The sequence below is a fragment of the Phasianus colchicus genome, chromosome Z (assembly GCF_987193195.1).
Source record: "Phasianus colchicus chromosome Z, bPhaCol1.hap1.1, whole genome shotgun sequence".
Classification (NCBI taxonomy): Eukaryota; Metazoa; Chordata; class Aves; order Galliformes; family Phasianidae; genus Phasianus; species Phasianus colchicus.
The window spans coordinates 13,554,301-13,615,248 of NC_143476.1; the positions used below are offsets into that span (position 1 = coordinate 13,554,301).

General features: G+C 45.2%; 2 protein-coding genes and 1 long non-coding RNA gene across 4 annotated transcripts in view; all 3 read left to right on the top strand.

Moving 5' to 3' along the window:
- Nucleotides 1-2,079, top strand: part of LOC149912601 (rho GTPase-activating protein 32-like) — a 4,644-nt gene extending 2,565 nt beyond the window's left edge. Inside the window, exons 9-13 of the mRNA XM_090131856.1 lie at nt 292-437; nt 925-1,129; nt 1,305-1,450; nt 1,639-1,796; nt 2,071-2,079. Of these exons, the coding sequence (XP_089987982.1) occupies nt 292-437; nt 925-1,129; nt 1,305-1,450; nt 1,639-1,796; nt 2,071-2,079 (664 nt within the window). The remainder of the gene's footprint in view (nt 1-291; nt 438-924; nt 1,130-1,304; nt 1,451-1,638; nt 1,797-2,070) is intronic.
- Nucleotides 2,080-18,507: 16,428 nt separating this feature from the next.
- Nucleotides 18,508-28,795, top strand: LOC149912602 (rho GTPase-activating protein 32-like). The gene is made up of 13 exons (XM_090131857.1): nt 18,508-18,581; nt 18,763-18,840; nt 19,154-19,235; nt 19,715-19,858; nt 20,135-20,237; nt 20,333-20,465; nt 20,631-20,713; nt 20,851-20,958; nt 21,312-21,457; nt 21,921-22,128; nt 22,304-22,449; nt 22,638-22,795; nt 28,712-28,795. Exons 2-13 carry the CDS (start codon nt 18,790-18,792, stop codon nt 28,793-28,795), a joined length of 1,446 nt encoding a protein of 481 aa, XP_089987983.1. The 5' UTR covers nt 18,508-18,581; nt 18,763-18,789.
- A 3,768-nt stretch (nt 28,796-32,563) lies between these two features.
- On the top strand, nt 32,564-60,033 carry LOC149912603 (uncharacterized). Of its 2 annotated transcripts, XR_016461879.1 has the most exons (6): nt 32,564-35,957; nt 36,825-38,698; nt 51,473-51,578; nt 53,324-53,560; nt 55,219-55,402; nt 59,637-60,033. It is a non-coding gene; the product is annotated as an uncharacterized LOC149912603 (long non-coding RNA). The 2 variants fall into 2 exon arrangements; XR_016461878.1 differs by lacking the exon at nt 59,637-60,033 and having other exon boundaries at nt 55,219-56,214.
- Nucleotides 60,034-60,948: the final 915 nt, after the last annotated feature.

Sequence of the window (60,948 nt, forward strand, 5' to 3'; positions counted from 1 at the left end):
TTTTTCTCCATCAAATGTGCTCTTCTCCTGTAAAATCTGTGGCTGACAGAAGAGCGGGATCCTGGGCTGTTCTCCAACCCCACGGGCACAATGTCCAGGTGACAATTTCTGCAGTCTTGTTGAGATGGGACTGACGTGTCCTTGATCATCCAGGGGAATTTCTGCAGTGGCATCACTGATTGCCCACTGCGGAAGTCTCCAGAGCCTCAGCTGACAGCTTTTGGCTGCAACAATTCAGACTCGGGGAAACGGTCTTGGAGAAATGACTTCTAAAATCTGCCTTTTCTACAGATCACAGCAGAACGAGTCTGCCTGCGCCAGCGGAAGAGCTGCCTGCATGGAGCTGCAGACGCAGTCGGATGTGGTGGAATTTCTCATCAACCACACAGACGTCCTCTTCTGCTCCAAATCCAGAGCAGACATCGCAGATGCAGCAGGTGAGTGTCTTCTTCCATTAGCTTGATCTTGACCTGACACCTTGATCAAATGCAGGCCTTCTCCAGGACCTTTGAGATTCTCTTTTACCTTCAAGGGGACAGCAGACCTCTGGGCTTCCATTAGGGTGTGGCATCCTGTTGCTGGATGCTTAGAATGTCCAAGCCCAAATTTCACAAGGAGGAAACTGTCATTATTATGTTTGCACGCAGGAAAAGCTTGATGCAAGTGTGGCAGCGAAGCTTTCTCAGTTCCCTGCCCCCATTTCCTTGGGTTTTTCCTTGCCTATTTTGATACAGTAAGCTGCTCTTAATGATGACCGTGTCCTTTGCCATAAACAAACCTCTGCCCACATGGTTATTTTGAGCTCCTCTTCTTCCAGTGGCTCGGATAAGCAAGCCTGTGAAAAATACAGCACCTCCCCCAGAACTCTGGTGGCTGTGCTGCTGCTTTCTGATCCTCACTCTTACCTGTGGTTTTCCCTGACAGGGCACAATTCTCTCCCAGGGCCCAAGTCTGTGGGGGTCTCTTCTGCTGCCACAAAGCTGCTCAGCCTGGAGGAGGCACAGGCACAGAGGCGAGGCCACAGCAGCTCTCCCCCTGTGACAGAGAGCAGCCACGACATTGAAGTGGAAGAAAGCCCTGCAGCTGGGCAGGGCAAATTCCACACAATCATCGACTTTCCATCTGACAGGTAAAGAGGACTTTCTTTTCCAGCACCTAGCATCATTGTTTGGGTGGGTTTTTGTGTTTTCCTGCAGAAACCAGGCAGTGCTAGGAACAAGCAACTGCTGCCAAGAGCTCAGTGCTGCTCTTCCCTCACCCTGCACCACGCACGACTCACAGCATTGGCTGTTTTCTCTCTCCAGACAAAATCCACCCAGCAAGAGTGAGGAATCACCAGCTAGCAGTTGGTGTTGCTGCTTCAGCCTCAGGAAGCCATCCTCTGGCAGCAAACGCCAACTGCAGCGCAATGCCAGGCAGCCCTCAGAAACAGCAGTGGTAGTCCTGGCAGGTAAGGGTGCAAATGCAGCTTCCAAATCCCTGCTTTTCAGGAACATACAATTCAAGCTTGCTCTGCACTTGTATCTCCTTCTGGCATTCCAGCCCCTGCCTAGCATTTTCAGTTCACCCCTGATCAAGAACCACTGTCGTAATTCAGCTTCTGAAAGTTTGACACTAACCCCTGTGTATCCTTTCTAGGTGAATCGAGCCCTTGCCAAGCCATAAGATCCAGGGCAAGCAGCGAGGATGCTCTCTGTGCTTCCATCAGTGGAGAGCTCTTAGGAAGCACAAATTGCTGCAGTTCCAACAGCAGCCTTCCATCTAACAACATGAATGGAGAGAAGGAGCTCATCGAAGTTCAAGCTCTCATTACACCTGGCTCTGCTGAAGTTGGTGACCTGAGCCTCCCAGACACCACAGTCACAAGTGTGGTCTGTCACCCAGAGTCTCTGCAGTGCAGCCCATCCCAAGAGCAGTGTGAGTGCCCCGACAGCAGCACCTCCATGCAGGAGCAGTTCAGTGTCAGTGAGGAGGAGCAGAGCCTCTTGCAGGGGGACTTTCAATCAGGCCTCCAGTCCCAGGCACCGGACAGCAGCACTGAGAGCTCTGAGCCACTCTCTCCATGACAAGACAGGATGAGTCCCATCTTCACCATCGACCTCTCACTCTCCTGTCTTTTATACAATAATAAAAGCACACTCGTGCTCAATCAACGCCTTGACTGCCTCCAGAGTCTTCATTCACACGGACTGGGATGAATGCAGCACACAGCAAGGCACCCCAGCTTGCAATGCTGTGGCTGTGGGGTGTGTGCAGCACAGCTTCGGGTTTGTTCCTGTTTTGTCTGGCTTTGGGATGTCTGCAGGGGGAGCTCTGCTACCATTTGGCATGGTAGCAAATAATCTCTCGCATCCTGGATGCTGCTCATGATACTCCCAAGCTTCCTGGCTGTGGCTTTGTGATGCTTTTCAGGGATTTTTGATGCATTTTGATGCCTTGGCTGTTGCTTAACACCTCCCTCCTCCCATCATGTCCTTTCCTGGCTCCCATCTACGAGCTGGCCGTGCAGATCATCTCCAGACCTGTCATCAGCACACTGCGGCAGGAGAAGCTCCCCCTGGCCAACGTCAGGCAGTACTGCTTGGTCTGCAGCTCAGTGGCCATTTCCCTTTTAGGCGGCTCCTGCAGAAGAATCAAGCAGCAGAACCTTTTGCTCACCCTGCAGCACACAAATGCTACGAAAGCAGAAACAACCTGGGAACCTCTGGGTCTGCAAGACTTCACAGACACTCACCGGCTGTGTCTGATGGCTCCCTCCCATCCTTGATTTCCTTCTCCCCTTCTCCTTGTCTGATCCCACTGCTGAGCCATGATCAAGCTGCCCAGTGTGGCAGAGCATCGTGCAGAGCCGTGCTGGCACCTCCTCCCCTTCCTCTCTTGCAGCTCAGCGTGCAACCTGAGCAAGTTTTTTTCTGAGAAAGTGACCAGCTCTTTTCCATCCCTTTGCCCCTACAAACAGTTGTCCAGAGGATCTCGTCCAAGAATTCCCGGAACAGCCTGCAGCTGGCTCTCCTGAAGTTCAGGCTCCTGCCTTTGCTTCCTGCCAGGCCCGCATTCCTTGAGATCACCAACTCAAGGAGGGCATGGTCACTGCAGCCCTGACCGCCTCCTGTCGTAACCCCTGGTGTGCACCATGTCCAGCAATGCTTCCCTTCTGCTTGCTGTGCCCAATGCCTGCACCACAGAGTGATTCTCACTGCACTCCAGGAGTCTGTCAGATTGCTTGCAGCCAGCCATGCTGATTTCCCAGACTGACTGGAATCCCCCATCAGGATGAGAGTCAGTGAGTGCGATGCTTCTGCTGGCTGCAGTAAGCAGCTCCCACCAACAGGCTCTCTTTCCAGGCGGCTGTAGCAGACCCTCACCTCCAGAAGCCCTGCACTGCTGCAGTTCCTGATTTTACCCACAAGTTCACAACCTGCTCATGGCTCTTCTGAGTTCTTTGCACTCAACTTCTCATCATAGAGGGCAAATCCCTTGCCTTCCAGAATTCCATGGTATCAATTGTGTCTGCTTTATGTCGGGATTTTTTTTCTTTCTTTTCTTTTCCTATTTTCTAGGTAGGAAAATGAATTTCTGAGCCAGGAGAAGCAGAAGTGAAACAGTCTTCCTGGCACTGCTCAGGTTGCAGGAGTTGCCAAGTGCTCCTCAGGTAATGTGTGCTGAAGAGCTGACCTTGGTGGCAGGGGCTGTGGCTGCATTTTGTGCCTATTCAGAGCAGGAGCTGCAGAGCGAGATAAACATCACGAGAAGGTAAGGCTGAGAAGCAAGGCCACCTCCAGAAAGAAGAGAAAAACTGAGTCAAGTGAGCTGCGTGACGGCCGTGTGATGCTGACCATGATTGGAGGAAGAGCGCATGGCTGGGAATGACTGATGGCTCTGGTTGGATGGGTGCCTGTGTGCACAGAGTTAAGGAGTGTTTGTGGGATGTTTTGCTGGCATCTAACGGCTGTAAGGGGAAGTCAAGAGAGAAAACTTGTGAATGCATAGAAGGGATGTTAAAATCTGGAACAGACTGTTTGGATCAGTCACAGCTGAGTCCATGCCAGATTGCCACACTGTCAGAACCTGGGGCCTAGGATTTTCCTTTAAGAGTGCCAACTGCTCATTTTAAATGATAAAAAGTAACATTGAAAAAAGCTTCCCTCCTTGCATTAGAATTACGTATTGATATTTGATGTTTCTGTCTTTCCATTCCTTTAGCAGCCTGGGTGTTGATGCAGCTGCATGCATCTGCTGCCCTCCCCTTCTGTTTTGTGTAAAAGAACAGTAAAATATGCAATCAGTGTGAGATCTTTCTGAAGTATTTTACTTTATTTGCCCCTAGGCTGCAATGGCTGGGAAATGGCAGTGTCACCCAGGAGCCCACACGGCGACCTGATGTCTCATTGTTGGGGTCTATTGGAAACCACCACGATGACAAAAGAATGCCTGGGATTCCTCCGGCCCAAATGCCAAACCTTGCACTTGGCTGTGCTGAACCTCATGAGGTTCACCCAGGCCCACCTCTCAAGCCTGCTGAGCTCAAACAGATGTCATTTTTCTCGTGTCCTTCCATTCCGAGTCCATCTGTTCCCCAAAGCAAAAGAATTTGGAGGGAACCACCGACAGTTATGTGAGCGATTTCAGCGTCTACTTCTGATCATGGCAACAGCTTCAGAGGTCACACTTAATTTACGGTGCCCGTTGTAATTCTGACCAAGGCTGCAGTTGCAGCTGACTTCCCAAGGCTGCAAGACGTGGTGGTGACACAGCCTTGTGCTTCTGCATTGGTGCTCATCCCACGTTTCCTTTCTCTGTCTCGCAGGTCAGCTCCTGCTGGAAGCAGATGGTATCCCAGTGTGAATGAAGGTCAGTGCAGGAGCAGCTGCTGATGGGAGGAAGGAAGTCCATGCTGAAGAGCTCTGAAGCATCTGCAGGTATGGTTCTGGAGGAGGCAGCAGTGATGTCGGAGGGCTCCCCAGCAGGAAGCTGTCTCATCCAAATGCTTGCTGAGTGGTTGGATGGGAGCTTTCTGCATGACAGCAGCACCAGCTGCTTGCTTCAAATGCTGCAAAGACAAGGATTAGCACGAGTTCCAGTATCTACAGTATCATCACGAATCACGATAGGATTACAATGTGTCCTCATACAAACGCAGCCATTTCTCTCTGAGTCCAAAGGCTGTCCGGAAAGCATCTTTGAGGTCTCTCACACCAAACCACTGCTGTCCGTGTGGGATCTGACTCATTAGGGTATAGGGGTTAGGAACCACAGGCTGTCTTTTGAGAACGGGTTCAGTCATTTCCTTACATCTTGCACCAGCCGATACGTGCCGTCTGCCTTCCGTGCCGACAGGATTGGGGTGTTATAAGGCCACAGACAAGGTTCCAGAAGACCATCCTTAAGCACTGTCTGTGTTACAGCTTTTAGACCCACTCTCCCTTCTAAGGCTATGGGATATTGTTGCTGTTTCACAGCTCCACTCCCTCCTTGGGCAGTTCTTTGTAAGGGAAAATTGTGAGTCCACCCCGATTTCCTTCCCCTGCCCACACCTTTGGATTCATTTCTTCTTCATCACAGGTGTTAACGCATTGATACCTGATATCTGTTTCACAGACTTTCAGCTGTAATCCTCATTTACCTGTTAAATCTCTCCCCCCTAAATCGGTCCCTGCTTCAGGCACAGAGAACAATTGCCCTGCAACTATTTTATCTTTCCATTTTAGTTCTGTGGTCTCCAAGAGTGGAGCTGTCATTTCTGATCCCTCAGCCCCCCTCCCAAGCCTGCTCATGGCTGTAACACTCCAGCAGGGACAGCCTCGGGACCCTGAGGATGCATTTTCTGCCATTCCTGCATGGCAGCTTGTCGAATCATTCCTCTTTCCTCCCTGTTAATCAACATACTCAGGATGGACATGATCTCGTCCCATGGGTAAAAATCTGGCCCCAAGAATTGATCACACTGCCCTGCTAATCCAAGAGGATCTTCCACTGAAGATTTCATTTCCCTTTTAACGTCTCTCCCCTCTCCACTATGAGTGGGGCATTGACATGCCCTATTCCTGTTAACCCTGGAATGGCACTGACAGCTTAGAGCAAAGAGATGCTCTTTCTGCGGTGTCCTGCTTGCCTGCTCCTCCCTGGAGGACCAAATGCCACAGATGTGCACCGTGCCATGGAAGTAGCAGGAAAAGAGCACGAGAAGGCACTCCTCACCGTGCCATGGGGGAAGGAACAGTGCTTTGTCGTGTGTGTGTCCTTTTCTGCATGTGTGCAGCAGTAGAACACCACGTTTCCTGCAGTGCTCTGGAACACAACTTTCCTTTCACCTGGCTGCTGCTGGGTGTCCAGGAAGTTATGCACAACAGCCACATACATCCAGATACACGTCTGGTACCTCTGAACTAGCTAATGCTGTAGGATGGAATGTTGTTTCTGCTATCAAATGTGGTCAGAAAGCAGTACAGCACAATGTGTTTTGTAATTTGCCCTTAGAAACAGTTTGAAAAAGTAGAAAGACTTTATTAGTATTAGTAAAAAGAAGTTATTTCATAACATATTTTAGAAATACAGTTGTTCAATCATGTGATCAATTCTCACTTACAGAACTGTAATAGTTACAAATTGCATGGGTATAGCATTAAGGACCAGAAAGCATGTTGTAAGGCCATTCTGTTTGGATAGGAGAAGCTCAGCAAAACAAAAACAGACTCCAAAGAAGCCAGGGCCTCCACACAAGGCCGAATTGACTCACTCTGTGGGCAGGTTGGGATGCAACAGGCAGGCATCAAGAGACTCCCCTCTGTCTTCCTTCCAAACTTCTCTCTCTTCAGGGATGAGCAGGTGTCCAGAAATAGTGGCCAAGTGTTGATAAGCAGCTGTCAGACGTTCAATAATTAGCAGTATACCTGCTGAGCTAGCAACAATTGGTGTTTAGCCAGTCACACACACACACACAGAATGGCCCGGGTTGGAAGGGACCTGAAAGATCAGGAATCTCCAACTCCCTGCCACAGGCAGGGCCACCAACCTTTGTACCAGTGCACATATGCACATTGCTGGATAGAAACAGCAGTGTGGGAAAAAAATGTATGCTGTGGATGCAAAGGGTGAATAAGAATGGCTTAACAGCTGTCCCACAAGGAAAAGCATTCCCTTACCTGCTTTGCCATGCTCATGGCAGCAGCAATGCAGATGCCAGCAGCTGATGCCCACAAGGGCAGACAGCCTGGACTTATTTTCATTACATATCTTTGTCCTGATGTCCTTCTACAAGCTGGAACATTTCTCCATCTCAGCAGAAGAGGGCAGGATGGGTCCAAGGTGAGGGCACACTCTCCCCTGTTTATCTGGCACTCAAAGAGAAAGAGAAAATGAAAACCAGATGTGTTTCCCTGCCCATGGCAAACACCAGACTTTCCATCCTTACAGTCCTTCCTGACATCAGCAGCAACTGAAACAACATCCCACTCACCTTTGCCATGTCTGGCAGAGGTTGCAGCTCTTTCTATTGCATCCCTCTAGCTTTCAAGTCAAGAGCTCCTGTGTCACACAAGGAAAAGCAATCTTTTACCTGCTTTGCCATGCTCATGGCAGCAGCAATGCAGATGCCAGCAGCTGATGCCCACAAGGACAGCCATCCTGGACTTATTTTCATTACATATCTTTGTCCTGATGTCCTTCTACAAGCTGGAACATTTCTCCATCTCAGCAGAAGAGGGCAGGAGAGTTCCAAGGTGAGGGCACACTCTCCCCTATTTACATAGCACTGAAAGATTAAGAGAACATGAGAATAGATGTTTTTCCCAGACCGTGGCAAACACAAGCCTTTGCATCCTTACAGTCCTTCCTGACATCAGCACTAATTGAAACAACATCCCACTCACCTTTGCCATGTCTGTCAGAGGTTGCAGCTCTTTCTATTGCATCCCTCTAGCTTTCAAGTCAAGAGCTCCTGTGTCACACAAAGAAAAGCAATCTTTTAACTGCTGTGCCATGCTCATGGCAGCAGCAATGCAGATGCCAGAAGCTGATGCCCACAAGGACTGCCAGCCTGGACTTATTTTCATTACATATCTTTGTCCTGATGTCCTTCTACAAGCTTGGCCATTCTCCCTCTGAGCAGCAGAGGGCAGGAGAGTTCCAAGGTGAGGGCACACTCTCCCCTGTTTATCTGGCACAAAAAGAGAAAGAGAAAATGAAAACCAGATGTGTTTCCCTGCCCATGGCAAACACCAGACTTTCCATCCTTACAGTCCTTCCTGACATCAGCAGCACTGAAACAACATCCCACTCACCTTTGCCATGTCTGGCAGAGGTTGCAGCTCTTTCTATTGCATCCCTCTAGCTTTCATGTCAAGAGCTCCTGTGTCACACAGGGAAAAGCAATCTTTTACCTGCTGTGCCATGCTCATGGCAGCAGCAATGCAGATGCCAGCAGCTGATGCCCACAAGGACAGCCAGCCTGGACTTATTTTCATTACATATCCTTGTCCTGATGTCCTTCTAGAAGCTGGGACATTTCTCCATCTCAGCAGAAGAGGGCAGGAGAGTTCCAAGGTGAGGGCACACTCTCCCTCCTTTATCTGGCACTCAAAGAGAAAGAGAAAATGAAAACCAGATGTGTTTCCCTGCCCATGGCAAACACCAGACTTTCCATCCTTACAGTCCTTCCTGACATCAGCACTAATTGAAACAACATCCCACTCACCTTTGCCATGTCTGGCAGAGGTTGCAGCTCTTTCTATTGCATCCCTCTAGCTTTCAAGTCAACAGAACCAGTGTCAGTCAAGGAAAAGCAATCTTTTACCTGCTATGCCATGCTCATTGCAGCAGCACCAATGCAGATGCCAGCAGCTGATGCCCAGAAGGACAGCCAGCCTGGAATTATTTTCATTACATACCTTTGTCCTGATGTCCTTCTACAAGCTGGAACATTTCTCCATCTCAGCAGAAGAGGGCAGGAGATGTCCAAGGTTACGGCACACTCTCCCCTGTTTATCTGGCACTCATAGAGAAAGAGAAAATGAAAACCAGATGTGTTTCCCTGCCCGATGGCAAACACCAGCCTTTCCATCCTTACAGTCCTTCCTACTATCACCTGGAATTGAAACAACATCCCCCACATCTCTTTTTTGAACTTATTCATGCATGAATAATAATAATGAGAATTTTTCTGTAAATCTTATTTCTGCATGGAAACGATCAGATAACCAGAGCTTTTTTCTCTAAAACAATCCAGGAAATTTGCATTGCTTATCTATGTACGCAAAATATTTTTGCCATTCATCTCAAATATCAATACATCTGGCAAAATAAGATAGAAAAAGTATTTACAGACATTTTTGGACATTGATTACTTCTGGTCAAGTGGGAAAGAATCCCTAAGCTGCAATCATGAAATTCTTTTATCACTTTCTCTGATTTAGCCAGTGTTACTAAAAGGGAAATAAGACACAGGCTTTTGATAGCAGCTGCAAATTTAAGAATGATAATACGGTTTATTTTTCTTGGCTAAGATCAAAGTCCTGCATTTCAGGATTATCTCCAGCTCATCAAGTATAATTAACAGTTTTGGATAGCCACATTATTGTATAGCAATATTGTCTTCCTGCAAGAAATTTCATTGTTTTGACACGTGCCACAGGTTGTTAATAGATTGCCTAATCACCATTTATTTTTTTTATTGGCTTATGATGACCACAGAAAATTATACAGCAGCACCATAAAAACTTTAAATCCTATCCCATGTATCTGCACTCATACGAAAATAATATTGGAAAGCATTGGTGAAACTAAGATTACAAAATAAAGCAGAGGACAATTTCAGTGAAAGCCTGCAGGTTTTACAGCTCTGCCCATTTCAAACCCCTGAAGACATCCACGGGTTTCCTGCTGTGGGACACAGGCACTCACCTGCAGCTCAGCACTGCCTGCTCATGCCTGCGCACACCTTCAGGCTGGAACCAAGGAAATCCTCAGCAAAGACATCAGTACACTTTTGTTATGACGACTTTCATAAAGAAGCATCAAATATTTCTTCACGAGAAATACTGCAAGTCCCTTTGACACTAGCCCTTATTTTAAATGTTTAGATTTATGCTTCATTCAGGCGTGCTGTCACTCCCAAAAAGATTTTTATTCTTTTGCTTTTCATTCTGAGGAACACAGTGATTTCTGCCTTGTTTACTGACTGTAGGCACAGCAATACTCCTGCACCTTCAGGGAAACAGCAAATCCATCTCTTTCACACCCTACTTCTATCAAGCTCATTCACCTTACAAGGTATTTATTGCAAGCAGCTCTTCCAAAAATGGAGATTAACAGAACCTGCAACCCAGGACACCTCAGTAAGCCAGTACTTTTCATCTCCTGAAGGTGTAGGTAGACACAGAGCTGGAACATCTTTTCCAGAGCTGTGTGATGCTGTCTCATCTGTGTTCCCTAACTGTTGACTCAGTTTCACTTCTTCTCTAACCTGGTTGCATCCCAGGATTTCTGGTGCCAAAAATAAACTGACAGCTTTCATCACTAGTTAAAAGGAAACTGCAATAGGAAAAGCAATTTTTCTGATTTCTCTGTTGATCAAAGATGCTTCATGCAAGCCTGATGCGGTAGAAACAATATCAGCTTTAGAATGACAGTCATTAGAGCAGAATCCTTTCACTGATGAAATCCCACAGTCCTGATTCATACAACACTGACACTGGAGGACACAGTAGTTTAGATGAGAGCGCATTAAAAATGACTAAGTTAAGGTCTCAGAAATAGCAAAGAGTGACAAGTATGAAAAAAAGAGGTTGCAGAAACTGCTTCAGTTTGGCACTCTGGCATAAAGTATGACAACACACAACCTGCCTGTGCAGTTCCAGAAGCAGAAGAAAGCCGTCAACCAAGACTTGTTCTCATCTGCTCTGAAAGTCCACTGGGACAAGGCCACTTTTCTCTGACGTGCTTCCAGAAGTATCACTTCTGAGCACTGTGCCAGGGAGTTACAAGATACTGTTTGTGTGTACAGAGGAGAAAAAGACGTCTGTCTGGAAACAGACTTGGTGAAGGAGAAGCAGCACTTTCCAGAGTACTTCAGAAAGAACTGAGCACTGCCCCAAGAGCTTCAGAGCGGCAGGCTCTGAAGATTCATGAACCTTGAGCTCCTTTCCAAGCCGGGCCATGCTGTGATTCTGGGATTCTCACCTTTGCCTCATCTGGCAGAGGGAGGCAGCTCTTTCTCTTGTCTCCCTATGGCTGTCAGGTCACCAGGGCCAGTGTCACACAGGGAACTGCAAACACTGTGTGTGCTGTGCCCTGCCCATGGCAGCACAGAGGCAGCTGCCAGCAGCTGATGCCCACAAGGACAGCCAGCCTGGACTTCCTTTGATTCCTTCCCTTTGGATCAGCGTCCTTCAGGAAGGCGGAACATCTCTCCAGCTGAGCAGCAGAGGACAGCAGGGCTTCGTTGTCTGGGCATGTTCTCTTCTGGCCCTCTGGCCCTCACAGACACAGGAGGAGGACACAGAGGCTGCTGTAACACAGCCAGCCCTGCCTCTCAGGTCAGCTCTCAGGCCATCCTCTCTCCCCTCAGCAGCAGCTCACTGTTCTGCACTCCTCTGGCCTGGGCTGGCAGAGGTGTGCAGCAGTTCTGCTGATCTCCCAGTGCTGGCCATGTCTGCAGTGCCTGTGTGAAAGACACAGGAAGCTGCCAGCATTGCACTGCTCTGCTGTGCCCCTGCCATCACCGAGTTTGCTGTCAGCAGCTGCTGCTACACGTCCATTCAGGCACAGGCCTTTCCTTCCTGGCCCTCTTTCCCCCCTCTCTCCTCTGCTCTCTCTCGTGCTCCCCTTTGGCCTGGGCTGGCTGAGCAGTGCAGGCCTTGTTGTTGCTCCCTGGGCCAACTACGTCACGGTTCCCCGTGACTCTGCCAGCTGCTCTGACACAGCGACTGCGTCCTCAGTGTGGATTCCAGAATGCGACAGACGTCCAGAGAAGACTTCCAGGGCTGATTGGAACATGCTGCCATCAAGAACTGCCATGGCTCAGGCCCCCTGGGAATCTGCTCACAGCGAAAGCTGCTGTCACTCTGTGTGGGCACAGCCTTGTCTGTGTAGGCCTGCTCACACTGCAGCCCCTGTCTGCACCAGAACCGTGCCGATCCACCTTCTCTTGGCCTCCTTGCCTGCATGGAAAAGGGCAGCTTGGGCTGAAGTCCCTCCACTTTCAGATGGCCGAGTGAAGTCTCTGAGCCCTGGTGACCCACGCAGCTCTTCAGCCTGCTGACCTGCTCTGCTGGGGCTGTCTTAAAAGGCAGAGGGCACGTTATCCTAATGTCCCCACATCCATCCCTCTTAGCATACTGTAGGCCAGTTCCTAAAAGGACACCTGCACAATCTCTCTGAATGTTAATCAACACGTAGTTGGTCTGTGCACTGCAGAAATTGCACCTAGGTTTTCAGTGGTGATTAGCTATGTGTTTAGTCAGAGGTGCAATGGTTCTAATGGTGAGAGAAAGACATTCCCAGTTGTCATCAGGTGGAACACACTTCAGACTGGAATCCTCAAGCAGACTGCAGTCAAGCTTTCTTAATTATTCGTTGTTGTTATCAATTCAGACACATCTCTTAATTCCTGCCTGAATGAACATTCTGTAATAATCTGCTGAGACAGCGCAAGGCTTGACAATGAGACTACAGTTTATGAAAGGAGCACTTTTTACTTCCTTTACAAGTTCTTATCTGAATGCTAAATACAACTTCAATTCACTTCTCACTGGGTTGAACGTTTTAAATATTTGGTAAACATAATGGTTCTAATTCTGACATTTAATATGAAAATATTAAAACTCCTTGTAAGTACTTTTTTTGTTAGCATGCCAGATGCTAAAGGGATGAAGTGGCACAAGAAAGCAAAATATCTCTGCTGATGGCAGGAAGGACTGTAAGGATGGAAAGGCTGGTGTTTGCCATGGGCAGGGAAACACATCTGGTTTTCTTGTTCCCTTTGTCTTTGAGTGCCAGAAAAATAGAGGAGAGCGTGCCCTCACCTTGGACCCCTCCTGCCCTCTGCTGCTGAGATGGAGAAATGTCCCACCTCCTACAAGGACATCAGGACAAAGGTAAGTATTGGAAATGAGTCCAGGCTGGCTGTCCTTGTGGGCATCTGTTGCTGGAAAATTTAACGTCAGTAAGCTGCCTAGATAATGACAGAATGAGGGTGACAATAAAATGGTACGTAATCACAGTGCAATGAAAAAAGTATGCAGGGTGCAGGAAGGGAGGTGTGGACATTCTGAGTTGCAACTCTTTATTTGCTCCAGAAAGCTCTATCAGAATGGAAGACTGAAGGAAATACTTTGAGTGTTTTTTTAATGTGACTGGATGAAAGATCCATGTGGCAAATTGAATAACTGAGTGGTAAAGGGACATAGATACCTCACTGTTTCATGGAACCTTTCAATTAAGCACCTGAGCACTGCGTACAGGACCTGGGAATATAAGTATTAGAGGATGATGGAATATCTTTATTTGGAAGGGACCTCGAGGATCATGTATTCCACCTCCTGGTTCCACACCGGACCTCCTATGGGTCAAGCCCTGTGTCTGAGAGCATTGTGCAAATGCTCTTTGGCCTTTGTCAGCTCAGTGCCAAACCACTGCCCTGGGGAGCCAGTGCCAAATTCCATGTATCTAGTTCATCCTCCAGAATGATGCCAAGAACAGTTATAGAGATCGACTTACAAACAAAATTCTTGTCTTGAATTAATGGTACACTCACCATTAAAAAAAAAAAAAAATGAAAGCCACATTCTTACGCTGGCATTTTACAGTATTGTCAGATTTTTGTAATTCTGTTTTGTCATATAAGATTCTCTCATCGTGAAATAATGACCAAATTCTCATTTCATATCTAAACATACAAATGCTGAAGGCAGCAGTGCTGTTCAAGAGTACATTACCAGCTCAAACACTGCTTTGGCTATAAAACTGAAGGTAGTAAGGAATTTTATCAAGGAGTTAGAAGAAAACATGTAAGTGTAGATTTAAAAGCAACCTGTATTGTTACTTAGAGTTTGATATAGTGTAATCCAATGCACAGTACTTGTAACGTGTGTTTTACAAAATGCTTTGCAATGTAGGCATCTATTAAGATAAATGCTGCAAGTTCTAATATGTCCATGACCTTTTCAAACTGTTCCTTACTCCTACACATCACTACGAGTAGTTCTTCTGTCAGGAAGGATCACCTGAGTAATTAACCTGTGACCTTAAGTTTGGAATTAACTGCATACAGTGGAAGTAAGAGCTGTGGGTTATTTTGCTCTTTCAGTGTTGAACAGCCGAGGTGTTTTGTTTTGGAGGGTGGATAGTGATGGGACAAGTGGGGAATGGCTTTAAACTGAGACGGGGGCTGTTGAGGTTTAGGTTGGATGTGAGGAGGAAGTTTTTCAGCCAGAGGGTGGTGAGGCACTGGAACAGGTTGCCCAGGGAGGCTGTGGATGCCCCATCCCTGCAGGCATCCAAGGCCAGGCTGGATGTGGCTCTGGGCAGCCTGGGCTGCTGGCTGGCAGGTTAGAAAGCCCACAGGACTTTATTGCAGCCCTGGGTGCAGGGGGATCACTGTTCCTAGCATGCACACAGAAGAGCTGGAGCACACAGGTGATGTACATTCCACTTGTGAACATTCCTGCAATTCCAGAGAGCGTGCGCCTGTTCCAATCACTGCTGCACAGATTAAAAACTGATTGCAGATGAGCTGTTTTGGTATGGGGTTCTTGCCAACGGTCTGCAGTGGCTGTGTGATTCCTCGGGGAGTTGCTCTCCAGCCCAAAGGTCATGTCCTAAGTCGACCAGATCCCGTTTGTGTCCAGAAATGGCTGACAACAGATCAGCTGCTGGTCAAGTTTCTAACGTCACACTGGCCTTGCTCCAGTGTCTGTGTCATCAGCCCCAGCACATACGGTGCACCTCTTCAAGGCTTGGGAACACTGAGACTCTGCACTTGGGCTCCAGACATCCTGCTGCACCAAGAGGTTATTCTAGCTTTGGTATCTTGCAACTTTGTATATAACTACATCACTGTAACCATAAATGTCTAGGAGCATGGAGATGGAGAAATTAATCTTCCTGTAATTCTCTGTACTGCAGCCCCGTGGTTGTCAACACCTAATGCAATATTGAAATTTCAGTTGAGAAATTGAAAGCTGTCCCTAACAAAAAACATCTAAATTTGTTATTGAAATCACACTAAGGATCAAGAAATCCAAATGCTTCTAGCATAACCACGATTACAGGCAGTGTTTAGACAAGTTCTTACAGGAAAACCATGAACACAAGGCTAAAGAGAGACTAAGTGATGCACTCTGCAGGAATACTCATGGAAGTCTTCACAGTGCAGGAGTCTGATCTGATTACAGATGCTGTGCTTTAAGAACCCCTTATCATATCTTTTTTTTCACTGTTGTGCAGGGGTTGGACTCAGTGATCTCTGGAGGCTGGAGATGCTGTTTGCTAATGGCAGGTGGAGAGAGGAAAAGCAAGTCCAAGGCATGCTGTGCATAGCCACCACATGGCATCTGCACCATTTCCCCCTGCACCAAGGAGGAGCAGCTCACAAGCTTGGCCTGGGCCAGGGAAGGGAGCAGACAAACATCTGGACCGACCCCAAACGAGCTGGTTCTGCAGGTTGGGTGTCTTCTGCTGCTTGTCTCACATCCTGCTGCTCAGCGGTAGATTTATTCCTGCTCAGTGCTAACAGGAAACTCACACAGCATTTCTGTTTCAGCTGTGCCAACGCTTTGATCCCTTGCTGCTTGGATGGGGCGTTTGAAGAATGATGCCTGTGCTGATGTCCAGCCAGGCTTTGGGGATGAGTCTCCACACCAGGGTACGACTGACAGGACTGAGGGTTGGGGATCCAGCCAGGTCGAGTCCAGCGTGCTTTGCTCTTGTTCTTAGTGCTTGTTTTTGCTCAGGAGGGCAGGAGGTGAACCTCGTGAACCAATGCCTGCAGACGGGGTTTGCAGAGAAAGAGGTCCTGCAGGCCTTGTGTGACAGCCACGGAGCTGCAGCGAGGCTGCATCCGTGTAAAACACCAGAGATCCACGGAGGTGTGAAGGGGAGCTGTGGGCTGCAGTCACGCAGGAAGGGATGTGCATGCTCGGGGTTTGGTTGTTGTGTGTGTGTTAAGTGACTGTGATACCACTGCTGGGTCAGTGTGAGTGTACGGAACAAGTGTGACAGCCTTTTTGATGGAGCCCTGTGAAAGGAGTCCTATGGACTTGAGATCCAACTGTCAGCCCGTGGGCATCATCCAGGAGTTGGGGTAGGGGATGAGGCAAGGGAAGTTGGGCTGAGAAAGGGATAAAGCAGTCTGGCAGTAGTTCTGTGTTTCTCCCATCTCCTGCTTTATTTCCTTCCAGGTGAAATAGATGGGTGCTGCAACAATGCCCTTGAATGTAACAAAACCCACTCTAGTGTGGATTTGACATGGGCCCAGCACTGCAAGGTACGCTGCTGGGAGGAAGCGTCCATCTGGCTGAGGGCAGGAAGGCCCTCCAGAGGGATGCACTGAGGCCAGTTGTGCGAGGCTCAACAAGAGCAAGCGCCAGGTCCTGCGCTTTGGTCATGACGACCCCGTGCCAGCTTCTCCAGGATTTGGCTGGGGTAGAATTCCAAGCAGCCCCTGATTCCAGAACGTTGGGCTGGGCTGTTGGAATCTTCTGCCCTTGTGACTGGTCTTGCCTCCCCACCCTGTCCGTCGTGGTGGAGCAGCCTGGTGGCCCTCAGTGATGTCATAAGGGCTAGAATGAGGGGAGGAGCAGTGCGTGCTGCATCCCTTCATTGGAGCGCTGGAGCTCTGACTGAGCAGCTCGCTTGTTGCACTTGTGCACCGACTGCGTCCCTTTGTCTTCACACCGTCCTGTGCAGCACCTTGTAGGTAAGCTGAGACAGTGTGGGAGAGACGGGGGGACAGTGAGTGCTGAGAACTGCTGGCTGGCGGAGCTCATAGGATCACATTATCTCCATCAGCAGAGGGGTGGCCATGAGGGACAGGGAGGTGATCGTCCCCCCCTGCTCTGCTCTTGTGAGGCCCCAGCTGCAGTACAGTGTCCAGAAAGACAGGGAGCTGTTGGAGAGGGTCCAGAGGCGAGCCACAGAGATGATCAGGGGACAGGAGCACCTCCCCTGCAAAGACAGGCTGAGGGAGCTGGGCTTGTTCAGCCTGAAGAAATTTTTCCCTCGTAATCTTTGCTAAACCATGGAAGCAAACTGACCTGCTCTTTCTCTCTCCTCTCTCCACCCTCTGCCTGCTTCCCTGCTGCAGCTTTTGCTCATGGAAGATCAGAGCAAAGTGACAAGTAACGGCTGCGGATTCGTGAGATTTCTCTCCCTCGTTCTGATCTCTTGCCAGGTACCTGCCATGGTTTGTCCCCCCACATGCTTTAGCAGCCCGTGACGCCCCGTGTTTAGTAACACAGCCTCATCCAGCTCTGATGGGACGCTGGTCACGTGTGGGTTTTCTCCACGTGCTCTGCAGCTCAGCCCTCAGAAGGATGCTGTCTGTGGTGCTGTGACCAGCTGGTCTACAGGAAACCAATCCCTTAGGCAAAGAGTCCCAGCCCCAGCTTGTGCAGAGCTGCACAGCATCACCAGGGACACCAGCAGGCGTGCTTGGGCTGTGTGAGTGTGCTCGACAGCTGTAGGGAGCACAGCAGAGATGTGAACAGAGAAAATAAAAGTGTGTTTCTTTTCAGTTCCAGCTTGTCACACCTACGCTGATGGCTGTGGCGTGCAGTGAGATCAGCTGTGGGCCTGACCTGGCATGGACAGAGGTAGAGTATGAAGCTCTGATTGGTCTTTGTTCCCTGACTGCAGCCAGCAGAGTGAGCCGCAGATGTGCTCTCCTGCTTTCCAAGAGAGCTCCTCTGTGGCAAGACAGTAGTGCAAGTGTGGCAAGTTTATAAAAGTACCAGAGCCATCTCGGGTGTTGTGTTTGTCCTCTACTGACTTTTCCCTTGAAATGGCTGCAGAAACAACAATCATTCTCTGCTCTGTTTGGCCTCGCTGTTGGTTGGACTGCTCAAGAGAGCTGCTTGGTGCTTGCAGTGGCACTGTTTGCACCTTGTAACTGCAGCCGTAGCTTTGGTTTCCCTCTTCACGGTCTCCTAGCATCTGAAACAGTCAGCCTTCCTGCACAAAGAGCGCAGGAAAGGAGGGGGCAAAATGGACAAGGCCACCTGTCTGCGTCAGTGCCATTGCTGATTAGTCTGGGTGGGGAGAGATGCATCTTTGCATTGCCTGGCGTGTGCCTGCTGCACACCAGGGAGAGAAACAGCCGTTATTAGACTTGCAGTTCCTTCTGAAGTGCCCATGATAAGGACCGAGTGCATTTCCTGCAGCTTTCTCTGCAGATGTGCTCCTCACCTTGAAATCCTCCTCGCTTGTTCTCTGCTCCTCACTGTGGCCTGTGCTCTCTGTTTCAGGCTGAGAACAAGGGGAAGCCCCTGCTGGACCATGAGGTGGCACCTGTGAATGTTCCAGCTATTGCTGCTGCCCATGCTATTAAGAGATACGTTGCCCAGGCAGCGGATGAACTCTCCTTTGAGGTAAGCAGTTCAAGGCGTTCCTTGTTGCTCAATTTTACAATGGCAAATGCCTTCAGAGCTGCACTGGTGCAAGTGCTCTCAAGCTCGGCGATGTTTGGCAGTGCAGAAGAATGCAGTCATTTGAGCTGTGCTTTCCTCCCAGCCCTGCTGAAGCTGGGATTGACGTTGCAATCTCTTGCAGGTGGGAGACATCGTGTGTGTCATCGACATGCCACCAAAGGAGCTGACCCCCTGGTGGAGAGGCAAGCTCGGCTTCCAGGTAGGCACAAGCTTCAGACTGGAGAGTGCAACTGCAGTAAAGGCAGGAATCTCAGCTTAGAGCTGCTCTGCCTGCACAGGATGCCTAAAGGACATAAACAGTTTCCCTGTGTCTGTGTCAGAGGACCTTGCCTTTGGCTGCAAATGATGAAAAATTATGACCTTTATGCTGTGAACTATGGCCATTTTCTGCTGGATAGTCTTAGAAAGCGTCAGGGAAGCACGTTCCAAGGGAAATGTTACATGGCTTTTGGTTTAACAGTTCAGATCTGAGAAGTGCTGTATGCCATAGTTGGCCTCTCTTCTTGTTACAGGTTGGATTTTTCCCAGGGGAGTGTGTGGAACTCATTAATAAGAACATTCCTGAGGCACTCATCAATTCTGTGCCAAAGCCAGGTAGGGATGTTACATTTGATGGTGTGGGGAAGCAAAATGAAGTCTTTTTTGGGGTGTGTTCCATGTTTAGTACCTCCTTTATCCATCCCACATTGTCCTCTGGGTTGATGATTCTTCATGCACACCATGGGTCAGAGATTTGGCCCAATCCTCCTGTGTTTATGATTGGACTTAGCGAAACTATAGAATCTTCATAGAATGGCTTGGGATGGAAGGGACCTCAGGGATCATCATGCTCCAACCCTCCTGCCTCAGGATGGTCTCCCAGCCCCCACAGTTAATGTGAGACTAGATCAGTCTGCCCAGGGCCCCATCCAACCTGGCCTTGGGCTCCTCCAGAGATGGGGAAAACCCCTTTTTGTATGTACTGGTTGGTAATGTTCTTCCCGTTCTGACGTGCTCTGTAGAATGTGCTGTGCTCGGCCTCGTCCAACGGAGCCAGACCTGAAATGACCTGGTTTCTTCCTTTTGTTGTGCAGTGCCCAAGAAACGCAGCAAGATCCTCACCTTCCTTTGTTCCTTGGTGAAGGCCCGCCCAAAGAAACCGACCGAGAGGGAGGTGGAGAAGGAAAGGGTGTTTGGCGGTGACCTGGGAGAGCATCTTCTCCACTCCGGTCGTGATGGTAAGGAGCTGCCCATTCCTGAGATCTTCCTCTGCTGGGCATCTAAAGAAGATGAAAGGGAGCTCATATCTAGCAGGGGGCAGGCTGATAGCCGTGGAGACACGTGTAATGGGAGTTGATGGCTGAAGGATAAAGTGAGGCGGATGCTCCTAAGAGACAAGCACATCTGTATTTGCTTCAGCCAAGCCTGGCTGGGCTTAGTGAATAGGATGTGAAGCACAGCCTGCAGCACGATTGAATCAGGAGCTCCACTGATGTCTGGCACGTGTTCTTCAGTCCCCCAGGTCCTCCAGAGCTGCGCTGAGTTCATTGAGCAGCACGGCGTGGTGCAGGGGATATACCGCCTGTCCGGCGTCGCGTCCAACATCCAGAGACTGCGGTAAGAGTGCTGCGACTGACACAGCCTGAGTGCATCTGGTGTGGCTTTGGGCTTGCCTTCCTCTCGCTCAACCGGGTTTGCGTCCCTCTCTCCAGGCAGGAATTTGAGTCGGAGCAGATTCCTGAGCTCACCGTCCGTGACATTCACAGCGTGAGCTCCCTCTGCAAGATGTACTTCAGGGAGCTCCCGAACCCTCTGCTCACCCACCAGCTGTACGGCAAGTTCTCGGTAAGCACAAGGCCACGTCTTTCATTTCCCTCTTCCTGGGCCTCTTGGCAGATGGCTGCAGCAGTGCCCCAGCTCGGAGGCCCTTTTGCTGTCAGCCCCACGAGGTTTACTCGCAGTGGTGTACTAGCCTGATTGGTGTCTCGCTCCCTTTCTGCACTACTCCAGGATGCTGTTGGTGCCGCTACAGAGGAGGAGCGGCTGCTCAGAATGCAGGACGTCATCCAGCAGCTGCCCGCTCCTCACTACAGGTCAGTGCTGCCCTCAGCCTGCTGAGCTCAGCCCTGCTGCATTGCAGAGGGCAACGATGCGGTTCCAGCCTTTGTCTTTCTGAATTGCAGCACGGCATGCTCGTTGGTGCTGAACGTTTGCCGCTCTTGTTTTCCAGGACACTGGAGTTCCTGATGAGACACTTGGTGTGTCTGGCTGGGAGCTCCACCACCACAAACATGCATGCCAAGAACCTAGCCATTGTGTGGGCTCCAAACCTCTTAAGGTAAACTTCTGCTTCTGTTTCAACACTTCCTCTGTTCTCCAGTTAAGAAAAGCAGTCCTCTCTTTTTCTCCATCAAATGTGCTCTTCTCCTGTAAAATCTGTGGCTGACAGAAGCGCAGGAGCCTGGGCTGTTCTCCAACCCCACGGGCACAATGTCTAGGTGACAATTTCTGCAGTCTTGTTGAGATGGGACTGACGTGTCCTTGATCATCCAGGGGAATTTCTGCAGTGGCATCACTGACTGCCCACTGCGGAAGTCTCCAGAGCCTCAGCTGACAGCTTTTGGCTGCAACAATTCAGACTCGGGGAAGCGGTCTTGGAGAAATGACTTCTAAAATCTGCCTTTTCTACAGATCACAGCAGAACGAGTCTGCCTGCGCCAGCGGAAGAGCTGCCTGCATGGAGCTGCAGACGCAGTCGGATGTGGTGGAATTCATCATCAACCACACTGACGTCCTCTTCGGCTCCAAATCCGGAGCAGACATTGCAGATGCAGCAGGTGAGTGTCTTCCTCCATTAGCTTGATCTTGACCTGACACCTTGACCAAATGCAGGCCTTCTCCAGGACCTTTGAGATACTCTTTTACCATCAAGGGGACAGCAGACCTCTGGGCTTCCATTAGGGTATGGCATCCTGTTGCTGGATGCTGAGAATGTCCAAGCCCAAATTTCACAAGGAGGAAACTGTCATTATTATGGTTTGCATGCAGGAGAAGCTTGATGCAAGTGTGGCAGCGAAGCTTTCTCAGTTCCCTGCCCCTTTTATCTAGGGGTGAGCTCTCTTAATGATGACCATGTCCTTTGCCATAAACAGACTTCTGCCCACATGGTTATTTTGAGCTCCTCTTCTTCCAGTGGCTGGGATAAGCAAGCCTGAGAAAAATACAGCACCTCCCCCAGAACTGTGGTGGCTGTGCTGCTGCTTTCTGATCCTCGCTCTTACCTGTGGTTTTCCCTGACAGGGCACAATTCTCTCCCAGGGCCCAAGTCTGTGGGGGTCTCTTCTGCTGCCACAAAGCTGCTCAGCCTGGAGGAGGCACAGGCACAGAGGCGAGGCTACAGCAGCTCTCCCCCTGTTGTGACAGAGAGCAGCAGGGACATGGAAGTGGAAGAAAGCCCTGCAGCTGGGCAGGGCAAATTCCACACAGTCATCGACTTTCCATCTGACAGGTAAAGAGGACTTTCTTTTCCAGCACCTAGCATCATTGTTTGGGTGGGTTTTTCTGTTTTTCTGCAGAAACCAGGCAGTGCTAGGAACAAGCAACTGCTGCCAAGAGCTCAGTGCAGCTCTTCCCTCACCCTGCACCACGCACGACTCACAGCATTGGCTGTTTTCTCTCTCCAGACAAAATCCACCCAGCAAGAGTGAGGAATCACCAGCTAGCAGTTGGTGTTGCTGCTTCAGCCTCAGGAAGCCATCCTCTGGCAGCAAACGCCAACTGCAGCACAATGCCAGGCAGCCCTCAGAAACAGCAGTGGTAGTCCTGGCAGGTAAGGGTGCAAATGCAGCTTCTAAATCCCCGCTTTTCAGGAACATAGAATTCAAGCTTGCAGTGCACTTGTATCTCCTTCTGGCATTCCAGCCCCTGCCTAGCATCTTCTGTTCACCCCTGATCAAGAACCACTGTCGTAATTCAGCTTGTGAAAGTTTGACACTAACCCCTGTGTATCCTTTCTAGGTGAATCGAGCCCTTGCCAACCCACAAGATCCAGGGCAAGTAGCGAGGATGCTCTGTGTGCTTCCATCAGTGGAGAGCTCTTAGGAAGCACAAATTGCTGCAGTTCCAACAGCAGCCTTCCATCTAACAACATGAATGGAGAGAAGGAGCTCATCGAAGTTCATGCTCTCATTACACCTGGCTCTGCTGAAGTTGCTGACCTGAGCCTCCCAGACACCACAGTCACAAGTGTGGTCTGTCACCCAGTGTCTCTGCAGTGCAGCCCATCCCAAGAGCAGTGTGAGTGCCCCGACAGCAGCACCTCCATGCAGGAGCAGGTCAGTGTCAGGGAGGAGGAGCAGAGCCTCTTGCAGGAGGACTTTCAATCAGGCCTCCAGTCCCAGGCACCGGACAGCAGCACTGAGAGCTCTGAGCCACTCTCTCCATGACAAGACAGGATGAGTCCCATCTTCACCATGGACCTCTCACATCCTCCTGTCCTTTATACAATAATAAAAGCACACTTGTGCTCAATCAACGCCTTGACTGCCTCCAGAGTCTTCATTCACATGGACTGGGATGAATGCAGCACACAGCAAGGCACCTCAGCTTGCAATGCTGTGGCTGTGGGGTGCGTGCAGCACAGCTCCGGGTTTGTTCCTGTTTTGTCTGGCTTTGGGATGTCTGCAGGGGGAGCTCTGCTACCATTTGGCATGGTAGCAAATAATCTCTCGCATCCTGGATGCTGCTCATGATACTCCCAAGCTTCCTGGCTGTGGCTTTGTGATGCTTTTCAGGGCCTTCTGATGCATTTTGATGCCTTGGCTGTTGCTTAACACCTCCCTCCTCCCATCGTGTCCTTTCCTGGCTCCCACCTATGAACTGGCCGTGCAGATCATCTCCAGACCTGTCATCATCACACTGCGGCAGGAGAAGCTCCCCCTGGCCAACGTCAGGCAGTACTGCTTGGTCTGCAGCTCAGTGGCCATTTCCCTTTTAGGCGGCTCCTGCAGAAGAATCAAGCAGCAGAACCTTTTGCTCACCCTGCAGCACAAAGATGCTACGAAAGCAGAAACAACCTGGGAATCTCTGGTTTGCAAGACTTCACAGACACTTATTGACTGTGTCTGATGGTTCCCTCCCATCCTTGATTTCCTTCTCCCCTTCTCCACGTTGGATCGCACTGCTGAGTCATGATCAAGCTGCCCAGTGTGGCAGAGCATCGTGCAGAGCCGTGCTGGCACCTCCTCCCCTTCCTCTCCTGCAGCTCAGCGTGCAACCTGAGCAAGTTTTTTTCTGAGAAAGTGACCAGCTCTTTTCCATCCCTTTGCCCCTACAAACAGTTGTCCAGAGGATCTCGTCCAAGAATTCCCGGAACAGCCTGCAGCTGGCTCTCCTGAAGTTCAGGCTCCTGCCTTTGCTTCCTGCCAGGCCCGCATTCCTTGAGATCACCAACTCAAGGAGGGCATGGTCACTGCAGCCCTGACCGCCTCCTGTCGTAACCCCTGGTGTGCACCATGTCCAGCAATGCTTCCCTTCTGCTTGCTGTGCCCAATGCCTGCACCACAGAGTGATTCTCACTGCACTCCAGGAGTCTGTCAGATTGCTTGCAGCCAGCCATGCTGATTTCCCAGACTGACTGGAATCCCCCATCAGGATGAGAGTCAGTGAGTGCGATGCTTCTGCTGGCTGCAGTAAGCAGCTCCCACCAACAGGCTCTCTTTCCAGGCGGCTGTGGCAGACCCTCACCTCCAGAAGCCCTGCACTGCTGCAGTTCCTGATTTTACCCACAAGTTCACAACCTGCTCATGGCTCTTCTTAGTTCTTTGCACTCAACTTCTCATCATAGAGGGCAAATCCCTTGCCTTCCAGAATTCCATGGTATCAATTGTGTCTGCTTTATGTCGGGATTTTTTTTCTTTCTTTTCTTTTCCTATTTTCTAGGTAGGAAAATGAATTTCTGAGCCAGGAGAAGCAGAAGTGAAACAGTCTTCCTGGCACTGCTCAGGTTGCAGGAGTTGCCAAGTGCTCCTCAGGTAATGTGTGCTGAAGAGCTGACCTTGGTGGCAGGGGCTGTGGCTGCATTTTGTGCCTATTCAGAGCAGGAGCTGCAGAGCGAGATAAACATCACGAGAAGGTAAGGCTGAGAAGCAAGGCCACCTCCAGAAAGAAGAGAAAAACTGAGTCAAGTGAGCTGCGTGACGGCCGTGTGATGCTGACCATGATTGGAGGAAGAGCGCATGGCTGGGAATGACTGATGGCTCTGGTTGGATGGGTGCCTGTGTGCACAGAGTTAAGGAGTGTTTGTGGGATGTTTTGCTGGCATCTAACGGCTGTAAGGGGAAGTCAAGAGAGAAAGCTTGTGAATGCATAGAAGGGATGTTAAAATCTGGAACAGACTGTTTGGATCAGTCACAGCTGAGTCCATGCCAGATTGCCACACTGTCAGAACCTGGGGCCTAGGATTTTCCTTTAAGAGTGCCAACTGCTCATTTTAAATGATAAAAAGTAACATTGAAAAAAGCTTCCCTCCTTGCATTAGAATTACGTATTGATATTTGATGTTTCTGTCTTTCCATTCCTTTAGCAGCCTGGGTGTTGATGCAGCTGCATGCATCTGCTGCCCTCCCCTTCTGTTTTGTGTAAAAGAACAGTAAAATATGCAATCAGTGTGAGATCTTTCTGAAGTATTTTACTTTATTTGCCCCTAGGCTACAATGGCTGGGAAATGGCAGTGTCACCCAGGAGCCCACACGGCGACCTGATGTCTCATTGTTGGGGTCTATTGGAAACCACCACGATGACAAAAGAATGCCTGGGATTCCTCCGGCCCAAATGCCAAACCTTGCACTTGGCTGTGCTGAACCTCATGAGGTTCACCCAGGCCCACCTCTCAAGCCTGCTGAGCTCAAACAGATGTCATTTTTCTCGTGTCCTTCCATTCCGAGTCCATCTGTTCCCCAAAGCAAAAGAATTTGGAGGGAACCACCGACAGTTATGTGAGCGATTTCAGCGTCTACTTCTGATCATGGCAACAACTTCAGAGGTCACACTTAATTTACGGTGCCCGTTGTAATTCTGACCAAGGCTGCAGTTGCAGCTGACTTCCCAAGGCTGCAAGACGTGGTGGTGACACAGCCTTGTGCTTCTGCATTGGTGCTCATCCCACGTTTCCTTTCTCTGTCTCGCAGGTCAGCTCCTGCTGGAAGCAGATGGTATCCCAGTGTGAATGAAGGTCAGTGCAGGAGCAGCTGCTGATGGGAGGAAGGAAGTCCATGCTGAAGAGCTCTGAAGCATCTGCAGGTATGGTTCTGGAGGAGGCAGCAGTGATGTCGGAGGGCTCCCCAGCAGGAAGCTGTCTCATCCAAATGCTTGCTGAGTGGTTGGATGGGAGCTTTCTGCATGACAGCAGCACCAGCTGCTTGCTTCAAATGCTGCAAAGACAAGGATTAGCACGAGTTCCAGTATCTACAGTATCATCACGAATCACGATAGGATTACAATGTGTCCTCATACAAACGCAGCCATTTCTCTCTGAGTCCAAAGGCTGTCCGGAAAGCATCTTTGAGGTCTCTCACACCAAACCACTGCTGTCCGTGTGGGATCTGACTCATTAGGGTATAGGGGTTAGGAACCACAGGCTGTCTTTTGAGAACGGGTTCAGTCATTTCCTTACATCTTGCACCAGCCGATACGTGCCGTCTGCCTTCCGTGCCGACAGGATTGGGGTGTTATAAGGCCACAGACAAGGTTCCAGAAGACCATCCTTAAGCACTGTCTGTGTTACAGCTTTTAGACCCACTCTCCCTTCTAAGGCTATGGGATATTGTTGCTGTTTCACAGCTCCACTCCCTCCTTGGGCAGTTCTTTGTAAGGGAAAATTGTGAGTCCACCCCGATTTCCTTCCCCTGCCCACACCTTTGGATTCATTTCTTCTTCATCACAGGTGTTAACGCATTGATACCTGATATCTGTTTCACAGACTTTCAGCTGTAATCCTCATTTACCTGTTAAATCTCTCCCCCCTAAATCGGTCCCTGCTTCAGGCACAGAGAACAATTGCCCTGCAACTATTTTATCTTTCCATTTTAGTTCTGTGGTCTCCAAGAGTGGAGCTGTCATTTCTGATCCCTCAGCCCCCCTCCCAAGCCTGCTCATGGCTGTAACACTCCAGCAGGGACAGCCTCGGGACCCTGAGGATGCATTTTCTGCCATTCCTGCATGGCAGCTTGTCGAATCATTCCTCTTTCCTCCCTGTTAATCAACATACTCAGGATGGACATGATCTCGTCCCATGGGTAAAAATCTGGCCCCAAGAATTGATTACACTGCTCTGCTAATCCAATAGGATCTTCCACTGAAGATTTCATTTCGCTTTTAAAATCTCTCCCCTCTCCACTATGAATGGGGCATTGACATGCCCTATTCCTGTTAACCCTGGAATGGCACTGACAGCTTAGAGCAATGAGATGCTCTTTCTGCAGTGTCCTGCTTGCCTGCTCCTCCCTGGAGGACCAAATGCCACAGATGTGCACCGTGCCATGGAAGTAGCAGGAAAAGAGCACGAGAAGGCACTCCTCACCGTGCCATGGGGGAAGGAACAGTGCTTTGTCGTGTGTGTGTCCTTTTCTGCATGTGTGCAGCAGTAGAACACCACGTTTCCTGCAGTGCTCTGGAACACAACTTTCCTTTCACCTGGCTGCTGCTGGGTGTCCAGGAAGTTATGCACAACAGCCACATACATCCAGATACACGTCTGGTACCTCTGAACTAGCTAATGCTGTAGGATGGAATGTTGTTTCTGCACTGGCTATCAAATGTGGGACTGGTCAGAAGCAGTACAGCACAATGTGTTTTGTAATTTGCCCTTAGAAACAGTTTGAAACAGTTTGAAAAAGTAGAAAGACTTTATTAGTATTAGAAAAAAGAAGTTATTTCATAACATATTTTAGAAATACAGTTGTTCAATCATGTGATCAATTCTCACTTACAGAACTGTAATAGTTACAAATTGCATGGGTATAGCATTGAGGACCAGAAAGCATGTTGTAAGGCCATTCTGTTTGGATAGGAGAAGCTCAGCAAAAGAAAAACAGACTCCAAAGAAGCCAGGGCCTCCACACAAGGCCGTATTGACTCACTCTGTGGGCAGGTTGGGATGCAACAGGCAGGCATCAAGAGACTCCCCTCTGTCCTCCTTCCAAACTTCTCTCTCTTCAGGGATGAGCAGGTGTCCAGAAATAGTGGCCAAGTGTTGATAAGCAGCTGTCAGACGTTCAATAATTAGCAGTATACCTGCTGAGCTAGCAACAATTGGTGTTTAGCCAGTCACACACACACACACAGAATGGCCCGGGTTGGAAGGGACCTCAAGGATCAGGAATCTCCAACTCCCTGCCACAGGCAGGGCCACCAACCTCTGTACCACTGCACATATGCACATTGCTGGATAGAAACAGCAGTGTGGGAAAAAACTGTATGCTGTGGATGCAAAGGGTGAATCAGAATGGCTTAACAGCTCAAATTATGAATGTATTTTCACCTTCACATTACCCATACAATGTCTGAGAAGGAGCTGTCAGATTTTTTTGTAGCCAAAACTTACTCTGCTAGTTGAAAAGATGTGGCAAGAAAATGAGATCAAAAGGGGAGGCAAGAGCAGCAAAGGCAGCAGCCAGATGTTGGAAAAAACACCCAAGAAGACTGAAACAAAGCAGACATCATCTCTCCAGAGCGACTGTTGCCAAAGATCAAGCTGTGGCACGTAGCTCACAACAGGTCAAAAGGCTGCAGACCTTCTAACGATGGCTCTCTCTGTCTCTCAGCTTTCTGCATTTGGGCCTTATGCTCCCTTTCTTTCACCAGCCTTCATGTGAAGTGCCTAGCTGATGGCAGCCCTGCTCAGCCTCAGAGAAAGGTGACCCCAGCCAGCATTTCTGTGCTTTGTGTCCTGTGTCAGCAATAACTCTGAGTAACTAATGCATTCAGGAAAATCAGGGTCTGTTCGTGGACCATTTGCAAACATAAAGAGATGCCAAAACCGAATGGATAACTGACCTGTTATGAATGATTATCCCCACCTCTTCTGTTTGCAGCTCAGAGACTGTGGGCAGCCAGTCGAGCTAATGCACACCCCAGAAACATCAGACAAGGCACTTCTGACCTCGTTCTTCCTGTGACCTTACAGCACTGCCCTGCAGAATGAATGTGTGCCTGCAGAGATCTCTCTTGGCATGACTTCAAGAGCAGCTCAGTCAGTAGTTCACAACTTCACACCCATCTGGCTGTTAGATCTACGAGGGAACTGTTAATGTCAGAGCTAGAACATTGCCAAGCTGCAACAAAAGCTGCATGGCAACGCAGTGTTGATGATCTCCACATCTTTCCAGCAGTGAAATTTATTTTTAATTCTCTGCAGGAAAAGGTTTGTGCCAAATGACAAAGGAAAGAACCCTTCCTGCAAAACGTCTGTTAGAAAGCAGCACGTTGTCAGCTGGAATCATGAGTTATTTCAGCCCTCACTGGGCTGATCTGGAGAAGGGCTGTGCCAAGGTATTTACAGATGTCTTCTGATGGGTTTGAAGCATTTCTGGCTTGCGGGGTAGGCATAATTCTGCAAAGCTGGTGGATTGCTTGATCAATCTGAAATACAAGAAAGATCAATAAATGACCAAAAAAAAAAAAAAAAAAAAAGCACCCAGATATATTGATAGCTGCATTACGTACTACATGATTCCTTTCAGCTGTATGTTTTTTTTTAAATAAGAAAGTGTAGAGCTGCCAATTCCCTTATCCATCCTTTCAAGCTCCAGGCTAAGTAAGAAATGTTATTCCTCTCAACTGGAAAATGTATTCTGGGAAGAATGGTCTTCAAACTATTTGCGTTTCTTTAAGACATTCAGTTATGGGAAAATAAAACAAACCAAAACAAAACAACAAAAAAACCCACCAACAACCTCTATATTCTGAAAATGAAAAAAAACCCTTTTGACTTTCTCTTGACTGACTGAAAAGTATAACACATCACATACGAATGTTTAAGGAACAAAGAGCTGTCACGGAAAAGGAGGGAGCTGCACTTTTACCTATCAAACCTTCCACATCTTTGAGTGTCTGCCAACAACCAGAATGTGTGGAGGCACCTTCAGTAAACGGAGGGCAATGATGGCACTACACTTACATTAATCCTTGATGAAATAGTACAGCACTGATAGAAACTTCCCAACAGTCTGTGCTGATCTGAAATGCTCTGGCAACTCTTTGCAAAAGGCACTTCATGCTGAGTATTTTTATGTCATTGCTTGCTTGCTGGTATCACCTGTGCTGAGCTAGCTGGACAAACCCAGATTGGCAGCTCCTCAGATGTGTTACCAGCTAATTTCTCACTGATCATTAGAAACAGAAAGTTAATTCTGCTGGGAATTTTGACTCAGCACGAAAAGGAGAGCAAAAGGAAGGGCAAAATGAATGAAATAGCAACACAAGTTACCCAGCTGTCATGTTGAGAAGACCATTTTTAAGCCAAAAGAACTTTTTTAAGCAGAAAGAAGGAATGGATGGATTTCCTGGAGCATCTAGTTCTCCAGATGCCTACAAGAGACTGCCTTTCTGCATGTGGGACACAGAGCAGATCCCCTCTGATGTTTGGCACAGGGATGGATGGTGCTAAAAGCAGGTTTGTGTTTACCTGCAGGGCCCATTTGTTGCTTTGTTTCCATGTACAGAGAGCCCATAGGAGGTATCAAAACCATCTCACAGTTTGTGCTTGTAGGTTCAGTGTTTGGGAGCACTGACCTTCTGAACAGCTGAAACCAAAATCTGCAATTCAAAACCTGTAAGTAATATTCACATAATAATTAATTAAGAAATGCAATAGATAAACCTTTCACACCTGGAGCTCAGCTGCCATCACAGACCATTGCAGTGACTGCCCATGCATTCATTCTGTGTTGATAGTATCACTGGTGTCTCTCTTCTAGAGATGGATCCAAGCTGAAATGTGACTGCTGGTCGAGTTTCCACCTTAGCAGCTCCTCTACTGCTGCTGTCACGACTGCATTGTCCACCTGAACTGCGGGGTTGGATGTGACCTTGTGAGCAGCAGCCTGCTGGCAGACTTGTGAGTATTTTCCAGTATGTAGTTATCCCTGGTCAGTAGAAGGAGGAGAGAATTAATGCATATATGCATATATTACAAATACATTAATTATATAATTGTATAAATTACACTTAATTACATAAATTATATGTAATTATATATTATAAATCCATGAAATAGACGTGAATATATACAATTAAAAATCCATAAATATTTTTGTGCATATTTAAATACAGGAATGCATTCTATCAGAGGCATTGATAAGCAGGCATTTAAGCACACCTTGCTTTGCTGTTTAAGCAGGTCTGCACCAGAATCCTGACTGTAAGTGACATCTGTGAATGTCTTGAAAAGGACAGCTCAAATCTCAGGTCATGCACGAGCATGGAGAAGCTGATTTCCTCTTGGTTAAGTCTTGATTGTTCAGTGCATAGTGGTCAGATGGAAGACAAAACGTAGTCCAAATGTACTGATTTGAGAAAACAGCTGCTCTGGGTACTAGGAAACGGAGAGAAAATGAAGAAACAGACACTGCCAGAACTCTGCTGTGAGCACTTGTCTCATGAAGGATGTATCATAACAAGCCCAAAACTAATGGAGGAAGAAATAGGCTTTCCAGCTGTGTATTCATCCTTGGCATAACTAATTCTGTCTTTAGACATGTTTTTGAAACACTCACATGTTTTACCAACAGATAAGTAGATAAGAGACCAAAATGCTGAATGGGAATGAAAAAAAAAGCCATGTCAAAACAACAACAACAACAAAAATAGAAGAATTAAAAGTGTTCCAAAAGGTTAAAGATGTGGACTGAAAAAGTCTCAGCCAAAAATATTTCTGAGGAATTTTAAAATTTATTTCTGTATTTCTTCTACTTGCCAAGAAAGCACGATCTTACTTCTCCAGCAAAATTGGTGTGCCCTTATCTTACTAGAGAAAGGGCCTCTCAGCATGGCACAAAGCTGCTAGAGTTTCCCAGGACACAGGAACAAGATTTTCTCCACTTTTCCACTCCTCCACTGTAGCATTTTGCAGTCAATGCTTTGGGGTTTTGGCAGAACTCACGGGTTACCCTAGTGTAGGATACTGGCTTCTACATTGCCAAGATATCTCACGGTAATTTTGGTCGCCCAGATTTCAGCTCTGTTGGGGATGAAAAAAGAGGCTGAATTTCCCACCGTCAGTCCCACAGATTCCTTCTCTCCCATTGGAAACGTCTGGGACATTACTGAGAAAAACACTGCAGTCTTTTGTTCAGGGGTTGGCAAAGGCAATGCTCCCTGCATTCCTTGCAGGGGGCTTTTTCCATGACTTTTTCACTGCTGTACACAAGTGCATACGGATACTTGGACACTCCGATGTAGGTCGCTCCAAAAGTAATGCCTGCTGTTGATTTCGATGGCAACTGCAGCTCTGCTGCCATCTGCTGGCACGACAACAAAACGTAATGGAGCATTTGTAGGAAGGTTCAGCCTCTGCTGCCGTACCACCAACAGTCACCTCTGATATCACGGGCATTCATCATTATCTGTCATCACAACACCTGAACGTACGGCCACTGACACAGATTGCTGACAAGGCCTACGATTAACCTGCAGCAATGAGGAAACCCATGAAGTCTACGTGGAAATGATAAAAGCTGACCAGGATAACTGCCAGCCAAGTTTCATGTTACAGATCGGTGCATCATTTCTGTATTTGGCAGGGTTGAGCAGTCGGCAGTTGGAAAACAAAGCACTGGATTTTGCAGTGTTAGTGACAGAGTGAGATGTGAACAAATGAACCACTTGTCACGTACTGCCTTCTTCTGTAGCGACATTAAACTCTGCATAAATACATTTTTCCTGTGTTTGCCTGCATTTGTGAGGAACCGGGGCAGAAAGAGAGCAGCGTCGGGCAGAGGGGATGAAAGATGGAACCCTGCTTTCTCGGGCTCTCCTGCTTGCAGGAGGCCGCCACCGCAACCGCGAAGAACGTCTGCTTTATCCGAGACGCCGTCCCAGAGCGTTATGTGGAGACTTCCCACACTGCGGCACGTCCTCCGGCATCACCGCGAAGTGCGGACGCCTCGACCGCCGAGGTTCGCCGCTTCGGAGCCGTTCCCGCCAGAAGCGCAGCGACGGCCCGCGAGGCGCGGCGCGGTTCCGGCCGCTTCCCTCACTCACGGCTCCCCGAGGCGACGGAGCGGCCGCGCGGCTCTCGGCCGGGCGGCTCTCGCGAGAGCGGCCGACGCGGCGGGGACGTCGCCGGGGCTCGCCTGGAAAAAGCCTCGGGGGCGGAGCGGAGGCGGCGGGGCGCGAGGATCGCCCGGGCCGCTTTAACGAGGAGAAGCCGCGAGCCGCTCGGACGCGGGACCGCGCGGCGAGGGCGGCCGTCGGCGCCGCCGGGCGAGCGGTGAGTGCGCGGCTCCCGTTGACGGCCCGGCGGCCGCAGCTCCGGAGGCGCCGAGTGGCCGCGGCCGCGCCCGGCGGAAGGCTGACGCCGCAGCTGCGGAGCCCCGGGTGCTGCTGGGCTGATGTTCTTTTGTGTCCGTGAGATTGGCAGTGGGGCTGAGTGTTCCCTCAGCAGGTCTGTAGATGACACCGAGCTGTGGGCTGTGGTCAGCACACCGGAGGGATGGGGTGCCACCAAATGGACCTGGACGGGCTTGAGCACTCGGCCTGGGAGAGCCTCAGCAAATTCAAGTGCAAGGTCTTGCACCTGGGCTGAGGCAGCACCCATTAGCAGTACAGACTGGGGGATGAAAGGATTGAGCGCAGCCCTGCTGAAAAAGACCCGGGAGTGCTGGTGGATGGGAAGCTGGACATGAGTCAGCCCGGAAAGCCAACCGTGTGCTGGGCTGCACCCAAAGCAGTGTGGCCAGCAGGGTGAAGGAGGGGATCCTTCCTCTCTACTTTGTGCTGGTGAGACCTTACCTGGAGTCCTGTGTCCATATGTGGAGTCCTCAGTACAGGAGAGACGTAGACCTGTTGGATTGTATTGAGTGGAGGGCCATAAGAATTATCCAAGGGGTGAAGCACTTCTCCTATGAGGACAGGCTGAAAGAGCTGGGGCTGCTCAGCCTGGAGAAGAGAAGGCTCTGAGGTGATTGTGGCATTTCAGTATCTCAATGGGAGCTACAGGAACAAAGGTGATAGACTCTCTATCAGGGTCTGTTGTGATAGGACCAGGGGAAATGGTTTCAAGCTTAAAAAGGATGGATTTAGGTTAGATATAAGGAAAAAGTTTTTTTACAGTGAAGGTGGTAAGGCAGTGGAACAGATTGCCCAGAGATGTGGTGGATGCTGTGTCCCTAGTGACTTTCAAGGCAGTGTGCTGGATTAAACCATGGGGAACCTGATGTAGATGTAAATGTCCCTGTTCATTGCAGAGGAGTTGGACTAGATGACTTCTAAAGGTCTGTTCCAACCCTAAGGATTTTATGATAAAAGACACTATACACACTCTCTTGGTGTTGATTTCTGTCTCTTGCCACTTACTCTTCCTTTCCTCCTGTCACTAATACAAACATCTCATTTGCTTTTCTCTATTTTGTTTCCATGTAATCTTCTAGTGTCTTCAGATGCCTTTCTTGCACTCAGTTTCTTTGTTTCCTACACAAAGGAAACCCACCTGTGACCCCTCCCTCCCCCCACTCCTCTAACTTCTTTCCAGGCATTCCATTCCTAAACTTATAGGTATTCTGAACTCTCCTCTGATTTCATCATGGCAACAATCCATCCTCCATCCTTGACATCTCTCTAGAATTTCTCTCACTAAAGCCTTTGATGACTGCAGCTGAATCTCAGATCCACATCAGTATGCTTATCTTTTTCAAATGATCAGACACCTGCCTCACATTTAACCAGGCTTTTCTTACTGAATTCCTGCCCTTCCTCAGGGACTGTATCCTCTCTGAGCTTCTCTCATTATTCTCCAATTTTTTTTTTTTCCAGTTTCATTTTGGGGGGAGAGGGGTAGGAACCAGACAATTCTTTAACTTCCTATGGGTTTTGGATAAATTTTTTGTCTCTATCCACACTGTCTGTGGATAATTTTGTCAGAAAACAAAGTAATTTCCAAATTCTGAGACAGAGAAGCAGATTAAAACTTGGTTTTCTCTCTTCGGTGCTCTCTTCCAAACATTCAGCAATCCACTCTATTTAGCTGTGACTAGAGGAAAACTCATTTTCTCTAGGCCACCTGGCAGCTTTGTGTCCTGTTTGTTCAGTCCTTAGTCACTGAGGTTATGGCCTGTGACTAGAGTGCTGCAGCAGTGTGACAACCAGAATAACAAATAGCCACAGAGTTGAATTAGGTAGAAACAAGTCAGTTTTGAAACGAGTGTCACAGTACCTTGAAGAACACCTACATGAAGATTTACTGTCATTAAGAACTAAGTATTTGACTCGGTTGTTCAGCATTTGCGTGCGTGCTGCATGGCCTGAATTCAGTGCTCTACAAAAGTTTCTGTTGTTTGGCATAAAAGAGGTCTGGGTCCTGTACTTTGCTACCCTAGTATCTCTGGTTCTGCTGGTACATCTCTTGTGCCTGGAGCTGGCTCTGCATCTAACTGAGGCATCATCTTTAACACTTAAAAAAACAAGCTCAAGGAAAAAAGGTTTCGGTGATGTGACATGAAAATAGACAGCACAAATACAGACCTGCAGTAACAGAAGATATACGTGCTAGGTGTTGAATATAATTTGGAAACCAAGCCACAGATGAGAGGTCTTACTTGATTTGGTTTATTTTTGCTAATCAGAAAGTCAGTAGATGTAAACTACAGATGCATCATAGGGATATTCAGTCAGGTGATGCAACATGTATCTAATTGTTTTTTTGTAATTACAATGATTAATAGATATTAGCATGATGATGACTCTCTTCCTAGCTTAAAATATGTTATCACTAAATTTGAAAATGGCACACTAATAAATAGGGCTTCTAAAAGAGATGTGTTGGTAAAACCTTGTTTTATCTACTTGTTTTTCACTGTAATATCAATATATTGAAACCATTTGCACAGGGCCAAGTAATTGTGAGGGAATAAAACAGCATATGAGGTTATAATTACTATGTTAGGTAAAACAGAGCATTATCAGTCTTCATTGTTGTTGTTTTTTTTTTTCCCTTCCAATTACTTGATAGTCCAGGAAACTTTTCACAGCTGAGCCATTGTGTTTTCTTCAGAAGTTAGAAAGAAGATTGGCAGCCATGCAGCAAAGTGCTCGAAGAACTGCACTATTTCATCCTACTCTTCTGTGAGTTTCTATTATTTACCACGTAAGAACAACTTCTTTGTAATGTCTCCCTTGTAGAAAAGTGACATGTATTTATCTTCAGTGCCAGCCCTTGATTTCCAGTGCATGTTCAAAATAGTTAATAGGTAAAGGAATGCTGGCTGGTTTTATGCTAAGAAAAAAAGCCTCCACAAGTTCACAGTTAGTAAAGTACACTTTTTTTTTTTTTTTTTGCCAGATGGTCTGCTGGTTTCTCAAGTCTTCTTATGTAACACGAGGGAACATTTTGTTGTTTGAATTGTTATAACTGCCTATTTTCTGTGTTCAAAGGAATAGATTCCCTTACATGTGGGGTATTTTTAACTGGATAATGTAACTCAGAGTGATAATATATAAAAACAGACTTCTGTGTTGGTTGTTGGAAAGAAAGTTGCTTGTTCATTAGAAATAGTAGAAATGTAATAGTCCCATTTAGTAGTTAGTTTTTCATCTGAATATTAAGTTCTGAGTAGAAAAGAAAATAGCACCAAGTTTAATTGCATGCTTTGAACAAGGTTTAATAACCTATAAACTTTCTTAAATATCCCTCAGTAGTGTATGCTATTATTGTCCTTAGAACCTCTGGATGTCCTTGTTTTAATGGTTCAAAGCATGTGAAAAATCTTTGTCTGGAAGAATATAACAACTGGGATTTTTTATTTGTACATGATAACACACTAAATTATATCACCTTTAATTAATTTGATTAATTATAATTTAATAATTTAATAATTTAACTCTATATAAAAATATATAGCCATAATTCACTGCTGCAGATCTGAATACAAAGATTGCTGGGGCAATGCTTTCAGGGCCAAAACTTCAGCTCTACTGTTGTGTCTTTTGAAGGAATTATGCAGATCCTTCCTATTTGAGGGTCTAGCTTTTGGCTGTCACCTTATGAAGTCACTGCTTTCCATGGACTTCCTGGCATTCGCCTTAATCAAGAGTTGGTGAGGGATAAAAGCCCCTGGCTGATCTCATATCTGCACTTCTTGCATAACCATTGTAGTAAGTATCATCCTTAATCTAACATTGTGAAATGGTTTAATTTATAGTGATTAAAAAGGTGCAAAAACATGTCAACCTTCACATACCTTTGGAAGATCATAGAATCATATAATGGCTTAGATTGGAAAGGACCTTACAGGCCCCCCCAGCCCCAACCCCTGCCATGTGCAGGGCTGCCCCCCACCAGCTCAGCTGCCCAGGGCCCCATCCAGCCTGGCCTCGAGCGCCTCCAGGGATGGGGCACCACAGCTTCTCTGGGCAGCTGTGCCAGCGCCTCACCAACCTCTGGGTACAGCATTTCCTCCTAACATCTAACTTAAATTGCCCCCTTTTTAATTTAAAATCATTTCCCCCTGTCCTATTACTAGCAGACTGTGTAAAAACTTGTAAGCTCCCTTCAAGTACTGGGAGGCTGCAATCAGGCCTGCCCAGAGCCTTCTCTTCTCCAAGCTACACAAGCCCAGCTCCCTCAGCCTTTCTTCACAGGAAATGTTCTCCAGCCCTCTCATCATCTCCAAGGCCACCTCTGGACCTGCTTCAGCAGCTCCACATCCTTACTGTACTGGGATGCAGTACTCCAGATGGGGCCTCACAAGGCCAGAGTAGAGGGGAGCAATAGCTCAGGTTGGGTAAAACCCAGCATCCAGGCCGAGAAGCAAGGATGTGTAAGCAGTGTGCTTACATGTGTTTCTGAAGCTGTAGTTTGATTTTTATGGTGTATATATGTATGGGAAGAATGGCCTGAACCTCTGATTGATCACCTGAGGCGAGCAATGAGTCAGCCCTGGGAGCACAGGTGAAGGCAATTCAGCTGTGCTGCTGGGAGGAGTGGAGGCTGGCTGCACCTCTCCTAGTCCCATTTAAGAGCTGACTACCAGTGGGGAAGGATCTTTTTCTGGAGATCCCTTCTTTGGAGTTTTACAGCAAGCCCAGGTAAGCGTAAGCAAGAAAGATCTATTCTTTCTTTGGTGTATGTAATAATCTGCTTAGCCAAACTCTCTTGTGTTTCGTAATTATAATGTCTGCGTATTCATTGGTTATACAGTATAACTAAGGTTTTCTAGCATGTGTTCACTGCAGTTGGGAATTATCTAGGGCAAACACGAAAACCTGGCAAACTGTAGTATTGTGGAGTAAAGAGAAATCCTGCAGTAGAACAATTTGCAAGCAGAGGCATCTAAGCAGAGAACTAATCGCTTAATAGTATTGTTTTATCGTTTGTTTTCTTGGAAGCAAGAAGGCAAAATGGAAGTCAAGAAGTAAGAATGGACATCATGAAAACATCAGTAAGAATTTCTGTTCTAAAAGTAAGCTGGAGAAGGAGTCTGTAAATACTTAAAATGCCACATTAATCATAAATTATTTTTCTTGAGTTCCTATATTCAAGTTTATTTAAATAAGAGGTTGACATAATCTCTGTTTATGCTTGTGTGTGCATAGCAGTATATTTGGAGATGCTCAGGTAGTAGAAAATGGTGGGCCAGTAACTCAGTCACTCTGTTATAGCAAGAAAGAATTTAAAACATCCCTATAATATTATAGAAATAGTTGCTAGTCAAAAATGGATTTTTTTGGTTCCCAGTCCTTACCAATACATTTCTCTGGTCTTGAGTCAACAGGTGAGTTGTTCATTACAAGATGAAGAAAATCCAGCAAAACTGTGTGGAGCACTGAGGGCATAGCAAAATAATGGATCGTCAGTACCAGATGATGTATGTATTTCTTAAAATTCCCATGTTTCTATGTAGCAATATAGATGGCTCTACTTATCTTGTCCTTAGTACACTTCAAATACTTTGATTCCAGCCTGTTCTGACTTCCTTGTCAGTACCAACTGGGGTACAAATCATCTCACTTGACATCAAACCTGTAACCGTTGGGTGTGAAGTTAAGCTGGCTGAAGATCAGATTTGGCTGCTATGGATGTTCTAAGTGCATCTACAGAGGAAGCTTAATCTTTCCCATCCCAGATGGCTGTCTTGAAAGGGTATGGATTGCTATCCTTAATCACTCCTTTCTCTTTGCTGAATATATAGAGACTGTAAATACTAACTTAAGATAATATGTCTTAATTTTTGGATGGCTGATTCTAGAGAACAGAAATTCTATTTTAAGGAGGCAGACAAATCCTTCCATGCAGTACTGTTCTTTCTGGGATGTGGTGTTTTATGTACTTTGAGGAAGATAACAATTTAACTGCTCTGTCCTGTACTCCTGGTGTATTTGTTTGGTGCTGGGGGAGTACTGGTCCATTAGGATCCTGGTATGAAAGGCACTCAGAGTCTGTAAGAGACCATTTGACCTGCTGTTTATTAGATCGAATGCTATAAGGACAGAATAATAAATAACTGATGTCCCTTTAGATGCTAAGAACCCCAAGTTATGCAGCACCGAAGAAGCATCTGATCCCTGCACAACACTATGCACACCCCTTATTTGAAGGGATACTCCCCTTTGGATAATTTCCCAATATGCCAGCTTTTTGCTGTACTTCTAGACAAAGGCAGGATAACCCAGGTGGCATAATCACTGGTACTAAATGGGAGCTGGAGTTCTTGTGAAGGAAACTTAAAACTTGATTGCAGTACTGAATCAACAGGTGAAAATGATGCCTAGAGCAGAGATCCACGGCACTTCTAGCCATTCGGTCCTGTTCACTTGTAGCCTTTAATGTCAGGAAAGGAGTTGAGCACTGAGCTGTGTATGCTCTGTGTTGCTGAGAGTTGCAGCGTGACTTATTGAGTCAAACTGCCATCTCTTCCTGGAAGGCAGGTTCCATTTAAGACACTTTTGTGGCTCACACACTCCAGATTATGCAGATGCACGTTTAAAGGTTGTGAATGACTGGCTCTGGGTCTTCTGAAATGCTCCTTTCCTACCTATCTACTTCAACAAGTAAATAGTTTTGTGTCAAGTTAAAGATCAGAGGGCATTATTCTACCTGATCGTATTTGTGGCTTGGAGACAATCATTATGGCAGATTTCCTGCTTTGAAGAGTACTGCTATGGCATTTAGCTAAGAAACAGAAATTCTATTGAAAAGACAGACCTCTTCTGTTACTGAGGCTTACTGTCTAGAAGTACTTTTTTTGGGAGAGCAATTTGAAGGAAATTGTCCTGGGAGCTTGAGACATGTCTAACTGTAGACAGAGCTGTTCAGATCTGTTTCCAACCACCACAGAGCTGACAAGAAAGCTGCCCCAGCTCCTCTGAAGAGGTCTTATGTGACTGATGATGGGGCAAGGCCAGGGCCTCCTTCTGTCACCTATCCTCCTGTCAAGGAAGAAGCATTGCTGCACTTGTGTTTTCCAGAAGAGGTGACAGGCCTTGGCAGTGTGATGTCTGTGATGCTAGCAAGGAAGTCAAGCTGGCCCTAAGAAAAAGTGAAAAAGCATCTGGATGTAAATATTGCCTTCATAACCTGGGATTCCCCTATTGCATCTATTTGCAGAGGGACTGGGCTTTTTCTTGGTGATGGACTGACAAATTAATGAAGAAGATTCAGTGTGGATCAGATAGATAGAATTGGAGCTGGAGGTCTCTGCAGCAGTATGAGATGCCTAAACAGTGTCATCCTATGAACTCAGAAGGCTCAGGGTGCATTACAGTCATACATGAATTCATGGAGTTCAGTAAAAGACTCACAGTAGAGGTCGCATGGTCAAGGCATCTGGCTTTTGATCTGAAATATGCTGCATTTAACACACGACTCAAACTGATGGTGTGGGGCCAGAGCAATGGAAATCTGTGTCTTAATATGCAATTAAGTCACATTATGGGCCTTGCAGACAAATTTAATGTCAGATTATTATTATTTGGAAGAGAATATCAGTGTACAGCATGGCAAACGCAGCTGAATGAAAGGATTTTCATTTGTATTTGGCTTGAAGCTAATTTCTTTTCTATTAGGATCTCCTCTACCAAGATTTAATAGCAATCAGAGGGCTGCGGAGGCTTCCCATGCTCTTCAGTTGCAGTAGCATGTGCAGTGTCAATTTACTGGATCTGTAGGTGAAGTCTGTGCCCTTTATCTCAAATCGCTGGGCACTGCCTGCCTTTTAACTACATTTCTGGCTTTTCATCTGATGTTCCTCCCCTTGTTTACAGATTCTTGATTTTACCTTGGTAATCCAGCTTGGCTTGAAACTTTATTCTGGACGATGAGCTTTAATCTCTTACTAAGTTAACAAGAAAGCAGGCATGGTTTTAGGTTTGCTCAAAGAAAGCTTAGCAGTGATTATGTGGGGACGTTTTAGAAGTCAAAGGTCTAGTTTCATTTGATTCTGTTTTCTGTATTGTTTGCCATCTCTATCTTAATGTCTGGTGGCATAGCTGACTTCATCTCCCCAGCATCACCGATTCATTCGTAAGTTTGTTGCTTGGATGAATCTCAGCTGTATTCACTCCTCTCTGTGCCTTATTCTCAGATTTAGTTGTTTCCTCTTTTTTTTTTTTTTTCCCCAGGCATTTATTGAAGTGCAAACTTTTCCACGTAGTCCTCTTTTTCCTTTGGTGTCCAGACAGTACTACCTCCTCTTCATCCTGAGCTGATGAGATTTATTGCCACCCTGCTTCAATCTGATCAGGCAGTCAGGAACAGTCTTGCTGTTGATGGAATTGTTAAAACTTTCCCAACGGTGCTTTTTAAGAGTTTCCAGTCTCTTGAGTTTACTGTGGCAAGATCAAGGTTCTCAGAATTCTTGTATGCCTATTCATTATGAGTAAAAACAATGTTTTTCATCTGTCAACTGAAGACATGCTCAGAGTGCGAAGTAAACATGCTACAACAAACAGCCAGAAGGCTAAGCCTTTAAAATCCCCTTCATTTGCTGTGATTTGTGACTGTTGTCTTTCATTTTTTGAGTTTTGTAGGACTTGTATCTAACCCGCTTACCCTGTGGCATTCATTCAGATGTTGTACAGGTCAGAGCAGAAGTGATGTGACTGTTAAACTGCAGTAGATAGAGACCTTGACCACAGCTTGCCCAGCCTTGAACTTGGCCGTCATGATCACTTGGGCACTCCTCCTGGAAAGCTGCTGAGTATAAACTTAGCCTGTGAAGATGAATCTGTTTAAATTATCTAATTTTTAACAGATGGACTTCCTTAGACGCAGAAGTCTCTGTTATTCTATGGAAAATGCCTTTCAGAATTGAGGAAGAATGTATGAAAAGGAAAAATATGCAAAACTTGCATTTTCTTTGGCTATGGGATACTCAGAACAACTTAACAGTTACGGTTGGCATGTAAGTAATGTGAGATGAGATGAAGCTTCTTTTTGAATCTGAAGTTTTCAAAACTTCAGAGATGACGTAGATGCTATTGCAAAATAGCATAGTGGTTACAAGTCACGTGCTTTTTTACCCATATAACAAGCAGAAAAAATTGTGTATTATTTAGAATAATTTAGAATAATTCAAATAGAATTAGAAAAAATCCTTTATGTAAGCAAGAATGAATTTGGTATTCCAAGCACTGTCGTTCATGGAAACTTGTCAGTGCTCATGTATCATAGATATCTACTGGGATACTTACAAATACATGCACTTAGGTACAAGACCTAATATTTGCAAACTAATGAACATCATTTAGTTCAGACACTGAAACTAGCAAAAAAGAATAACCTTAATGAAATAAAATAACCCCACAATTATCAACTGTTAGGATTCTAATAGGCTTTTGTAACAAGTCTTTGTCTCAGATACTAAAAATACCTTTGGAAAAGACAGATGGGGAGCTTTCTGACTGGTTTTGTGAGAACAGTCAAAATGTGCTCTGAAAAGGCATTTCCTCCTGTATGACCTGATGCACTGATGTGTGTCCAAGCTGCAGCTCATTTCACAAGTGTTGCTGGGCTTGTTAATGGTGCGTTGAGAGAGCTTTTCCTCATCTGAAACTGCTCATTAATGACACAGAGGATCTAAATAACCTTAATTGGTTTCAAATACCTATATGCTGAACAAACTCAATTACATAAATTTGATTTCTCTTCATTCTTTGGAGATAATTTGATCGGAATATCTTCATCTTAGCTAAAATGATCCCATTTGCTCCTGCTAGTATAGGTATTGCTGTCCAGACTTCTTAAATAATCACAGATTTCTGTAAATTGCATAGTTAGTCAGGATAAGACAGCTGTTAAGTTCCCCAGACTGGCTCATATTGCATTGTATACATTACTGTTTTTGAAACATTGCATATGCCTCTGCTGACAGCACTTTCATATCTTCAAGATTAACCTTCTATTGAGTACAGTGATACCATGGTTTTCTTACTGCTTTACCCCAGCCTATGCACATCTGATTTCTTTTTTGGGTTCTTCCTTGTATAGGTTTGATTTCAGACATCATGACAGTATTGACCTGTATTAAATTGTATAAAACCTTTTGCTTAGAGAGTAATAAGTGACTTTACCCCGGAAAGAACAGAAAATTTCCTTCCCTCCTTCCTTCCTCCCTCACTTACTGCTTTGGCTTATTATTGGAAATGCAAAACTCCTAGAGATCTCATTTCAAGTGTTTCACATATTCTCTACAATACTTGTCATTAATTTCTGTTATTGCTTTTTTGCCCACATTCTATTTATTATATGGAGCTGGCCTCAGTATGAACCTTGAGAGGTTACCATCCATGAGCACTAAAGAGATTTAGATCCCTTAATGTTCAATGCATTAAAAACTATTTTATGATATGGCAATTAAAAATGACATGCTGTAGAAAGTAAGAGGATCCCATAGAGTATGTTACAGGTATGGCTCATCAGAAAATGAGCAGTATGTTCAACTTCTCCCCTTGGTCTCTTCTTATCTCATAAAAACTTTCAAAACATAAAGGAAACAGTACAGATCTCTACTGGGTTGAAGGATGATGTTTTGTTGCAGGATGGAAAGTTGCAAGTTATTAGAAAGAAATGACCATTGAAAGTGGTCAATTTATGGTGCAGGAAATCTAATTTCTGGAGCTGTGTGTGCATGTATGTTCTCACTTCATCACTGTTTCCAGATGATGGGGCTACAAACTCAGGCAGTAACCATCGTCAGTCATCATTAGTCTCAAAGTTCAGATCTTCTTTCTGACTTTTTAGAGATCATTTGAGATGTTTGTAGCAATGGTCATGGCATTCTCTGTTTGGCTGCAGCTCTGACTAAATGGAATAGAATTATGAAGGAGAACATAGAAGCTGATATTCCCTGGGCAAACCTGCATGCCAAATGTACCTTTCGCAGAAAAAGATGTAATGTTTTAGAGCTCAGGAGAGCTGTAGCCATACACTACAGGCATATTTGATGAGCTTGCATTCCCCTTCTGTTGAATCAGAAATCTGGGCTAAGCAGGAACTTTGTAGGGAAGAGAAGATAGAATGTGTTCCTTTCCAGGCTCACTTGGGAAATGTCAGGTCTTTCTAAAGGCACCATTCAGCCACCGGCATTTTTGCCAAAAAGATAACAAGACAGCCAGCACTGCAGAACTGAGTATTCTCCATGTATTTACTCATAGCCTGAAATAGAGTATGGCAGTTGTCTTTAAGATCATCAGTATACAGTTAAGAAGTGAGCAGCTGACAAAGGTAAGGGCATACCAATGAGTCTTTCCATTTTGAAAGATTTTCATGTAGACCTTAACTCTAAGTATTACAGATTGATCACAGTCACAAATCCCATCTTTCATCCCAAACCTATTAAGCTATTGCAAATTGACCTTATCTGAGCCCTGTTCTTTTTTCTTTTTTTAACTTAACTGCTTATTATGTATTCATTTTATGTATCTCTTATTTTTGCCTTGCCTCGAGCTGGCAGTCACTTTAAGAAAGCCATCTAAAAAACTCTCTATATCTCTATTTAGTATGTAAGTAAATCTTGTTGTGAATTGTAGTGTATGCGTATCTTTGGTTCATCTCCTGTACTACATAATGTGGCAGTATGGCTTTACTCTTTCCAAAGCAGTATGCCTTCTCAGAAAGCACTTCACTGACAGCTGAAGCTGTTCCTGTGTTTTTGAAATGTCAGGGGGATAAGAAATGCCATGTGGCAGCAGCAGCTGTGCTGGCTGCATCTCCTCTGTTGTCTGGGGGAACATCTGATAAGGTGCCCATCTTGCACCTTATCTGTGGCTGCAGTGGAATGTGTAGCAAGGCAGAAGCAAAAGACTTGAGCTTTGCAGCTGTGAAGAAAACCTACAAAATAAGACAGTTACTCACAGCTTGAGATAAAAGTGACAGATGTGAATAATGAAGAAGTCCGTGTAATATCTAACCTTCTTCCTCATCTTCCTCAAAGCAGAGATTCACTGTCAGACAGGCTGCTTCAGACATTGATCTCGTATTATCACACATCTGGAGCAATGACAGCCTTTGCTTACTGCTTACAGGGAGACCTCTAGGGTAAATGCACACACAAGTGTACAAGGAGAGTTAGCAGTTGTCACTCTTCCCAGATGCACTGTGACATGGGATGTGTTCAAGGTAACAGACTTGCTGGAGGGGCAGATTTCCTTGCAGCTTTATAGGAAACCTGAGAGCTCAGTGCAGAACTCTATGATAAAACACCCGTAGTAAAATCTATTTAAGAGGTGAATCCTCCTGGTTTCCATGAAGTTCGTGACTCCCTAATAATGAAATTAAAATTTGCACGATTGGAAATTATATGTTTGGTTCTTTTGATCCCACTGGACTTTAGTTTTAATATTTACCTTCCTGCCTATTGGGGTACTTGAGTAATTTTAATCTGCCACAATATTATGCAGCTCCTCTCTTTAACAGAGTGGTGTAGGCTGTTACCAACTTGGCTGAGGGAGCTGGCATTGTTCAATCTGCTGGAGAGGAAGCTCAGGAGAGACGTTATAGCTCTCTCTACCTACCTGAAAGGAAGTTGTAGCCAGCTGGTCTCGGCCTCTTCTCCCATGTAACTAGTGACACGACTGGAGGAAATGGCCTCGAGTTGCACCAGGGGAGCTTCAGGTTGGACATTAGGAAATAGTACTTCTCTGAAAGAGTGGGCAGGCACTGGAATGGGCTGCCCAGGGAGGTGGTGGAGTCACCGACCCAGGAGGCATTCAAGGAACGTTCAGATGTTGTGTTGAGGGACGTGGTTTAGTGAGAAATATTGGTGATGATCTTGCAGGTCTTTTCCAACCTCGGTGATTCTATGATAGCAGGAGAAATAGTTATTGCATATCCTATTTTTTCTATTCTATATACGTCACTTTGTATTTGGGCTGCTGCTTGGGATCTGCTCAGGATCACAGATTATCTTAAATACTTTTGATCTATAAAGATGAAATTAAGAATGAAGATGGGGTGGATTTTAATAGTAGCTTTTGGGTGAATACCAAGGGTGTAGAAAGGGATTTGAAGTATTTTGATGGAGAGAGAGAAAAAAAGATCTAGTGGAGATTGTAGAGATTGAATTGTCTTTCCTTCTTCATGTATCAAATTTGTTAATAGAGAAAGTGCTCTTTAAGATCAAGCGAAGGTGACAAATTTTAATTAAATCATGTCTTTATGGATTTTTTTTCCTGTTCATATACAGTCATCTAAAAATGTTGTAAAGAAGACTGCAACATTTCAGAGGAAGAGTGAGATTCAATTTCCAGTTGATTGCTTTCCTGAACATAGGTGTCCTCATGTCGGTGTGCACATGGAGCTAGGAACTTGGCTCAGTTCCCCACATGCAGGCACTGATGAAAGTTGAGGTGCTCTAGGGTGCTCCTTGTTTCCTGCTGCTGGCTCAGACGAGTCTGGGTGTCTCTGAAGCTGCCTGTCACGTTCAGCAGTCCTGTATGTGCTGAACTGCAGCACAGTTCTGTGCACTTTTAAGGCCATGCTGTTGGATAAGGTGATGAGAGCACTTGACCAGTATAGGGCAGTGCAGGAGCACAGGATTCAGTATTGTCTTGAGACTTTGGAGAGGAGAAATAAGATTCAGCTACAAACAGGCCCAGGACTGGGAAAGGGTCTTCCATCCCAGACAGATCCTGCTGATGAACTTCTCAGCATAGAGTTGCCTCCTGCTCCCCAGTGAGGAAACATCAACAAGAGCAGAGCTGAAAGCCTCGTGATCAGGGACTTTGCCTGAAAGAGAGTTAAATGTGGCTCTAATTCTTAGTCTGAAAACCATATCAACAATTTATTCAATTACTGTTTATAGTAGAAGTAGCTACACAGGCTTACAATCTATACAGGTTCCCAGAATGCCTTCTATTTATGTGCAGTTTTTGTTTGTTTTCCCCTTGATCTCCAGATGGGTTCTTCATTTGTTCACATGAGAAAAAAATGAACAGAAGTAGAGAGGTGTGAATTGAGTGTGTGTATATACTTTTACATCTGTTCCTTGTGCTTCGCATGCTCTATAGGAACGTAGGTGACCTGGATGCAAACTCCATAAGGCTGTGGGGGAAACTTAAATACATTCCTACTCCCTGGATGGCAGTTAAGTATTTGTTATCTTACAGAAGGAGGCTGTGTATGAACTGAGATGCCTGTCAATTTCTAATGACATTTCTGTAAGTCTTGTGGTGAAAGTGGTGAAGACAGATGAAAGGCAAGTAGGTTGGTTTATTAAATGATCATTCTTCACACTGAATAGCAATTTCATGCACTCTGAATCCAATTATTAGAGCCTCTTGTTGTTTTGTAACTTGATCTCGGCACAGTAACTCCTAAGCTAATTTCTTAAAGGCTCATCTGTAGTCTCAGCTGATTATGCTCCGACAGTGAAATGTTTGGGATGGAGAACAGCAGCAAACGTAGATCACTGATTTATTTTATTGCAGCCATTATGTCTACCCTTGGAGGCCTTATAAGCAAATTCTGTTTTCCATGTATTCAAGCTAGAGTAAACCTTTGCTCCAACAGTATTAAATGTAACTATCTGAAATGTTTTGTAGTGTATCAGTAGTTAAGAGTGAGCACCCTATTCAGAGGCACTGAAGTCCAAGACTTGCAGGTAGCTGTCAGAGCTGAAGACAAGTGGCTCTGTGGGCATGTTGCATAGCCACGGTCCCGCATGCATCCCTACTGGTGGACGGGCTGTCGAAGTGCCCTGTGGTTCCCTTTCAGCCTCTGCACTTTCCTTCTCAGGGAATCAGAGTAAGAGATCAAAGGCAGAGAGAAGGTGCACACTGTTTTGCCCACCTGTATTTTCTGGAGAAGTGCCTTCAGATGTCTTGGCACAAGTTTTTCCCTAATGATTTCGTAGGGCTTTGCACATGGCTGCAGACTAGCACTGTCTGAACACACAACATAAAGGTAATGTAGATGCCCTGCTCACAAAGAAGCAAAATTGTTTCTGACAGATTCTTGGAGATACCAGGCAAAGTATTCACAGGTAGACCAGTAATCATAGCAAGAAAAACTGTGCTCCCCCAACTGGTGAAGGGGCTCTATGGCTACACAGCACTCCTTCCCAGGAAGCAGCCTAGCTCCAAGAGGTACTCTCTTGTTGTGGTCTTATGATTTTTGGTCAGTATTCCACATCATAACATCACACTGTACTGGGAGTTAAAGGGTTAGTACTGCAGCTCAGTGGCTTGTCAGCATTTCTGGTTTCCTGATCTCAGAAGAAAAGAGTGAGCTACAACTCCCAGAAGACTTCATTGTTCCATTTCCATTCGAACAAAAAGATAAAACTGGCGGAGTCTCAAGACTGCCTCTCTTTGCTGTCTGTGCTCCTGGCTGTCTCTCCTATAGCATTAGAGTAAGGAATGCAGTTTTGTAAACTCTTTCCTATTTTATTTGAGTTGTTAACTCCAAATCCCATCGTATTCTATTATCTCACATTCCGCCACTGTATTTTTTAAATGAAGTTTTTCCCTTAGTTCACTGCTGCTGGTTTTCTTGCCTCTTCCCCCACCCTTTTCTCTTCCCAGTCCATAGATCCCTTAGCTCCCTGTCACCAAACCTGGCCAAGCTACGACAACTTCCTTCAGTGACTGGCCCTTACATGAGCCCAGGCTAACAGAAGGGGACTTATTTTCTGGAGAACATTTTTGTCCTTTTGTTTTTCTTCTAAAACTGTGCAAGCTTTGGGTAGCAGTGTCATGGTAGGGAAAGGAGAACGTGTGGACTTAGCAACAGGTAGGACATACTGCCACCTGCAGAGCCTGAGTTGACTTCAGACAGAGCACAGAGGGCACCTGAAGAATGGGGGATAGGGCATAATGGATATACCTCATCTTACTAGAGGATCATTAGATGAGGTAACTGGAGGTAAAAGGTAAAGGAGTTTACACTAGACAGCAGGGATTTATCTGAGCATCAGCTTAGTAAGGGCTGTGCAGAATATCTCATCGTGCCAACCTAGCTTCTCCCCATCTCACTTTTGAGCACTGCACAGACTTTTTGACGTGCTGTACTTTCTGACGTGGTGGGACTCAATAGTCAGGAACGAGAGGAGATAAACCATACCCTCTCAGCCCACCTGGAGGGTTTGGTTTGGAAATGTCTTGGGCTGATGCAAGCGAACAAATCAGGAAATAATTTTAGCTGCTGTATTTTCAGTTAGTGAGCAGGTGTAGCTTGTGAGCTCTCAGGGCCAAATCAGAGAGTATTCAGGAAAAGCAGCATTACCTTTAGAGTGAGGGTGGAACCACTGATGTGATGAAGTTCTGAAGTGTGGTCTAAACTACTTAAGTAAACTCCAGATTGAATGAATATAGCTTCACATGAAAAATGAAGCCGTGTAAATGCTTACAACACGACAGTCTTGAAAAATGCAGCTCTCTAGGTGTTAGATTCTTATATCCTATTAGGGAAAGAAGTTGTGTGATTCCTAATGATTTCATCTGGGAGCACCCAAAGGTACAAAAAGAGTAATTTCAGAGAATTTCAATTGGAATCACAGATTCTGGAAGGGCACCTTTGGAGATGTTCTAGTCCACTGCTTGCTCAGGCAGGGTGTTGCTCGCAGACGTGTCCAATTGGGCTTGAGCATCTCCAGAAATTCCATCACCTCTCTGGGCAATCTGTTCCAGTGTTTGACTTCTCCTGGAGTAAAACTGTTGTTTTTTTGTTTTGTTTTTCCTATTTATACAGACTTTCACAGGTGTTCACTTTGTGTTCATCACTTGTTATCCTGTCACTTGGCAGAATCTGGCTCCCTCTTCTTCATTCCTTCCTATCAAGAATTTGTATCATCAACAAGATCCCCCTAAGCCTCTTCTTTTCCAGGCTGAACAGTCTCAGTTCTTTCAGCTTCTCTTCATGTCAGATTATCCTCTTCCTTTGTTATTTTTGTGCCCCTTCACTGCACCTGCTGCAGTAGCTTCCTGTCTCATACCAGTAAGCCCAGAGCTCCAGATGTATCGCACCAGAACTGAGTACAGGAGAGGGAATTCCTCTGCTGACCTGCTGTCAATGCCTTGCCTAACGTGACTCTGGAGGTCGCTGACTTCCTCTGCTGTGAAGGCACAGTGTTGGCTTGTGGTCAGCTTTTTGTCCTGCAGAACCCAGATTCCTCTCTGTAGTGCTTCTCCTCATCCTGTCGTTATGTACTGGGGAGTCATTCCTTGACAGACACAGGACTTTGCATTTCTTCTTGTTGAATATCACATGATTCTTTTCAGCCTAATACTGCAGCCAATCCAGCTCTCTTTGAATGGCAGCACACTCAACTAGTGCCTCAGCAGCAATGTTGTACCATCTACAAACTTGATGAGAGTGCACTTTGTCCGGACGTTTAGGTCATTAATGAAGATAGACAATGTTGGCCCTGATGTTGTCCCCTGGCATACTTGTTGTGGTTTCAAGATTTCTGCTATTGGTATTCCACATCGTAGCATCAGGTAATGCACGGGGAGTTAAAGAGTTAAGGCCTCAGTTCCATGGATTGTTGATAGTTCCAGGTACATTTCACAGAAGAGAAAGAATGAACTGTATCTCCCAGAATACTTCACTGTTCCATTTCCATTTTCTGCTTAAAGGGAAAGAGAAAACTGGGAGTCATGAGACTTCTTTTTCTGCTAGGCTCTGCAGTGTATGCTCCCTAGCTGTCTCACCTTCAACATTAGAGTAAGGCCTTTGGTTTTGGACAATCTCTTGTTTATTTAATGTATTAGCTACAATTCCAATTGTATTGTATTATATTGCATTCTCTCACACTGTGCTCTAATACTTAGTGAATTAATTTTCTCCCTTAGCTCGTTGCTGCTGTTTTGTTTTTAGACCCATCACAGGGTCCCCCTGTGCCATTTAGTCAGGGAACCAGGTTGAACCAGGCCAGAACTGTGACAGTGCTGTATCTGAATAACTGGGTAAAAGGCACGAGGTGCACTGAGTAGGACTTCTGCTCCACCATACGTTTTTGTTGAGTTTGTAATATAGAGCTGGTTGTATGGAAGTGGAGCTTAATTGTAACTTTCCTAAAATCAGAACGCTGTAATGTTGTAATTCCAAAGATGTTCACTATATGTTTCCCATTTACGAGTATTTATAGCTGACCTACTGTTACTGAATCCTCACTAATTTTGTATTTACTTTTATTCTTTAAAAGATATAATTGTTAGGTGAGAAGATGAAAAATTCATTGTACTCTGCGGAGAAGAAAGACAGTTTTCTTTGTATGAATGGCAGAACAGCCCCATGGCAAGATTTGTAGGGTGAGTTAATACCTTTTTCTGGACTAACTGAAAAACTATAGAGAAGACATGAAAGCTGCTTGCAGTTCTGAAATGGGGGATGTATGGAGAATAATTAGTATTGACCTCCAAAGGTAAATCCAGACTGAGAACAGTTGTAATGACTGCAACTGCACAATGTTGCTCAGTTAAGGAAAAATTAAATGTAACGCAGTGGAGAAAAGGAGAAAGAAATGAAGAGTTTAGTGTTCAGATCACATACACTGAGCCAAAAATTTCCATATATCACATGTGAGATGCCTCTGCTAAGTGAAAAAGCATCATTGATTTTTACCCCTACAGACTAAAGCACCATGAATTTCTACCAAACGCTGTGAGTATGCTTGCTTCATCACATTTTTTCCACTCTCTGTCAAGACTAATGGGGTAAGAATCCTCCACAAGGGAAACACTGGGGCAAAAGTACTAAGAGAATCTGATGGGAAAAGGTGAAAAGGAGTTGGGGGGTGTTGTCTGTAAGAGTGGATGTGATGATGCCCCAAATTGCAGGTGTATTTTGGATGTTGGCAGCAGTGTTTTCTTTGTGTAACTGCTTCATGGTATGAGTGGTGAGAGGCAGTCAGAAAGCTCACCTGGCTGTCTGCTCAACAGGGATCACACTGAACCTCTATTTCAGTAGCGAAAAAATGGTGAATATATGATGTCTGACTGTCTGCTGGCAGTCAGTTTGGGTATGCAATTTTTGTGGGAAGAATGGTGGAACTGAGCAGACAGCTGGCCTTCTAGTTGTCCCTGAAAAGCAGCTTATGCTACCATGGCTTGGAATCACAGAATATGGAATCATAGAATGGCCCGGGTTGGAAGGGGCCTCAAGGATCATGAAGCTCCAACCCTCATGCCACGGGCAGGGCCACCATCCTCCAAATTTAGTACTAGTCCAGGCTGCCCAGGGCCCCATCCAGCCTGGCCTTGAACACCTCCAGGGATGGGGCATCCACAACCTGGAAGATCTTCCTGGAAGATCTGGGCATTCACTTAGGGACTACCTGAGTTCAGTAACTCCTCTGCTGTCCATAGAAGTACATGGAAATTGTGAGTAAATGATACTACAGCACATCAACCAATATTAATACTGCTGCTAATGCTGATGGAGGTAAATGAATAGATGTAAGAAAATATGGGAAGTTAGAAGAGACAAAGTTGTCCTAAAACATTTGCTGAGAGTTTTACTCACGTGTTTCCATGTGTTAAAGTGGGACTGTTCATGTACATGAATACATCTTTGAAGGATTCACTCGTTAGCAACGTCATCTTTTTCACTTTAGAAGATTTTAATGTGACTGTTGTACTTTCTTGAAAAGACAAACAGATATTTTACTGTAGTATTCTTTTCTTCTACATCTTTTTAGTTGTTTTACATAAACTGCTTTACATATGTGATTTTTTGAGACCTTTTATGCTTCTCTTACTGTATGATTGTCAATTTCTATAATGACTTTTTAATTTGTAATACATTCTATTGGTTATATTGCAATGAGTCACAAATATGTCTCATGCTCAGTTTCCTCTCATTCCCTTTGATCACTCTGTATGACTGATTTCTCAATACTGGTGTGCTGTCTTTCATGGTTTTTGTCTTTTCCTTTTGCGGAAATTGCTGACCTTCACACAATCGCCATTCATCCATACTCTGTTCTCATCAAAGTTAGTATAACCACAAGCTTTAGGCTTCTTTTTTTAGCTTTACTCTTTCTCATTTATCATAGATGAGCTGCATTTAAGCTACAGCCAACAGTACCTCCTTGCAGGTCCACGCACTGGAGATAACGGAGGTCCTTGCTGTGAAGAAAGGGGAATAGAGATGCAAGGGAATGATGGAGCTGAAAAGAAGTACAATAAGAGACTTTGGCAAACTTTTTTCACAGGACAATGATTAATCAGTTTGCTCTCTTCTATTTATGAATCATCTGGAAGTGGGCTTTGCCACAGTGTATGCTCGATCTGTGAGTTGCTTTTGAGTTAATTACTATGACTATCAGCCTTTCTATTAATTTGTAAAGTGTAATAATCCAAATCACCTGTGTGATATCTTTTCCTTGGTTCAAAGATTCATTAATCCCACAAATGGCTTTCACTATAAATGTGAGTACGTTGATATAACTTTCTGTTCACAAATCTATGTTCAGAGAATAGAAGTAGTCCTATCTTAATTTTTTTTCCGCTTACAAACTGCCATAGAGTGCACTTTCAAATTTACATGAAAAGAACATGAACAATGTGTTGAAGGAGAATATACAGACATAGAGATGTCATTGTGCAATATTTGCCCACGTTTAAAGTGTTTGTATAAGTATCAAACGTGAGGAAGAATCAGAAACTCATTAACAGAATTTCATGTACATTTAATGTAAACACTATCTACTAAAGTCTCCAATTAGGAAAGCATAACATGGTTAATGTATGTGACTCAGCTGAATCCCAGTGTTAAACATGCTGTGATTAAGTAATGGATGGCTTTTGGGAAATGAATTCATGGTCTCAGGCTTGTTCCTGCTGGACAGTTATCACTGTCATACAAATGAATTTGTTATCCTGTTGCTTTACGAGCTAAGGAGAAGGATAATGAACAGAATAGATAAAGCAGCAGAACTATTCCTTGTCCTTAAAACATTTAAGTGGCATTTAATCATCTGGATGATATGGTAGTAACTTATATTGCCACTGGCCTCGCTGAAATCTTTGTGGCAAAAAAAATAACTTCCAAGGTCTCTAACTCTTTCTTATCAGTGACATCTCAGATGTAAATGTTCACGCAGGTTCCTACATCAGGTTGCTTTTTACTGTCAGAATTTTACACAGAAAGTTTTCTAGAAGCTTTACTACTTACTGGGAAATGAGTCCTCACGTGGAAGGAACCCAACCCTTGAAAACCAAAATGTTGGTTAAAATAAAGCAAAACAACAATATGCAGTAATGCAACATTAATTAAATAACTTTTCTCGGGGAAAAAGTTCATAAGGTATTTTTCATCAGCTCTCAAATGTTTGAGAGGAGTCCATTCTGTTAAAAAGAGCTCAGATACTTCCAGTACTTAAAGCTGAAGATACATGTTATGAAGTATGAAATGTCAGGAGATGCCTTAAGGTACCGTCTACTCCATCAGTGCCTAGAAAGACAGGATCAACCACAGATGTATGTCATTCTTTACCACTGTCTAACTTGTTATTGAAGCTGTCAGATGACGTAGATCCTGTTTGTTGAACCAACAGTACATCTCATTGTTTAATTAGCTCTGTTTATTCTTCCTCATGTCTGCTAGGATTCTTCTGTACTTCAGTTTAAGCCATGCTTTGTCTTACTGTCAATGGATTTATGTAATCCATACGTAATATGTAGGTATGATGCCATGGGCTTCTCCTGCCCTATTCCCTACAAGGCTTTCTCCTCTCTATTGTGTAAGCCAGTTGTGAAGATTCTCTTTAAATCCTAATGATTAATATTTTTCATCTTTATTATTTAGTCGGTCTTCAAGGAATTGAGAAAATGACAACATGGCATAGAACTGTGGCTTAAACTCTCTTCTAACAGCTGTCACTAAACCAGCCATCTGTACAGTATCTGTAAGGATTCCTAAATATTCATTTTTCTCTGTTTTTTTTAGAAAAGATGATGGCTGTACCACGAGACATGAAGGACCTGAGAAAAGATGAAACGAAGGTCACTCATCTCTGGGCCCTGCAAACAGTGCAAGGCAAAAAACTCTTACCATCCCGAAGGCCCGTTGTTGTGCACACCACTGATGAATCATCAAATATCCAGTGTGGAACCCTGCAGATACCAGTAAGGTGTGCCAATTAACAGAATGATGATGTAGATTGCTCTTACTCATAATAGGCCATTAATTTTCTGGTAACTCATAATACAAATAAGACGGTAGCTATCCAAGCATCCCAGTCACCTCAATTTCATATAGTAGCTATTGTTGCTAAGAATCGTATTGCCCCTGTGGGTTTTGGATCAGCTGTATCCTTGAGAAGTCTCCTAAAGTCTCTCTGCTCTGAAGCAGACACTCATGCAAAGAATAGGAGTGCTAGAGATGGAATACCACACGTGCTTCAGAGTTTACACACTGCGTAGTGCTACAGGCAGAGGCATAAAGGAGGAAATATGCAGAGCAAATGTGGAAGTTTCATGTGAGATTATCTTCTCCTCTTTTACCAGACCACCACTAGATTAATTCTGATGTCTTTTGCTGACAGGTTTACAAATTATTTCATTAGTTCCTGTGAGTGTACATTCTTCCACTCAGTGAACAAATAAGCAAAGACAAAAGCAAAACCAAAAATCACAGCAGGCTGGAATTCCTACACTAAGTACAGGTCAGGCAACACAGCTATATGATAAAAGGAATTCACACAACAAATCTGAACCAAATCAAACCAAAAACATCTTGGTGAAGGCTTTTAGTTAGAGGTATCTGGTTCAGCTTGTTATTGAAGTAATATATTGATCAGCATTATTGTCACATTTTCCTGGACCACATAGGCATTCTGCATTGCCACTAATTGCTACTGAAATATTTCCTATTTTTCTGTAATTTTCTATGTTTCTCTAATTTTCTTTCAGAATTATGTTCCTACTAAAAAATCCAGCTTTATACAAGCCCTGTTGTTAAGTACTATATATTAAAAATATAGGTACATAAATATATTTAAAATTTAAAACAAAGGGTATAATTATACCCTTTTTCAAAGTGATAAAATAAACCCTTTTCATTTATAGCAATATTTGAATACTGTCTATTTATTGACTACTTACAAATCATCTTATTTATAGATGAGCAAAACTATTTTTGGAACGTGATGTTGCATGTGTCCTTTTTAAAAGCTAGAAACTATACAATGCTTCATAAAGTCTTACAGGTCTTACAGTCCATGCTTGCAGTATTTAGTTTTGAGGCATATGGCTTTTAAAGCTCATCTCCTTAATGTCATTTGTGTGCCAAGTTTACAGCTTGGCTTCCAGACTGGGATTCTCTTCTTTGTTCTAACAACTGTGAATGCCTAAAGCCCTAGCAAAGTGACTGAAGAATTTGTTTCCAATAGCTGCTCATATGGAAATAATAGTCAGCTGCTCATATGGAAATTACTGAGCTACTTTGACACTTGTGAAATACACGGATCACTTCTTAGAGCTTAAACGTGGCTTTTTTTTTGTTGTTGTTTTTTTGAGGAATTGAAGTTGAATAAGATAAAGTGGGATAAAGATTAAAAAAGACTGTGGACAGCTTAGAAAGTAGGTGGAAGGGAAATTTTCAGGACTCTAACAACAGTGCACAAATCACATAGGAATGACAGAGAACAGAGGCTCATGGAACAGAGGCTGAATAAATTACAGAAAATATCAGATATTATAACTGAAGTAAGATGCCTGTAGGTGGAAATTCCATACCTAAGTAGGTAAGCAGAGCATGAAAGCCATGCAACTGCCTGCCTCTCTTTATCCAGGTGATGCCAGTGACTGTGGAGAGCAAGTGACCATGGGATGCTACTACCTCACAGTAATCTGATTGGAAAGGGGCTTCAGGAAGTCTCTGTCCCACCGTAGGACAAGCTTTGGGGTCAGACCAAGTTGCTCAGGGCTTTGTTCATTTGAGTATCTAAAGCCATCATAGCCATATCATTTGCATAGTGATGCCAACACATGTCAGGGCAACCTGCTCCACTTTTCCAGGATAATTAAGAGGCCTTACCATGAGCAGCTCCCTTCACTAGGTGCATCCCATCAGGTTCCTTGGGCTCACGTCCTGTTTTATTGAAATGCATCCTAACCTGATTGTCCTCTGCTCAGGATAGGTCTTTATTTGGCTTCTGAACTTCCCTCTTTTTCTCAAGGGTCAGGAATTCCTAAAGGCCAGTCTTACCAGGAAAGACTGAGGTAAGAAAGGCACTGAATACCTCATTCTTTTCAGTGTTCTGCAAAGGGTTCCTTCTTCATTCAGCATTGAGCCCTTATTTTCCCTCGTTTTCATATTCCTGCCTGTGTACCTGTAGAAGTCTTTCCTGTTGCCTTTTATGTCCCTCACCAGATTCACCTCCAGATGGACTTTGGTTGGAATAATGACTCTGTGTTTGTCCTGGGTCATCTGTTGCTGCTTATGTTTGAGTTTAGTCAGGATATCTACACTTGATCTTTTGGTCACCTGTGTCAGGATCATCAGTGCACTCCAGAAATCTGGATTGTTTCCGATTGTGCTGGACTGCGTTGTCTCTTTTGCATTTATTAGGCTGTGCAAACAAGAGGTTTCTTCCAGTTATCTAATAGGCTCTAATTATGTGAGCTATCCCACTGCATTCTGATGAAGTCATAGCCCTTTCCCTGCATACAGGCCTCCATTTCATGCTTTTGTTCCCATGACGTGGGCATTAGTGTAGAGCACTTCAGCGAGTCACAGAGATGTGCTGGTTTTCCAGAAAGAGTGTGGAAGCCTTCCCCACGTGCTGAGGAGACCTTTTCAGGAGACTGAGGCAAAACAGAAAACAGATGAATTATGTCAGATATTTGTAACTTCACTAGACCACTTTTGATTCAGAAAAGTTATATTACTAGGATGTACTTGTTATGTATTCAAATAACATTACCTCTGCTCCTTAGAGCACGTTGTCCTGCAGGCAAAAAACAGCTCATGACTTAATTATAGAATCAGAGAATTGTTTGAGTAGGAAGAAACCTTTCAAGGTCATCTTGTCCAACACTCCTGCAATGATCTGGTGCTCAGTGCCCCATCCAGCCTGACTTTGAGTGTCTGCAGGGATGGGGCAGCCACCTCCTCTCTGGACAACATGTTCCAGTGACTCACTACTGTTATTGTAAAAATCTTTTTCCTTATGCGCAATCTAAATCTCTCCTTTTAGTTTAAAACTCCCCCTGTCCTATCACAGCAGGTACTGCTAAGGAGTCTGTCCTCTTCTTTCTTATAGTCCTTGTTTAGATACTGATAAGAATGGCAGTAAGTGCCATTATCAGTTTCGTCACGCTAATTATTCTCCTAGATAATTTATCTCGACGTAAAATGAAAGATGAGTCAGACTGAGCATTATAGATCTTTCTGTGTTCCCTACCTGTCTCGTGTTAGCACTTTTACTCAGTGGAGCAGTGTGGGAATCAACCAAGAAAAGAATATTTTCTTTCTTTCCAGTATCTACATCTAAAAGATCAATTTGTTTTGCTCATATATATATACACATATTCTTGGGATATCTGTTCCCAAATTAGAAGATAGTTATTTGATGGATATGTTTGATTTTTATTTGGGTTGTTTCTTTTTTTCCCCCCTGAAAGCATCAGTTGGTGAGCTCTTCTCTGTGAATTTTCCCTTCTTGTAGCAAGCTGGGGAGAATTTTCTTGCCTTTCTCAAAACTCACTGGCCCTGAAGTGTGATGCCTGTGGGCTGGAGTATCATCTGGTCTGCTTGGGTTAGCATGCATTCTACTTTGCTGAGCATAAATGTTAGCATCTTTGATAAAGCAAGAAGGTGCCTGCCTGGAGGCAAGTACTGATACAAATAGGGAAAACCTCACTCTTACAAAACTTTTGACAGCACTGATAACCTGAAAATGGCTTTCATTGCTAGCTGAGAGCAACATATTAAAAAAACATAGACTTGATGTTCATGGAGAATGAAAAAATCAGGTACAGTTCTTGTTCATAACACCCAAACATTCCTGAGTCTTTTCCTTTAGGAGCGACAAAATTGGTTTAGCTTATTCACATCAGCAGAAAGCTTCATTAGGTAAGTTTAATAATTTTTAATAATGTCATGGCATAATATTATTAAACTGTATCTCACGTATTAGAGTCTTTCAGTCAAAATAAAATACAATAAACTATTTCTTTTGTAAGTCTAATGACTAGTAACAAGGTTACTGATTACCTTTCCTACACAAAGGGAGACTTGTCTCTGTGAAGAACTGATTGTCTTCAGATGCTTGTTGGCAGCAGGCGACGTAGGGTGTTCAGGTATTCAGCAAGTATTCTTGTCCAAAAAAACCTCATGGCCTTGCTATGTTCTGCCCTCAGAATGAATCTGTACCTGTCTGCAAAGTGGAAGGCTGCACTGGAGTTCTCAAACAACTTCACACGTGCAATTTGTCAAGGACAAAAGCCACCAGTCCCCAAGAAGCTGATAAAGGAGTGGGAAGTTCATTCTATTGCTTTGTCTCTGTCTGAATTGCACCTGTTCTGTTTATATCCAAAACTGTGCTGAATCTTACAGATATTGCTGTCTTATACAGGGTATGAGGACTCTGGGGAGCCAGATTTGCTATGTTATGATCCCACAGATGGAAAAAATTCTGTCAATTTATTTAAATAAGAGGCATAATTTACTACATCTTTATTCTAGGAAACCAAACATTGTGTGATAGTAAGTTTTCAAAAGCACTAAAAATATATTTCAGCTATTTTTTATGTCACAGTTGTGTAGGCTTCCTATTTATTGTTTCTTTTGATACTCTTGGGAAGGAACCAGTCTTTATCTCTTGGTTGTCCTGAACTTTGAGCTGCAGGGAGCCAGGGCAGTACCTTCTTAATTTGTATATACACATTCCAGTCCATGGGTCCATGTAACAGTCAGAACAATTACTAAAGGGAACAGAAGTGATTTCTGTCACACAGAATACAGTCTGACATTGCTGACTTAGTGTCTTTCAGAAGTGGTGTCTACAGAGTCTTTCCTGACCAGTGACTAGGATCCCTGCCTCTTTTGTAATGTTATCCTTGCTTCTTATATGCCAATACTGTGGGGATTTGGAGATGCAGAAATGTTATTTAGTCATGCACCACCAGACTAAACTCAAGTCACCATAAAGTGACCCAGCCCAGATCCATAGAGTGGTGTCTAAATTTGTCATTTAATAGCAGGTGTTTGGACGTGGTAGGAGTAATAAGGGTATCTGACAATCTGGGCAGTTTTGGTAGGGTTTCCTTCTCCAGAGAGACTTCTCCTATCTTTTTGTATCTTCTCTGGGAATGAGCTCTGCATAAGCCTCAATGGAGTTGGTCTGGTTCCAAAGGGGAAATAGAAAAATGTTGCCTTTTATCCATAGTCTAGCTCTTAATACATGTAAGAGTACAGGAAGAATTTCTAAGTATTTCAGGAATCCATGAAGGAAAAGGACAAGATTGGATGGGGCCCTGGGCAGCCTGGTCTAGCATTAGGTGGGATGGTTAGTGGCCCTGCATGTGGCAGGGGGGTTGGAGATTAATGATCCTTGAGGTCCCTTCCAACCCTGGCAATTCTGTGATTCTGTGAAAAGGAAGCAATCCAAATTTATCTGCTGTCAGAATATCAGCAAATAACAGAAAGTCCCTATGCCTACATTTTCCTACC

Excerpts from the sequence above, each read along its gene's own strand:
- LOC149912602 (XM_090131857.1), top strand. The coding sequence starts at position 18,790 with ATGCCACCAAAGGAGCTGACCCCCTGGTGGAGAGGCAAGCTCGGCTTC. Across the intron at positions 21,458-21,920 it reads AGACATTGCAGATGCAGCAG|GGCACAATTCTCTCCCAGGG; the intron begins GTGAGTGTCTTC and ends TTTCCCTGACAG. Across the intron at positions 22,129-22,303 it reads ATCGACTTTCCATCTGACAG|ACAAAATCCACCCAGCAAGA; the intron begins GTAAAGAGGACT and ends TTCTCTCTCCAG.